The sequence below is a fragment of the Typha angustifolia genome, chromosome 12, assembly GCF_048772165.1.
Source record: "Typha angustifolia cultivar Huaian chromosome 12, ASM4877216v1, whole genome shotgun sequence".
Taxonomy (NCBI): Eukaryota; Viridiplantae; Streptophyta; class Magnoliopsida; order Poales; family Typhaceae; genus Typha; species Typha angustifolia.
Genome location: NC_133250.1, coordinates 7,346,513 through 7,418,601, shown reverse-complemented (window position 1 = coordinate 7,418,601; position 72,089 = coordinate 7,346,513). Strand labels below are relative to the sequence as shown.

The 72,089-nt window shown below is 35.6% G+C and overlaps 5 protein-coding genes across 7 annotated transcripts in view; 2 read left to right on the top strand and 3 right to left on the bottom strand.

The window, feature by feature from the left end:
* The window catches only part of LOC140772247 (putative receptor protein kinase ZmPK1), a 3,162-nt gene extending 1,239 nt beyond the window's left edge, over positions 1-1,923 (bottom strand). The window contains exon 1 of the mRNA XM_073114224.1: positions 1-1,923. This exon is cut by the window's left edge and continues 1,239 nt beyond it. Coding sequence (XP_072970325.1) covers positions 1-1,319 — 1,319 coding nt within the window. The 5' untranslated portion in view covers positions 1,320-1,923.
* A 15,158-nt stretch (positions 1,924-17,081) lies between these two features.
* LOC140771797 (uncharacterized) lies at positions 17,082-24,544 on the top strand. Its single transcript, XM_073113497.1, has 8 exons — positions 17,082-17,453; positions 18,821-19,032; positions 19,777-20,058; positions 20,403-20,525; positions 22,866-23,016; positions 23,094-23,323; positions 23,823-23,859; positions 24,087-24,544. The coding sequence occupies exons 1-8, from the start codon at positions 17,123-17,125 to the stop codon at positions 24,215-24,217; spliced, it is 1,497 nt and encodes a 498-aa protein (XP_072969598.1). The 5' UTR covers positions 17,082-17,122; the 3' UTR covers positions 24,218-24,544.
* A 7,863-nt stretch (positions 24,545-32,407) lies between these two features.
* LOC140772008 (phospholipase A(1) LCAT3) lies at positions 32,408-51,826 on the top strand. 2 transcript variants are annotated; one of them, XM_073113886.1, is made up of 11 exons: positions 32,408-32,841; positions 32,982-33,073; positions 33,396-33,523; positions 33,674-33,809; positions 33,927-33,978; positions 34,138-34,238; positions 35,953-36,129; positions 36,865-37,022; positions 37,854-37,943; positions 38,036-38,089; positions 51,453-51,649. In XM_073113886.1, the coding sequence occupies exons 1-11, from the start codon at positions 32,613-32,615 to the stop codon at positions 51,511-51,513; spliced, it is 1,278 nt and encodes a 425-aa protein (XP_072969987.1). In that variant the 5' UTR covers positions 32,408-32,612; the 3' UTR covers positions 51,514-51,649. The 2 variants fall into 2 exon arrangements, with proteins under 2 accessions (XP_072969987.1, XP_072969986.1); XM_073113885.1 differs by having other exon boundaries at positions 32,411-32,841; positions 37,889-37,943; positions 51,453-51,826.
* On the bottom strand, positions 43,617-46,302 carry LOC140772009 (uncharacterized). The gene has a single exon (XM_073113888.1). It carries the CDS (start codon positions 44,634-44,636, stop codon positions 43,617-43,619), a length of 1,020 nt encoding a protein of 339 aa, XP_072969989.1. The 5' UTR covers positions 44,637-46,302.
* A 9,627-nt stretch (positions 51,827-61,453) lies between the features above and the next one.
* On the bottom strand, positions 61,454-70,538 carry LOC140772634 (protein FLOWERING LOCUS T-like). 2 transcript variants are annotated; one of them, XM_073114796.1, is made up of 5 exons: positions 70,224-70,538; positions 68,706-68,767; positions 66,194-66,234; positions 62,709-62,922; positions 61,454-61,969 (listed from the first exon to the last, which is right to left on the bottom strand). In XM_073114796.1, exons 1-5 carry the CDS (start codon positions 70,419-70,421, stop codon positions 61,963-61,965), a joined length of 522 nt encoding a protein of 173 aa, XP_072970897.1. In that variant the 5' UTR covers positions 70,422-70,538; the 3' UTR covers positions 61,454-61,962. The 2 variants fall into 2 exon arrangements, 1 of the variants encoding a protein (XP_072970897.1); XR_012106320.1 differs by lacking the exons at positions 61,454-61,969; positions 68,706-68,767; positions 70,224-70,538 and adding an exon at positions 67,249-68,690 and having other exon boundaries at positions 62,780-64,794.
* Positions 70,539-72,089: the final 1,551 nt, after the last annotated feature.

Sequence of the window (72,089 nt, the reverse complement as noted above, 5' to 3'; positions counted from 1 at the left end):
TCCACTGATCCTACTACAATTTCAGTACTAACATGGCTGCAGGTGAGGCCAGATTGTGTGGAGACCAAGGAGGATGCTGAGACATTGACATGATTGGGTAGTCTAAGATAAGTGCTTCCTGGGAAATTTGGTGACTTGTAGCCATTGAATAGTGAGCCCTTTGGGAAGCAGACACCAGTTCCTGTCAACCGATACCCAAAACCCATGCACGAGCAGTTCTGTAAGCAAAGCTTTTTACATGATTCAAATGAAATAGGCGAGGCGAAAGCCAAATCAAACCCATAAAAATCTGTTTGAGGGAGCTCTATGAACTTTGATTGCTCTGGTGGTTGGTTGCAATTGGTGGTGAAGTTAGGCTTGCAACCTTTGCTCCAATCACCAGGATTGCTCATCTCATAGCCCGGAGGACAAAAACACCTGAGCTTTGGCGAGTACTCACAGATACCATTTTTACCGCAAATCCCATGCACGTTACACTGTTGTATTATAGCTTCCCAGGTAATGATCCAACTTCCATTTGACTCATTCAAGCTATACATTCTGAGGATGCCGTCATAATCCATGGTCAGCCTCCGTTTGATCCTGGAACCTGAATCAGAAGCTCGAACATCCAGCCCGTCACTCGAGAGAAACCGGCCAGTGTCATCGAGAACTGCGATCCTGGTGCTGTTGTAGTTGGTCCGACCATTCTGGTACACAGTGTAATCTGTGCTAGGCCAGTAGATGCTTGAGATCTCGGGACCATCATACATAAGTCGGAGGATATTATCATTGTCGAAGTAAAGGTTATAGTAGCCCGACCCAAGAGCACCCTTGGCGATCGGCGAGATCAGTCTCTTACCTTTGGTTAGTGGCTGGGAGGGGAGCAATGTGTCTGTCAGTGAGGCAAAACTCTCCCATACTATTTTACCACCTCTGTCCTTCAATACGAGGTTTCCGGTGTTGAGGAGCTCTGCCATAGAGACACCGGTATAGCTAGTGTTTGCATTCCAGACAGTCGATCCATCGACGTCAGTGAGGACCAAGTTGCCATCTTTGAGCAGTGAGATCTCTGAGGCACGGCCGTTCACCGGTGAGTCACGGTTTGCAGTCCAGACGACAGCTTTATCCGTGGCATTTGTGAACCAGATGGAGAAGCTGTAGGCGTTTGTGCCGACCTGGTAGAATCCACAAGAGAAGGCCTTGTCTGGTGAGATGAGGAAGTCCTGATCATGTTGTTCTACCCTCAGGGATGAGCCCCTTCTCAAAGTGGCTTGAGATGCTGCAGAGGAGCATAGGAAGAAGGAGATAAGGATTAAAGAGAGGATTGAGCTTCTCATCTCTAAATTAAGGCTACAAACAGAGAGATATCTTGGTGGGTCTATTGGTTTTCTGGACTTCTTCTCCAATACTTGTGATTTTATCCGTATTTCCGATGAGTAGGATCTCAATCATAGGACGCATCATCCCCATCCAAGATGAAAAGGAAACAAAACGGTGACCAGATCATCTGCAGCCGCAATTGCAGGAACTTGCTGCAGTCTTACCGCCAACGAATCTGGCAACTAAGCAAAGGCTGCCAAGTACCCAAATGCAGGAATTTCTCGCACTAGGTTCCTGCTTCAAGGGGCGAAGTTTAGATAAGATATACAATCCTATCTCTCTCTTGCTTCGTCAATGAGTCGATAAGGATGCCTTCGTCAAAAGATGGGTGGTTGTGCGTGCATCCTCTGACTTAGTTGCCATGCAATTGTGGGAACTGAACGACTACGAAGTAGGAGAAGAGAAAAAGGACAAGAAAAAGAAAGAAAAAGGTTTGAACGGTAGGTATTTGGGCAATTGATTGCAGGAATTGGAAGAACGCAATTGGCTTTCAATTGTGACGCCTTCTTTATGGATGTTTCGACTTGGATTACATAAATAATTTTTCTGACATAATTACACTTAAATCTTGTTATTTATTTTTCATGACATATTTAACTCTCTCTCTCTCTCTCTCTCTCTCTTAGTTATTTGTTATATTTTTTGATTAAAACTTAATACATTTTAGAGAAAAGAAAGCACAAAGTTGAGGGTAAAATGATTCGCTTGTGAGTTTTTTTTTATAATTTAAGAGTGGTCTGTAATTATTTATACTTTTAAAATTATTTATCTATCACAGTTGACTGTATGCTGATTCGGCGAACGGTTTTTGGCCCCAGATTTAGAATTCTTTGGTCAAGTCTGCCAGCAAATTCCCATTGTTATTTAACGTGGTGCGTACCAGCATGGCAAATTTTTTAATGCCTGTTTGGTGGGTTTTAAAATTAGAATTAGAATAAAACGAGGATTTATTGGAGTAAAAGAGTATTTTAAATCTAATTTTTGAGTTTCGATGTAAGAAATGGTAAGTGTTGAAGTAAATATATGGGGGGTGTAAGATGGTATTTGGTTGTGATAGTAAGAATAAGGAATTAAAGTGATCTAAGTTGACCTTATTATCTTTTTCCTAGTTGAATATAAATAGGCATTTGTTATTATTATTATTATTATTATTATTTCTTTTGAGGAAGATAGTGTAATTTTTATTTTACAACTTTTATACTATATTTTCATGATTTTTTAAACAATTCTTGGCAAAATATAATTTAACTTAATTTATCCTAATTTATAGAATATGGATACTATTAGAAGTAACACCACAAATGGACATCCCATGTTATAATATTTTCTCACTCTAAGAATATTAAAATATATTATTAAATATATTTACTCATACCATATTATTTAACATGAATCTAAATCACAATATATCACTATATTAGAATATATTACCAAGAGGGCGAATAAATTATTTGAGTTTTGGAATGAACGGATGAATTACTCTAAAAAAATTTTATTTCAATTATAAATTACATATAAATTATTATTTTATTTTACAATTATTATATTATCTTCTCATGATTATTTTTATAATTCTTGGCCAAAAAAATAATTTAACTTTCATAAATTAGCAAAATATAAAATCATAAAAAAGTGTATTTTTGAGAGTAGGTGAAGTTATTCAAAATTTTGTTAAATTGAAATGTTGGCAAATGCCCTATTTGAGAGTAGGTGAAGTTATTCCAAAATTTTAGAATAACTCTATTCCAACCAAAACAGTGAATAAGATTTTGGAATTGATGTGAATTGATGCATAACAAATGCCAAGGATCATCTCCAACTCACATCAAATCATCCTCATTATCTGTATACACAACAATATGCCATTTCTTTTCTGGGTCATTCAACAAGCCTTGCATATCAAACAAACATACCAGCTCACCAATAATTAGACCAGCATATTATCCATCAAACTTAGAAAGTCAAGGTTTTTTATTTTCTTATTTTATTGTTCATGTATATCCCTCTAATATTCTCTTATTTATATATCCCTCTAAAACACTTTGATTTTTTTGCATGGGTACCTTGAAACATTTGTTTTTACATAGATAACTAAGAAAATTAACCACTAATTAAATTTTGAACTCAAATTTAATGATAATCCTAATCTATGACATAACGACGGCCTAACGTGGAAATACAAATATATAAAAATAACTAGAAAAACAAAGAAATACAAACCCACAAGTAATAATCATATATCCTTTTTCTAGGATCAAATCAATTAGTAACAATGTTGCAAATATAAGAATCACTAATAGATCACCAACTAAATTCTATAGCTTTATCTGAAGTTTTCTATTATGCTAATACCAACGATTGATTGATTCAAGTAGTTGATCAACCGATCTCAATATTCCTTAATATAACATGTCCTATCTCAGTGATCCTCAAGACAAACACCCGCTCCAAGGAAGGACGCAATAGTAACAATCATAAATCTCCAATGAATCCCATCTCTCTAAAATCTCATGATTACCAAGAACATTTCAACAAAACTCTTTTGGTGCTCCAAATATCTTCAATCAGTGTTAACTCTCAACCTAGGGTTGTTTGATATAAAGTATAGAGAAAAAGATATTAAAAACTAATTTAAGTTGGACTAGAATTCAAACACCCTGAGTGTTTGTTCGCCTAACAGGTCATTGAAACAACCTTCCACTTATCTAGAAGGCATCTTTAACTCATTTCAAATGTTATAAAATATGTGTTACATAAAAATTCAAACCTCTTCTATAGTCATGTTCTTACATAGTATCATAAATACATCCAAATAAGTTTTTTTTTAACGCAAATTACCGGTTCAAAAAACCTAACATAAACTATTTAGGGGTTTTTACATGTATACCCCTCGAAAGCGTCTTATTTGCTTGTATACCTATCTAAATATTGTTTTTATGTGAGCCCTTCAAAACCTATTGTTTTTGTATGGATAAACTTTAAGGCAGCAATACATTCAAATCTGAAGAATTTAATAGATAAAATAACAATGATGCTCTTATTTGAGAGCAATATATCCAAATATATCAAGATTTAATTGTCGATTAATTTTCATAAGTATCTATACAAAATTTCAAGGAAAGTATACATATAAATAACAACTTTAGAAGGATATATGCATAAATAAGGGATTCTAGAGAGGTATACATGTAATTTTCTTTTATAAAATACAACTCTTTGTTTCTCTTTCCCCCTTTTCGGTGATTCTCAGTAGGTATATTTTTGTATATATATGCTAGAGATAATTACACTGAGATCCTCCCGAACAATCACTATTTTTTACATACCTCATTTGAATATTTTTTGTGACGCATAGACTCGGCCTCTGAACTATTGAAAATATCTCCTCTTCTCTTGATGTCGTAGATGGAAAAGTTAAAAAGACCAAAGTATTCACATAAGAATGTAAGAATAAATATAAGAATAAATATGTCATATGATAACTTTATGGATAGAGAACATAAAGGAAACTTAATGTAAGGGGTATTTTGGAGATTTTCAATAGAGAAAGTCTGTCATAAAAAAGTTAAGATGAGGCATATAAAAAATGGTGATAATTTAGGGGGCTTAAGTGTTATTAATCCTATACTCAACTTACTAGCAAAACCTCCCTAGTTCGTTATTTTGTGGCCGTTAGCATCTTTAACATATATACTTCTTACTAGGTAAATTAAACCTAGCGTAATCGAATGGTTGTTATTATAACTTTATCAAACCCTAAAACAAAATGTCTAGGCAGCACTCATCACTACGTCAACCCATGCAATGGACATCTCCCATACATGCCAATGATAAATATTCCTATATAGTATGCTTCTCTGAGACCGGTAGAATGTAGTTCTCATGGTTTAAGAATCTTTCTTTGCTAAAACGAGTTAATTTTGTCTTTCTTGTCTGCAAATTAATGGAGTCCATCAATTTTATAGCAAATATATACTCGTACTCCATCTGATCTGAATGAATATTTCTTGTTGGAATTTATAGGAATCATAGGCTATGAGAATTGTATCATTTGATCCATGCGTTCATGAGAGAGTAGTAGTGTTCAAAGAAAAAAAAAATTGATTCAAGAGTGTGGAACATATGAAGGTCAATGCAATGGTCTGCAATGATATATCATTGAGATGATTCATTACATGCGTATTTGTAATGCAATCTATATTAATTTGCACATTTTGTTCATCACACAATTTGCTTCAAAGAAAGGTAAAATTGAACTGCATGTCTGTAGTACCAACTAGACTTATTTTTAAACTATGGCCATCCTTACATATTTCTGAACTAATTATTCTTAACTATTATTGCAACATCGATTTCTCAAAACAAAGATTGTTCCAATATGATTATATAGATATATGTTTATATTTTGCACTCTAAATAGCTTAGTATATACTGCCATGCATAGGTAGCATTGTATGACAATTGATACAATACAAAACTAATCAATTTATCAGTAATGGTTGTAAACCAAGAATATTCTAATTACTCTTGTAGTACTTCCATATTTAAGAAGCACGCATTCGATCCTTGGACAAAGAAAGAGGAACAAGACATACAACAAAGTATCTGGACATGTACTCGACGAAATAAGGTGTTGTGTTACGTAAAGATATTAAAAAAGAATGTTGGAAATACTTATAGACATATATGTTCAGAGTAGATGAATATTCATGTATCTTATACCAGATACATGAATATATGTATAGGTATACACTAGGTTTATGCGTATTCATACATATATACAGTATGAGCTTTGTCTGTTATATATGATGACAAAAGAGAGTGTCTCTTTCCCAAAAAGAAATTAATTCAAATTCAAAATGATTACGAGCAAGACAAAACTTGAATTAATTTTTAAAAATTTGATTAGTGCGTGTATAATGTGACTGTAATAAATGAGTGGCTCAACATTTCATTGCACTACCAGCAACTCTATCTCGTCGTTACCATTGAACAGTTGCCAGGCATTGCACTTGGTCTGATGCCCACCTAGTGAGTGTCATGCTTTAATGCATTTCCTTGTATACACTTGTATGGTGTCCTCTTCTACTCTCTTGTGTTCCAAGAATAGCAAAGCAAGCTTCTCCTCCTTCCTTCCTGTACCCCTCTCCCCACAACCCTACCCTACTCATCCATGGACATCTCTACCCCTATCAACATTGTCCATTCATACCACGCTAAGGAGCGCCAGCTCTTTGCTCGCATGGTGTTTGCCCTCGGAATCGATCCATCTCGTTCCATGCTAATTATCGCCTTCTGGTTATGGCTTGAAGAGAACGGGCATGCTGACATCATCCGCCGCATAAGCTCCTTCGACGATGAGGTTGTTCTAGCCATCGCTACTGTTGGCCAGAACTTCATAGAGTCCCTTCATCTCAACCCCTTGCCAAGCCTCGATGATCAACCCTCTACTGAATCAAATTCCAACAATCACTTCCGTCAAGCAGCGATACACGGGATCAGTTACTACCTCAACAATGTCTGCCTCAAGGCCTTTGATGACATCCGAGCAAAGGCGGAGGCGGAGGCACAAAATCGTGAAGTGGAGACGCTTGTTCATCAGATGAGTCAAGCTTACCTAGACTACATGAATGTGAGTAGAGCTACTCTAAATAGTGTTAGATTGGGGCTACACCAAGCTGGTAATACATCAGTCAATTCTCATAGAGATAACATGCTTAACCTCCAAGAGATACCTTCAATTGGAGAGCATACCTCTCGCTTGACAAGAACTGCTTCTATTCAATCCTATGTACCCCATGGGGAGGGTACTAGTAGGAATACCAGCAGGAGGATTCCAAACATGATGGAAGTAGCGCATGCACTGGAATCTATCTATCCCCTGAGGGGTTTATTGAAAAATATGGGTATGCCACAACCTCTGTCTAGTGTTGATGTGCCAATGTTATATAGGGCTAGCATTGCTAATGTGGAGGAACGTCCTAATCAAAGGGCTATCCTAAATGATCATCTGACAGTAGGAGGCAACACTCTTTTACAAAATTATTTGCTGAGATCTGACATAAATTCTAGTCTTTGTCCGCGACCGCCACCGCTACCACAACTCCTCCCACGTGGCAACATTCCACGGGACGAAAGGACGTTATTCGTTACCTTCTCTAACGGCTACCCTTTAACTGAGGAAGAACTATATGAATTTTTCATGAGGTATGTTCTTTCTCTTTTCATAATTCAATATAAGTTGTTTATTGTAATGACTTGATTCACATTTGAAAGGGAGGATGTCTATTAACTTCGAAAAAGATGAGCAAGATTTGATATAAATAAAAGAAATTGTTTAACAACTGTAACTTTTATCCTAATAGCTTAATTAATATTTCAAATGGAAAAAGTTCATTAACTTGGAAGGCAGCATCTAAGATAAAACATACTTCAAGAGTATTTGACATGGTAAATATGTTCATAATAGACAAAGTTAATAGCATGTTTAGCATGATATATAACAATGCTCATCTCTAATTTGTCAATATATGTTGTATTTGATAAGTAACCAATCTTAGCTAAGTTGTCAAAATTATTAAGCATAGTTGTATTGAATCTGGGTAAACTATTAAATGGTTGAGTGAAGGAATAGGCGTATTTTAATTGATAGATGTTGCATTAAAGGATAGAATATCATCTTCATCCCTTCTTGAAATAGTAGAGTGAAGAATCTCCAGAAATTTTAAGATTAAATTTTGATATTGTTTTTCTCCTCTAGTACAAATCAATTAGGAAAGTCAAAATTTTATAGCTTGCCCTTAAATATCAAATATATAAAACTTGGGCCAAAAACATTATTATCGTCTAATGACTACTTTGAGTTATCATCTATACTAATTTTCAAGCACTATTTGCATAAATTGCTAAATTTATAGAAGTTTGAAAAATTAGTAGTTAATGAATAGATAGATTCACTTAGTACTAGAGGATAACTTTTTCTTATGAGAGATTTAGAGAAAGGTGTCAATGTGCAAGAGACTCTACCATGCCGATGGCAAGATGTAGAGAGTTAGCTTCTTCTTGCGCTAAAGCAGTTGGTTTTGTAATTCAAACCAAGATATATACTGGCATGGGTTGCAAATTATTTTGTGATTGCTAACTTATAGAGATTATAGTTGTCATGTAATGATTTAGAGTGCAAATGTTTGAAACTAGAATAGAATTCACTAGGTTATCTTTATTGTACTGTGGAAAAATGGGATAATTATATACATGTCTTTGATTATGTTTAGAAATAAAGGCAAATGTTACTTAATTATGTATCTATAGATTCAATTTTTTGTTCTTTTTGTTAGCAATTATATGACATTTAGAATTGTTCAAAAGATGCTAGGGTTTGATTATATGTACATGAAGAAAACAGTAAATGGGGTTCTATTTTTCTAAGAGAGCTTGTGTTTCAAAACTTGTTTGAAGAAATTGTACATATGTATCCCTTGAATAAGCAACCAACCAGTCTCACTAACAATTAATCATAGGATAGTGCATGTGTTTTATTTTTATATCATCATTCGAATTATTAAGTATAGTAACTATTGACTTCTAATGTGAGGGTGAGAATTATGATATAATACAATTATATAGATTATATCCTAATTTCTTTTAAGTACTTATTATAAAGTTGTAACGGGAGACGCCACTATATAATCCTTTAGCCTACATAGTGTTTTTCACATCATGAAGTGTAGCACTAAATATTTAGACATTTTGATAGTTCCTCTAGGTTACTAAGGACGTGAAATGATCGTAATTTTTTCCTTGGTTTTTGTATTATTGTTGCATTTTTGTCAAGTTAATATAATTAAATTATGAAAGTAACTGCTAGGATAGCATTATAGAATAAAAGGACTTGCTAAAAGAACTGATAAAAAAATATAGAAGGCAACAAGATAACGAAACAAAAATATCTTAATTAATTTGGAGTTTGCTTAATTCTGCTCTTTCCACTTCTTTTCCTTACTGATTATTAGTAAGAGAAAGGTAGTAGTTCTTTGTATTATTATTATTATCTTTTGCAAATTAAAGCATAAACATTGCTAATTTTCCCCTTCGGGACTTACTTACCTTATCCATCTCCGTTTTGTCCCAGCAATGGGACCTTGTGTCAACTAGATTGTGGAACTTTCATGTAAATTATGTATCAAATTTATCACTATTTGTTATATGGTAAATATCTTTATCTTCTTAAGGTGGAAAATATGGCAGACCTTCTTATATAAGTTATATCTAGAATATATATATATATATATATATATATATATATATATATATATATTGAACTATAAGCCGATGAGAAGACATTACATGATTTTAATTAGTTTAATGAAATAAAAACTGTCAATACCTATCAATTTGTGAATAACAAAGAAAAAAGATAAAAAGAAAATTCAGATCTTCTTTTTGTTCATCCTTTTGTCTAGGTATTAATATCTGCTATATGTTCTAGTACATAATTATATAATAGGAATATAGTAAAAAAGAAAAGAGTTTTTCATAGTTCATTTAACAATGCATACCACTAAGACTGACCATAAGTACTGTTGATTTCCTCTATTTGCAAAAGTTTCAATATTCACTGCAAATATAGATGTCAAGCATTTTTACATTTTATTATTCTATCCCATCCAAATGACAAGGTAGAAGAAAGTAGACAAACTTCCTGTGCCACCCCTAGGCAGTAATGCACTTCATAGTTTCGTTTATTACCTCCGTTTAGTGTTAAATAAATGAACAGACGAAACAGTAACGTATATTTAATCCTCATGTTTGAGATTGTTGATATAATTGACTTGAGATACTATAAAGAGCTGTGTAGCTCCATTTTCATGCGTATAGTTCTTAACAAGAATTCTTATGCGTTCGTGCTTCATGAAGGAAAGTTTGACCCGAGAAAGATGAGTAAAGCTTTTACTGTACCACTAACTCTTTCTATCATATGTCATAAGTAGTTACATTTACATTTATATCTACCATAAATAGGAAGACAATAACATACATATAGGAGTAAACATGAAAGTTGTGATTAAACACGAAAAACTAATCTATCTTTCATTCGTTCAATCACATAGAATTAGAGTTATAAGCATATTAAGAATATGTTTCAGGATAACTTTGTGTAGGTTTAATCTTTTAGAAGCAAAATTTCTTACATGCTTTTCGATCTAGTGGTGATTTATATCTCCCATGTTCTTATTTCCTTAGATCGTAATTAATCTAAGATACAAAATGAGTATCATTCTGATCATTGAGAATGGTAATCTCATTTAAAAATTTCGCTTGAAAATTCTTGATGCACAAGTTATGGAAGTATAGGAAGTCGACTATTGTGCCTTTTTCATTGCAGTTAAACTCTAGCCTATCAGATATTCTTAGGGTTTCGTCTTTCTTTTGCTTATCTTACTTCTTATGAAAAGCTAACCTCTTGGTTTAAGGTTAATAGTATCTATGCTTCTCAACCAGATAAGGCCACATCTAGGCATTGCAGAAATTAATGTGACAATATGCTTAGCTCCTTAATTAGTCAGATGTAGTTCCCAGTTTCTCCTGTAAAGATAGAATAACGATTCAACAAAAACTTTGTGTACTTCTGCAGTTTAGACACATCTAGTATTGTTATAATTATATCTTTTCTAATAGAATATACACACGAATGTTATGCAACCCCTCAATATAACAGGCATTACGGAGATGTGGAGCTCATAACTGTTGAGAAACCGGTGACAGAGAGGGCACCACTCTTTGCTCACGTCTCCTTCTACTCATTAGAGACAGTCCTTCAAGTCCTTGATGGGAATCGAAGAGTGAAATTCATGACCAAAGGCAGGCACTTATGGGCTCGACGCTTCATTCCAAAGAGGTTGCAGCGTCAAGTTTGATCACTAACCTAGTATAAGCCTTTCTGGCAGTAATGTTAATATACTGATTAATCGGTTTCTGCGACGAGTTTGTTCAACAACTTTCTTATGGACTTTGTTTAACACTTTCTTATCAATCGACTTTTCTCTGCATATATTTTCCTTTATTCTCCTCTTTCTAAAAGAATGCTCTTTGCACCTGCAGCTTTATATTTCTGAAATATAAATTTGGGTTTGGTGGCATGAGACACTACTGAATGTTTCTTTCAGAACTTCTGAGGATAGAATAAATAATAAATTGAGTTAAGGAGTTATATATAATTGATAATTAAGTGATTGTTATGGAATTAATATTTGTGAAGCTACATGTATAGGGTGGCTACAAATAATGTTACAAAAGATTGATAGCTAATCCACAATGTATGATTGTAAAATTTGCAAGGTTTTGCTCCAAAGAAATTACAAAATCTCGATTTCATCTATGAATATTAAGTATATAAAATGTAGTTGATAAATGACACATTTCTTGGTTATCCTTAAAATTGGCACTTATACAAAATGGTGTAAGTTTTAAATCAACCATTATTCTCGATCTACCACAATTTCTACTTCTTCTTCTTCTTCTTTTGTTTGAAAACAAAAACCAGTATTTAGTGGGCCTAAATTATGGAATACTCGACATGTTTTACACGAATGATGTAGAAATCAAAGTGCAAGTGAAGATAGAGAGGCTTCCTATTGTCTGTCTAGATTGCTAGCTACTTCCATATTTTTAACACAATTATTACAATATTAAGGAGTATATATTTTGTCAAATTCACACGTTCAATTACTGGAGAAAAGATGAGTCAAGACATCTCAATGCATTTATCGAATTTCTTTAGTATGCATTAAATGTCATGGACCAAAGAAACTCCATAGTTAATTATTGTCAACCTTTCTTTAACAGTTTTCTTCTAGAACTACAACACACTTCAATCTTTTCGAAAGCCCTAAGGGACTTCTGGAACTCGGTTTTTGGATTTGGAACATGAATTGCAAGGTTGCATGGATGAAAAAAAAATTACATCAAAAACATTACTTATGGTATCACATCTACAAGAAACTGGGTTTACTAAGATATTATTTAGTAAAAAAAAAAACTTCATTTTGTGCTTGACATTTTTGCAAACTTATGGTTTGCACCCTACATCTTTGAGCTCCATGTTTTATCTTTATTCTCATAAAACATCCCAAGGTAACTATGAGTAATTTGGAGGTTTTAAATTAATGGAAGAATATCCCATTACCCTCTTTTTTTTCTCTAAAAGAAACTCCATCTTAAAGTGGGAGAAGAATGAAGCTAGTCGATCACTAAACAACAATATATGCTTCCACGAAAGAAAAAGAATTAATAGGAAAAAAAATCAAGCACATTTTCTGTTGTGTTATAATTTGAAACAATCATTCATTGCATGTTTTGAATACATATTTTATAATACCTTCAAATATAGTTTTGAACGACCCGCAAATTTTTTTATATATAACATTTTCGTAATAGATCTATATATGATTTTACATAGTCCGTCGATAATTTTTCATAATCCAAAAAGAAATTTCTACGGATCCATATCTATTTTTAATTAATACACAAACACAGTGGAATTCGTAAGAAATACCATCCATTTGCAGAATGATATAAGAACAGTGAGAATCCATAGATACATACTATTTTAAGACTACTAATTATGGTCCAGATTCCCATTACTGGATAGCAAAATTAAGAACCATAATAAATGGGCTAACTAAAGGTTAAAAGTCCTCAAAGAAAGTTTAAATCGAAATAAGTTAAAAGGACTAAGAGATTGGGTAATGCTACATTGTCAAAATTAAGAACCAAGATAGATATGATTTAACGTGGTTGGCTATGCCTATATCCAACATCCAGGGGAATAGGAGAGAGTGTCTTCTCATTCATGCTTCTTGGCCATGAGAGCATAAATAAGTCTATTAGATACAGCAGATTGGAGAGCAAGCAATCTATGCAACCACAAGGACTCGAAATGAAATATTTTCCAACATGTCGAGGCCATAGTTCTATATTCATTTTCAGCACTTGAATGTGGCACTACATTTTACTTTTTTGGCTCTTCAACTGGTTAAGTTACCCCCAACAAATGTGTAATAACTTATGGTCAACCCTCTATCATGTAAACTTTTGGCTCTAATTTGCATCTGAAAAACCTTTGATTCTAGTGTGACCATTCTTTCTTATCCATAGACTATATCCTAAGAAGATTTTAAATATTATTGAAGAATTCTATTAACACCATTCGTATGTACAGTCTCAAGAGCATGCACAAATTAGCTAGCTAGACCAACTACATATATGATATAAGGTCTTGTAATAGTTAAACAAGTCTTTAGATATCAACTAAATAAGGCTCTCCTTCTTTGGTTGCTTTCCATAGGTCATATGTTGGAGTTCTAGTAGACTTCGCACGTACTTTTCTAGTTTCATTCAATAGATCAAGTGCATACTTTCTTTGGCTTATAAACAGGTTTTTTTTTTTTTTAATGAGCAGATTCTATCCCAAGGAAATATTTTAAAATTTCCAAATCTTTGATACCAAGCCTTTATATAGTCCTAAATTTACTGATTTCTCTACTATCATTTCCTTTAATAATATTGTCATTGACATAAATAAGAACAACAGTTAGAATTCATTGAACACGCCTATGATTAGTGTTGAGATAAGTTTTGCATATCAAGTTCAAAGAGATTGTTTAAGTCCATAGAAAGCCTTTTCTAATTTGCAAACTAAGCTCTTGGCAGATTCTTTAGGATATCCTAGTGGGTAGATCCATATATGCTTCCTCTTCTAATCCCTATGCAAGAGAGTATCTTTTAATATCCATTTGAAATAAAAGACATTTATAATTTACAACTATTGACAAAAGTACTTTAAATATGTTTATTTTTGCTATCACAGCAAAAGTTTTTTTTTTATAATCTATTCCATAAACCTAAGTAAATTTTTTTAAAAACAAGTCTAACTTTATATATTTTTGTTGTGCTATTAATGTGATGTTTGAATTTATAAATCCACTTGTATCTTGTAGTTCTTTTCCCTTTAGATAGCCTAACAATGTCTCAAGAGTAATTTTTTTTAAGAGAAAAAAGTTTCTCATTCATAACTTGTTTCCAGATAGGTACATAATTACTTCTTAAAATGTTTTAGGTTCTTTGACATTAGAGATAGAGCTAAAAAATAAGTCAAATGAGGTTTTGATATATTCTTATAGAACACATAGTTTTGGATGAGCTATATGGCTCTATGATAAGTGTAAAAGTCCTGAAATCTAGCTAGTGGTGGCGACTGATAAATAGATTGTCTAAGACTTGCTTTAGTAGGAGCCATAGAACTCTATGCTTATTGTGCCGACCCTAGCTCTACTAAGGCTTGGCGCAAGGGCTTTTCCCCTCTCTCCAAGAAGGATTTTCTTCCTCACGTTGCCGGCAAGATCTCCTCCTCCCTTTCCCTCTCTTTTTCCCTTCATCTCCCTTAAAATCTGCTATTTTTTATATCTCCATCGCTGCTCCCCACAGCCATCTCTTTGCCCCCCTCGTTGCCGTCGTGCATTGACCACACATCTGTCTCTCCACTCCCCTAGACTACTCCTAGCCACGGCCAAGCTAGCTTACTCCCTTGACCTAGCCGCCTTTAGTTTCAGCTTGCTCAATCGCTATTGCAGCCTCACCCCTTTGCGTCGCCATCCCTCTAACCATAATTGCCACTGCTCCTCACCTTACCCTCTCCCCCTGGCGTCGCTATTTATTGCCGCACACCCCCACTACGGATCCACTCCCAATCACACCCAGCCCTTGATCCGTACATTGCGCGCTTGACTACCACCAATTCGCACCGTTGCTACTCCCTCAGCCCCATCGACTTTGTCAGTGCAGAATTCCCTCTCCTTGCTAGGCCTACATTGAGGACACTAGTGACGACAGCTATTGTTGGTGCTGTCATGGTATTCTCTCTTTTTTGTCAAGATAGGCTCTGCTTGCATCCTTTTACATTTTCTACACGTTTATGTTTTAGCCATGCTTGTTGTAAGTTTTCTACACTTATGAGAGGCTGGATCTGTTGTGCAGTTGAGCTTCTCTTTAATTTTTAGGGTTTTAGTTTGTTATGCAGATTGCTCTTTTAGCTCTATTGTGGTACTAATTACGCCATATAATGCTGAATCACTTATGCATGTGCCTTCTCCTAAGCTTCTTGATGCTCCTTCTCATAGTGTTGCTTGAATTTGGCTAAGTGAGAGGCTTGTTTCTAGAACGAATGTCCTATGTTCTTTGATTTCCAGCAAAATTGTTTAGGTTATGTTCAAGGCTGATAATGTGCTTACTTGTTTGGTTAGTCTGCTTGTTAGCAAGTGTAGGGCTTATTAAAGAATTGATGTCCTATTTTCTTTCTTTATATTTTTGTATCAAGTTGTAATAATTTGCAAGATGATAATCTAAGGACTTTCTTTTTTTTTTTAAAAAAAGTAAGAGCCATAGGAATGCGGTACAAAGGGATGAACATTATCAATATTTTCTTGGACAAATAAATTTTGGTCGTGCTCAAGCAATGTTTCCTTAGCAATAACACTCCTCCTGAGGCATAGTAATGGAAGCTAGTATCATCAAGAGATTGAGTCAAATACAGTTAATGCTCAACAAAAGGCACATCACTAGATATGAATTGTTGGATAACCAAATAACCAATTTGATTGCACAAAACTCTCAAATGAGAGATGTCAATTTTTGGACTCTTAATATAAGGGCTTCAAGAGGTGACTTGTGATTAAAAGCTGACTAGGTAGTCTTATAATAAGATATGTGACAGAAAAATGCTACAGAATAAAAACTGTTTAGTGAAGTAAGAAAGTTAAATTCTAAATAATTAAGTGCATGCCCACCACCTAGGTAGATAAAACTAAATTCGAATGGCTCTTTCACTGGGCCAGTATAAATGATAGGGTTAGATTTTGTGGCCTGAGAGCCTAATGAAGCTCCTATATTTACAGAGTGCCAATATGTGAGACTACATTCAATTATTATGGATGCTATGACTATTAGAGAAGGGCTACTGACTTAGAAGAATTACTCAGTCCAAAAAGTTTGGATTGAAACAAACTCTTTATTATCAGCTAAATTCTTTAATAAAATTTACAAACCACCTTGAACAATTGAATATGTGACTGGTGACACTTTTTTTATCTCTTACACAAATTTCACAATTATAAAATCAACCAAGTATACTAAAAAGCCACCAAAACTATTAATTAACTTCTGAATATTAATTAGGTTTTGTGGCCCGACAGCCTGAGAGTCGTCCCTTTCTATCTTTTGCGTCTATTGTGTTTCGATGTTAGTGAGACTTTTTTTTTGCAACCGTGACAATTGACCAGTAAATATTTTCTTTTAAACAAAAGATTCTAAAAAAATTAAAAAGGGCCCTCTTATTTTTAATTTAAACTTGGTATGGATGTTAAAAGATAGAAATAAAAAACCAAATTGGTTTCTAAGGCAATCCATCTTTATTTCAAAAAAAGCTTTTAATCAACATTCACTGTATACTAAACTTGTCAATTGTTCTATATGTGTGTGACTGTGTGTGTGTGTGTGTGTGTGTTTGTTTATAACATTATATATGGTTTCGGATCCGGGCAGCTTGATTGCTCAAATTTCCAAAACCCAGCGCTGGTTCTCTAAACGGGTCTAATTGTAGATCCAAACCCGCATTCGTTTCTTTAAGGCCTTCAAGAAAATTTAATCCAAGCTCTTTTATATCTCCCTCACACTTCTATGAGGCAAAAAGTCGAACATAAAGCTGATGGGTTTCGCCATGCAACTCCACCCCCATAACAACGCCCTCCTCTCCCCCGCCCTCTCCTTCCCGATCTCAAAACACTCCTCCTCGCTTCTGAGATCCCAAACCCAACGCTTCGCCTTCCCCGCCACCGCTACGATCCCTAGACCCATCAAGATTAACTACCTGAAGAGCTACCCCGTTCATGGCGCTCGTGCTTCAGCCGGGGAGTCGCCGGCGAAGCAGCTCCGGAGGATTCTGGGGTCTCCTGGGATCCACCAGGGACCCGCCTGCTTTGACGCGCTGAGTGCTAGGCTGGTGGAGAGGGCCGGGTTCGAGTTCTGCTTCACGAGCGGTAGGTGTTTGTTCTCTGGTCTCAGCGAATAGTTTTGGATAACTGGAACGAGGAAAACGGATTGATAAGCAAGTAAATGATGATCTTTCTGTAGATTGGGTTTGTTTGGAACCAATTTCAGATGGATTTCAATTGATTTCATTTGGGAACGAATTAGGCTGTTTGGAATATAATGGAATTGAAATGAAATCCATCTAAACTTTTTTTGGAATGAGGTAGAATTCATTTTATTGTGTTTCATTTTCCTATTTTATCCTTGGGCATCGATAAGGATATAACAAAACAAGGTCAGTTTTGAAATTTGGATAACTTAACTTAAGTGGCAAATGAATTATGTCCAAATCCGACCTCAAATCATCGAATTCTGTTACACTTACTGAAGTCCATCCAAATCCACTAAAAGCAATTGAAATCTCATAATTTGATGGCTTGAAACAGTGGATTTGGAGAAAATAGAATTCCAAATCAATTGAATTCCATGGATTTGGAGTTTCTAAACAGGGTGTTAATGGTTCTGAACAACGGATTTGGAAAACTAGAATTCAAAATCAACTAAATTCCATGGATTTGGGTTTCCAAATAGGCTGTTAATGTGGGCCCTCTTTTCCTTTTGATTTCTTAGGTTACTTGTTCTTGCAGCCCTGTTATGGTAAATGCTCTTCTTTTACAAATACATGATCATTCAGCTGTTTCTAACTGCTAATTGTACTTCAGTTTATTTTGAGTAGAGAAGTGTATATAACTCCTTTTACTTGGCTCTTTTGAGACGTTGGTCTGTATCTCAATAACGTCTCCAACCATCAATAATCTGTTAATTCAAATAGAAAATGAAAGTATAACTTTGTACTTAGTCCGGTGGCTTGTGCATGACAAGGCCATGCCTGGGTGTAAGGAGAGGAAGCATTGTTGTATGCTCCCAATAGGATCTCCTTTCATGTCGGCGTGCCAGCATGTAACATATCGATAAAAGTGGGGTCAACATGGTTGACATGTGCTACATTGCCTAATGTCATGGTAATGGTTGAGTAAGAATTTTATTTTGGGTTTAGCTCATTTACTTGATATTTGTAATCTGTTTTTACTAAGTATTTTTGTTCCTCTTGTTCATCAAAGAAAGTTCCAGCAGTGACTCTTGTTTGGCATTTAAAACCAGAAAGTACTTCATTCTATAGAATGCACCATCATTTTGGTGTCAACTAAATATTTTTTACTCTCCAATCTTTTGATAAACGTAACATAGAAATAGATTTTAGAATATAACTTATCTCAGACCTCGGAAATGAGATTGATGCATGTGGGTGACTGCTATTCATTTTGCATCTGGAAAAAAAAAATGATGTATCTTATCGAATTTTGGTCATCTTCAGGGTTCTCTATTTCAGCTGCTCGCCTGGGGTTGCCAGATGTTGGTTTTATTTCATATGGAGAAATGGTAGATCAAGGTCAACAAATTACTCAAGCTGTATCCATTCCCGTGATTGGTGATGCAGACAATGGATATGGGAATCCCATGAATGTGAAGAGGACAGTAAAAGGTTTTATAAAAGCTGGTTTTGCAGGGATAATTCTTGAAGATCAGGTATGTCCATGAATCGCAGAGTTCATAGCAACAACTTCTATTAGGTAAACTTTGCATCATTGGGTGTTGAAATCACTAATCCAAACACTTCTTTTACTTGGATTTGGAACCTGTCTAGATAATGAAATTTATACTTTATATTTTGAAGTCCTAAGCTTTACGGTTCTTTCCCAGGAGGCTTATTATTACATTTAACAGTCTAAAACTGATGAGTACTTGAGAACCATAGCTTGCTTTGAGCAGTCTCTGCGGATCCAGACTGAGGTGACTTCAGAATAGGCATACACATTTATTGGGCAATGTTCAAATCGTATATCAGAATATCAGATTGAATTGCTCTGGTTGATTTGGCTGAGGTTAATGGTTTCTTGCTCAGGAAGCTTGTTATTAACATTTAACAGTCTAAAACTGATGAGTATTTGAGAACCATAGCTCGCTTTGAGCAGCCTCTCACTCTTTATCGATGTGACTTCAGAAATAGACATACTCAGTTGTTCGGCAAATTTCAACATCATATCTCAGATTGAATTGCTCAGGTTTATTTCGGTGTAATTTTTCTATCCATTGGTAGGTTTAACTTTCTATATTTATCAGTTTGCAAGTAGAAGATTTTCTGCACATTCTTCATGCACCTGTGACGCTGACATCAACAAGTTCATGAAAAAGAAACTGGTGTTTTATTAAAGTCAGATTCTTTATTTCTCCTTAGATTTCTTTTCATGGTTTTAGCATTTCTCCTTAAAGGTCTCACCAAAAGCCTGTGGCCATACTCGTGGGAGAAAAGTGGTCCCAAGAGAGGAGGCAGTCATGAGTATTAAAGCAGCTATAGATGCACGAATGGAGAGTGGTTCTGACATTGTGATCATAGCAAGAACTGATTCTCGTCAAGCTGTGTCCCTAGAGGAATCCCTAGGGAGATCACGAGCCTTTGCTGATGCTGGAGCTGATGTTCTATTTATTGATGCTCTTGCTTCTAGAGAAGAAATGAAGGCATTATGTAACATTTCTCCTTTGCTTCCAAAAATGGTAATGTTTTTCATTCTCCATTTTTCGGCTAATGGATGAAATTGGTAATTTCCTATCAATTTATATGATTCTCTTGCTCTTGTAGCAGCAGATTGTATAATAAGTAATGTGATTTATCTCTTTCTCCTTGTTTAGCACTGCCTCACAATCATATAGGAATTGATTCAAGTCTTTTGCAACTTACTCCTATATTTATATTCTGACTACACATCTGAAATAAATGTGGTTGCAATTTTCACAGATAATGTCCACTTGTTTTATGCAATGTCACTTGCCTATTTTACAATTTCAGTAATAATGCCCTCATTAAATCTCAGTGCACAGCTTTGTGATTGTTCTTGTAGGCCAACATGCTTGAAGGTGGGGGAAAGACGCCCATATTGAACCCTGTTGAGCTTGAGGAGATTGGATTTAAAATTGTGAGTTATCCTCTATCACTAATTGGGGTATCAATCCGAGCAATGGAGGTATGTCCTTTTAGCTTGTGATATTCTCTTCTTTTTATCTGAAATATATGGCTAGCCATAAGTTCCAGGTATATGATTTTGTGGAGTTTTGTAGCATGTTATTTCTACGATTTTGATTTTTAAAACTTGTGCTGCATTATTGCTACATTTTTGAATTTTATAATTAATTTTTCTTCTGATATATTTTATGGGTACATGCCATCTTTGTTGACTTGCTATTTTAGCCTTAAAATCCTTTATTTATACATTCCTACTCTCAATATGCCTTAGCCTAGATATAAATTTTGCTTTATCTTCAGTGAATGTTCTTGCTATAAAGCCCCTTTTGAAGTGAAATAAATTAATAAGTTTCTTTTAGCAATTCTTTTCAGGCTGTGGACAGCTATAAATTTTTACTTGTCTATTTTTGTGGAAACTTCCAGTTAAACTTAGCCTAGAAATAGAATTTTATTTCTTGTCAGATTTTGAACTCTCTTTGATGGGTAATTTTCATATAAATTTCCCTTTTATATATTAAGCAACCAAAAAGGCTAATAATTCCATTATTTTACATTCACTTTAACTATTTGAAATGAATTGGTTCTTAAGCTACTTGAATCAAGTTGTTTCGTCTGCTTAAATTGAGAAGTCCATTGGTTGTATTTGCCCATCCTTTTGTGAAATGTATACCATGCCATTGCAATTAATAAATTCTATTGGATGCCCTTATTCCATTTGGTTCTTGAAAAACCCAAGGATTTTGGTGTAGTATTAGCATAAACTTTTATAGGTCGGGGTGTGAAAAGATGGAGCTCGAAGAGATAGGCTTGGAGCATGTTTTGAAGTATTGATTAATATGAATCGATATTGACCATTGTCCATCCATAACAAGAGCCGAAACCACTCATTATTGGCCTTGTATTAGCCATATCAGCTGATATGGGATTCATTATGGTAAATAAAAATTTTGAATTTTCTTTTTATGCGGGTTAGATATGTGTTGGATCATTAGTTGGATCCGATCCAAATGCAACTTTGGACATTAATTATTAGCATATTAAGCATAGCGAAGCTCTGAGAGGTGCTCTTCAGTGAGGTAGGCTCCCTATCTTCTCTCTCGCCTTTCTCTCTTTCTCTCTGCTTGTTTGTTCTTTATTTTATCTTTCTTTTATCACCACTTACGCTCACTTTTGTCCTAGAGGTGCCTTTCCATCACCTCTCTAGCAAAGATTTTTGTTGTCTTGTTGACCTCCTCTAGTAAAGGGACCTCCCAACTGTTATGGAGTGGAGACCTAATTGGACTTGGACTTGCCAAAGCTAGTGCATTAATTCATAGAGGCCTTAGAAATATTTGGGAATGCTAATTTAATTAGGATTATTAATTGGAGGCTTTCCTATTGGTATTATTTTTCTTTGCAGATTATCCTTAGGAATGAAGTATCTATCTTATGTGGTTTGTTCTAATTCTATTGGGACTCCTACATCGCTTCTTGATGAGAGCCTATAAGTATATAAGAGGATGCTAGGGGGTTTAATATACAACTCACAACATGGCCTATTATTACAAGAGCTTGTGAGAGACCTTGTAGAGGGCTGAGGTGTAAATATAGAGAGGTATGAGTTTTGTAGAGAGAGAAGAGAGAGAATATTAGTTCTTGGGTTGGGTTGAGAGTTATTTCTCCCTTATATTTTCTCTTCTTATGATCTACATAATGAAACTGGCAAGATTTTTGTGAACATAGCCGACACTGAGTGAACCATGTAAAAATCATGTGCCTCTTATATGATTGCTTATGTGTTTTTCTCTATATTGCGCTCACCTAGACTCTTTGTGGTATTCTCAATACCACTCTCCATCATTGAGATGACGACAACAATTAGTAGGGTTATTTACTATATTTACTCGGCCTTTGATAATATTGAGTATTTTCACTCTTCATATTATGTTTCACATTCTTTGGGTAATTTAAATTTTTATAATTTTCTTCCATTGTTTTTAGCAATTAGGGTTTGTGTACTTTATATCATATTTTAGAGTTTAATTAATTAAAGATATTATGTTGAATATTTTTTTTCCAGAATTAAACATAATGCTTGTGTTCTAGCTATTTCTTTCCCTATATGCATACTATCAACATTCTTTGGTGGTTTACTCTATTTCTTATTTCATGTAAGTATACATGGGAGTGAGATCTGGCTTTAGCACATGGATAATACAGATAGCAATATGTCTCACTAATACTCGGAATTATATCTTCTGTGTTCTTCAGATATCTGAGAGATTGTACCAAATTGTTTTGATGGTTAAACAAGTAGTTTTTATCTTATGATGTTATCATGATAAGGAACTCATAACCACAGGATGCACTTAAAGCCATAAAAAGCGGTCGCGTACCTCCTCCCGGAAGTTTGCCATCTTTTGAGGAAATCAAGGATACACTGGGTTTTAATGACTATTATGAGGAAGAAAAACGGTATAGTGTGACTGCCACTCGACCGTCAAACCAAAGTGGTTAGCTCCGCAGTCTTCACCTCATGTCCTGATGCTGTTTAGAACTCTTCCTGACCTGTACCTTTAAATAAATGCAGGTTATTATGTTGGTAGCAACAGCAGTTATAATAGAAGGGTAACTCAAGAAGATTCCGGGCCACAAACATATCGGACTCAAGAGCCTGTTGTTGAAATCTTACCTCCATACACGTCTGGTAACTACAGCTCAAGTGATTCAAGAGGTCCAATGTCTGGAATGTGGTCTCGCAAGTTGAGATTAAAGATAACTGGAAGGGATGGGATCGAGAAACTTGATGTCAGAATACCAGTAAGTTTTTCTCTTTGCTGTAGATGAGCGACTCTCAGTGAGTGTGAACTGCATTGCAAATCTTTCCTGCACCCTGAACTTCGTTTTCTAAATGATCCTAATCCATTTTGAGTTTTCTGTTTCTACATAATCTCTGATGAGATTAATAAAAGGTCAGAGCAGATCTTAGACCTGCAATCTCTGAGCTTGAAAGCGTTGCTTTGTGTTGCTTCTTTTGTAAATCTTGTATCCCTATATGGCTGATCTTGTTGTCCTGAGTGCATGTCGGGTTCTGGACCATCCTTCTCGTGTTGAATGAACTTTAATATATGCAAAGATGACACAGAAGGATGCTTCTCTATGCATTCATGCAACATTCAGTTTACATCTTTTAGGCATTGAGAGACTTGGAGTTTATCGTAAAAGAGAATGCATCTATACTGTAATAGTTGTCCTCAATGCAGGCACACACATATTTACTGTTATTAGAATGATTTACTTTTCTTGCCTCTCTTAACAGGCTGGTTTCTTGGAAGGGCTCTCAAGAATGATTCCAGGTAATGGTTCTCAATTACAACTTAGTTATAGAGAAAATTATGTGGAACAACTTAATAAAAGTGTATTCTAGTACACAAGACATTCCACTGGTACAAGGTCTGGAGATTACTCTTATGAGTGAAGAAGCTCTTTTCATGATTCAGGCCTGTTCTTCTAGGATGCATGGAACAATAACACTTGTAACAAGTGACAGATTGGAAGATCTGACAGTACTTCTGCTCTGCAGGTTTGGCCGGTGTCGATGTCATGGAGATTTTAAATGATGCTGAGGATGTTTCCAGTGGCCCTGAAAGAGGGAAGGTACTTCTTGATTTCAATGATGCAATGGGAGACAGGATTCAGGTGTTTGTTGAGTAATTGTGCTCCAACTTCCCAAATCAGAGCTCAAGTTATCAGCGCACTGCAGAATGCATACTCCATGGTTACTGCACTGTTTTAAGGAAGAGCATTGGTCTAATGCTGCATATTCTACTTACATTCAACTATTGTCTATTGATGACAATCTATTGAAACTCATCCTGAAATAGATTTATCTATTATATTTGACGAAAGCATGTAATGGAGACCAACATATGGATGAAGATTTCACTTGTGGGATCTACATGAAAACAATTCAATCTCATTGGTCTTGACAATCCTTGAAGAGGTTCTTGTATTGCCACATCAAATAAGCTCTTTCCTACCTGGCTTCTGTGTGACAACTCTTTCCATTGTACTAGCTGCTTAGTGGTTAGTGGGAGTCCTCGACAACACACCGTGCGAAGGTTGAGTACATTTTAACCTCTTTGTCAATAGTGGAGGTTAATGTTGCAGGGGCACATTGAGACACTCCGACTTATAAAATGGAGTGAATTTTAAGGTCCAGGTATATTGCAATTTGTAGGCTACCTTGTCCATTTTCTTGACCATTAAAATGGGGGCCTTCATAGCTGTGAACGGCTCCCTTTATGGACATTGCAGTGCCTCGAACTAGTGGGACTGAAGTTTGACAAGAACTTTAGCTCCTGCTTTGAACTCTAGAGGTCTCAATATCAGTCCACTTTTTCATTATCTTACATGGCTTTCTCTAAGACTGCCATCGCAAGGTCATTCTTTTATTTGAGATCAGAAATAAATTGAGTGGCATTTGGCTACGAAAGATCTCTCAAGCAATAGTTTGTGGCGTAAGCGGTTGTCTTTCTGTTGCTAGCTCGAATGCACTCTGGTGCAATGATTTGATTGATGCATTCATCTGCTCCTTGAGTAAAGCATTGATTTGCTCGATTTTCATCTTTTTGTAGATGAAGATTGAGAACCATAAGTCAGCTCCAAGGATTTTGAAGACTTTGATCTAGAATTTGCTGGTAAGGTCCCTATCACTTTTGATAGTTTCACAAATGCCGCAAAGCTTCATGATATTGGTGATAAAGAGTCATTGCCTTCTTAGTAGTGCAATCCTTAGGGATAGCTATAAATGTTATATATTTGCAGAATCGATCAATCACTATTATAATTGACCTATCGTCTCCAACTCTACGTAGAGCTGAGATGAAATCCATGGAGACACTCTCTTATAGATGGTTAGGCATAGGTAGAGGCTCCAAAACATTATTGATTGTTAGTGCTACATCTTATCTTATTGGCAAATAAGATACGCTCGTACATAGCCTTTGATGTTATAAATTCGATGGTAGAATTAGGCATCTTCTAGCAGTTCCAATGTCTGTCTTTGTCCTAGATGTCTAGCCTATTTCGTGTTATGGTATTCTCTCATGAGATCCATTTGCAAGTTTTCCTACTTAAGAATGAATACCCATTATCCTTTTGTGTAGATCAACCCCTTGTTGATCTAGAATTACCGAGTTTTGCCCTCTACAACAAATCTGACTAACTTTGGTCATGAGATCTTCGTCCATGCCGATGTGAATACGATCGAGGAGGCTTCCTTAGAGTTGGCACACTATTGCGAACTCTGTTTTTCGATTTAAGACATCCACAACTTTGTTTTTCTTCCTTCGTTTGCACTCTAGGCTCATATCAAATTTAACAAGAAAGTCTTGTCATCACACTTGCTTCAAGATTAGCTTTTTTTTTGGTCTAAAAGTAGCTCATTATGTCATTTTCCATTTGAACCACAACCTTTGATCCTAGTAGGTAACGATGCCAAGTGCATCAGTAATGCACTAGGACTATCATATCTTTCACTTGAATAGTGTAACTGCACTCCACATCATTCGGTTTTCAAATTCCGTAGACGATGGGGTGACCTTTGGCACTAGCACACCATCAATAGCAAATCAAATGTATTAGTATGTTCTTCAAAGGATTTGGATGTGTCTGAGTAGCCGCAATACCAGCTCCTTCGATGTAATATTTTTCAGCTAAGTGAATGCCTCTTACGCACCCTCCAATCTGGCACTAAGTTTTGTTCTTTAGCAAGTTTGTCAATGGTGTTGCATAGGTAGAGTATCATTCGATTAACCAATGATAATAATTCACAAGTCTAAGGAGATATCATAAATCTATCATTGCTTTTGATGTCTCCTACTCTAGGATGGTTTGGACTTTTATTTGTCCATCCTAGAAATAATATCGCTAATATTTTGACCTAAGAAGTTGACTTTTTATTGTGTAAAGAACAATTCTTTAGCTTTACGTATAGTTAGTTCTCCTTCAAGACGTGGGATATAGTTCATAGGTCCTCAACATGCTCTTCGAGGGTTCGATTATAAATGACGATGTTATTGATGTAGATGATGACAAAGAGGTGGACATAGAGGTGGAAAATCTTGTTCGTCAAAGTATAAAAAGTGGTTAATATATTTATTAGTTCAAATGTATAACAAAAAATTTATAAGCACTGTATTGAGTTATTGTTTTGGTCTCATCACCTTTCATAATTTGTTCTTAGTAGTAGCCCTACCGCAAATCTAGTTTGGTAAAAAATTTCACCATACCAAGTTGGTTGAATAAATTAAAAATCAATAATATTAGATATTTGTTTTCGATGATGACCTCGTTAAGAGCTCAGTATTCGATGTATAGACACAAACTTCATCGCTCTTTTTTTGAAACAGCATTAGCAACGTGACACCTTTGATGGTTGGATGAAGCTCACATCTAGTAGGCCCCTCAATTATCTTTCTAACTCCTCAAGCTCTAGAGGTATGGCAAGGTGTCACTACCTCTAGGGTGCTCACTGCCCTAAGGTGTGGCAATTAGCAAGGTGTAACCTTGGCATGGAAGAGAAATTTTATACCAACCAACCTGGACTTTGATTCTTTCTTAGCGCGTCTCTTATGTTTTTCAGCAAGCTTTTAGTTGAACACTTTCCGGCCAAGTCCCATTAATTGAAAGACACATAAAAAAAAGGAATTTCTTATCTCTCTTCTCCGGGGCTTGGAAGCAAAAGCAGTTGAAGTGATATCCCTTTATCATTTGAAGCTCATTAAGACTCGTAACCATGATATTGGTTCGGCCCCTTCAAGTCCCAATGCTAATCTTGATGCCTTTGGCCACACCTAGGACTAATTGAGTATTGGAGTTGATAGCCTTCATGTGGCTACTATCTTTTTCCAATCTTGAGGCCAAGTTGTTTAACCTTAGTGTCACACACGTTATATTAATGCGATCATGGAACGAGTGGCAACCCCATTTACCATTACGTCAATGTACATTAGGTTATTCTTCAAGAATTTGCCACTTAGTTTGCCCTTTCATAACATTAATAAGTTGAAATGCTTTGACTTTTGGTTCACTTTTTATCTTCTTCCCTTATAACTTAGACAATATTCTTTCGCTTTGGATAGTTGTGTGCCTAGTGATTAATTTAGGACTAAGATGATGACACTTTGTCATGTATTTTTTATGATTCCTTAGCGCCAATCTCCAACAATTTCAATTTGATAAATTGGTTGTTATTCTTATCTTACTCAAGGAGTTTCTCAATAGTGGCAATAGCAATATTAGGTTCATTAACATATTGGGCCACTAGTTCTTTGTGCACCTATTGCGGCAACCCATCGAGGAAGTAGAATAGATAATCTTCTTCCGTTATGTTTGAGATGGACAATGTCGAATATGTAAACTCTTTGACACAATTTTTAAGAGTACTACTATGTCTATTGCAAGTATTTTTGGGCTAAGAACTCAACTTTTCAGTTCTTACTCTTCAAGTTCTCCAAAAGATAATTTGGAAAAACCCTTCTTGATCTTTGTAACTCGTTGATTCACCACAACATAGCATCATTAATAAAGTACATGGCCATGTTTGTACCTTTTTGGCTTCATCCTCAAATTATATATATTTAAAGTAGCACTCTATGTTCCATAGAAAATTTTCAACTTTTTTGCCATCACGCACACCTATGAAATAACAATGTTCAGGGAGGTGCAACCTAGGTATACCCCTTATGGTCGTACCTCTCCGTGCAACATTCCTCTCGAGGATAACAACCTTGGTCTCGAGATCATTGATCTCTTCGACTATAGTTTATAGCCCCTCGAAGTTTGTTTCAATAACTCTTTTATTAATTCATCGAGCAAGCTTCTCTTTAATCTCATAGAATTAATGTTTGAAAGAGGCTATGCTAGGGTAGACACTTTCCTTCACATTATCATTATCTCTTTGAAGCCGGTGTGAAGGATATCTAATAGCATCATGCAGTATCTAGGCGCCTATAGCAGCTTCTATTATGGACAAGTGATCGTCCAAAGATATAAATTTATTGTAGGCTCTTTGCTATTGTCGCACTTGTAGTGCTTTTTTTTAGGTGCAATATCTATAGCAACTTTGGAGAATAATTTCCCACTAAATTATAGCTAAATACTAATACTACTAAATCATAGTAAACCTTTGCTAGGCTCATGAATTTGATAGCCATTGTACATTCTTCTCAAGATAGAGCTAATTTTTTAATTGAAGTATGACGGTTAGAATAGAGAAAATGAGTATTACAGAAATCTATAAAGGCTGTAGGAATTATAAAAGTTTTCTCTTTATTATAATAACTTTGTTATACTAAAATTGGATATTATTATATGTTGAGAGTTTAGACCTTTATATATAGGCAAATGATACACAAGTACAAGCGAAGAAATGAGTGGTTGAGAGCTTGAGACAAAGTTGTCCATCTTGTTAATTTGCTGCCCATTAGCTCCTTAAGTAGTAAAAACACTCTATATAATCAGAGAATGCTATAAGGGGTTAATAGGCTTTCGCAAAGGCTGTTGCAAATAAGTCTGTCCAATAATAATTTAATAATAAATTAGCAACCATAAACTTGAGTATCCCTTCAAATAATTTTAGGCCTCATTTACTTGCAGAACAAGTCAAATTCTAAAAAAAAAAAATTCTAACTTTAATACTAGAAGAAAATAGCTAATAGTAGGTATAAGTTTTTTATTATTTAGTTGAACATTAGTACTATGAGCAGTAATTACAATTGATGTGATATAAATATAATGTGAATTTGTATTAAGAATTGATGACATTTTAAACCAAATGATAGAAGTACTTTTAATTTGATGTAAAATTGTAGTAGTAGTAATTAAGCATCGTCTAATCTAATGCCAAAATAGTAATTTTATATTGTTATTAATTTAAAATTTATAAATTGGATCGAATAAGAGGAAAGAGAATGATAAGTTCATATACTAAAAGAAACTAAGTTGTTATTTAGCTACTACACTAGAATAAGAATGCTTATCAGAGAAAAAGACTATTTATATTTCTCAAAAGAATAAAGCTATCTATATTTCACAAGTGAACGGAGCTTTAATGTCTCTTAAGGCAAACTTAGCCATTCCAGTGGGCTACGATAACTCTCTCTTTTACCTCCCAGCATGAATGCAATAGATAATGGGATTCTTCAACGATGGGTCCACTCGTTATTATTAAAACTTAATTCCATATCAAGTAGGGTTTGCTATTATTATAATCTAACTTACTTAAAATATACTATACCAAAATAATACCTAATATAAAACTATCCAAATAGAAAAAAATATACATATATTTAAAATAGAAGATAATTAAATAAAGAAGAGAAGTTCTCTAATAATAAATAATACAAAGATGGCATGAACATACTAAATCCGATTCTCCTTCCCATTTTGAGTTGAAGCTAAAGCTTTGATAAATTTATTAAATCTTGACCTAACGTTCAAAGCATCTCCTCGCAAGTAATTATTATAATATTTCTATGCACATCAAATCTTGTTCTTAGAAAACTTTCTACTAAGTCAATTAATCAGTTAGTTAAATTTAACAAAATCTTTAAGTTAAGTTTACTATATTAAAAATATTATAAAAATACCCTCAATTTAATGAAATATTCTCACGGTGTTAGTTCAAGTCTAATCTAGAGTGTTTTCTGTACATATTCGTAATTATATTCTAAACTGGGTGTTATATACAAATTTTTTTATAATAAAATATGTAACGAGTATATAAAAAATATATTGACTCATTATTATATGCTAAATTAAAAAAAACTAAATAATTGTAACTGATCCGGTCTTTTCCTTCAGTTGAAAATTGAAATCACGAGACAAGTATGCCACTAGGCATTTATTGTGCTCCATTTCTCCCACGCAATTTACTAGGCAAAGTCCTAATTAATATAATAATCTAACGACATTTAAAACGTGTGCAATGATGCTTTAAATGGACTTTAAGAGCTGCCTCAATACTCTCACCCTCCTCTCATTTTATGAACTTAAAATATAATTTTTTATTTTAAAATAATAATTAAATATCATAATAACTTAATTTTAGAATATAAATACTATTTATCAGAGTCACATCTTATACCGCGTACTAAACTAATTATCCTGTCAAGTTACTTTATATCAAAGAGTATTTATGGTAATTTTATAAAAAAAATAAAATATATATTTTTATTTTATATTATATTAAAAATAATTATTATATTCTTATTTTAGAATACAAATGAATATAAGAATAATTATTCTCGAAAGATATCTCAATTGGAAAATAACAAAGAGAGGAATACATCTTGCTCACATTCACACAGGAAAATTACAAAAGAAGTTGTTGAATTATAGCTAGCATAATAAATGAGTGCAATTGATACAATTAATACAAGTGGATTGTTTAGTTTACTTTGGGTGCATTTGGTTGTTTGAAAGTAGAGAAAAAGAGAGTGACAATTTTCTAGAGTAGTAAGTGTTGGCACATTTCACTCTCTTCTAGAGAAGAATAAAGGTTTCTAACTTTTCCATGTACTTCATGTCATCATTAATTATTATAATTCTCTAATTTTATCATAATTATTTATTAAAGGTGATTTGAAAACTTTAATAACTTTCTCTCATCCACTTTTTATAAACAAAATGCACCAAATACATCCTAAAGAGGAAAACATTATTTCATAAAGTATAATATTATTTAAGTTGTTCTTCAAATTATTAGACCTTTTTGTCAACTCAATGCCTTTGAGAAAGATTTTCATGCTTGAGACAATGATTCCAAGGTGATTAATTAAAGTTATTCTTTTCAAAAAATATATTCTTCTATATAAAACTCACATAAAGCAATTAATGAATCACATATATAAATCACTTTTTAGAAGACACTTTATTAGTCAATATAATAACAATGTGTTGCAAAGCTCTTGTTTTTATATAAAATGCTTAGTAAGGTGATTTAGAAATTTCTATATAAAAGATTTGAAGTTAAACTTTACAGGAGTTATCATTCTTTTTTTTCCGGTGATTTTGAGCCTCATCTTTGTGGTCAAGAATGGCTACGCACTTTCAATCTATCGATCCTTATCACATCTTCATCAAAATGACTTATTTTGTAATTATAATGAATAGCTCGATGCCAAATTATGATATTCTTAAACTTTGACTTTTTATTTTTCACTATATCTTTCTCATCTAAGCTTAAATTAAACTCCGATCAAAATTATTACATCCGTTTCTTTTTCATCTTTGCGTGATATATAATGCATACAAAATTCTGTCGTTCCAACGTATAATTTTCTAATATATTAATATTTTAATAAGTAAACCGTCTTAAAAAAAAGCCATTTATATTTAAATTTAATGGTTTGATAAATTCTATAAAAATTAGAGATAATTTCACTTTAATTTTTTAAACTATCATCATTTTTTATGTACAATTTTTTTTTTAGTTTAGAGGTCTGTATAATATTTTTTTAATTCAAAAAATTATATATAAATATTTTTATTTATAATAATTTAGGAGTGTAAGTGAGTATAAGATTACTTGCATAAAAAAATAAAGTTATATTAGAGTCGCTATCTCGCCTTAAAAGACGTGATAGAATAGCTTGCGTTACTTAGATTAAGATAAAAAGTCATATTAGGGTCGCTATCTCGCCTTAAACCCTGATAAGGAAGGGGTCGGATATGTACTTTATCCTTACCAGAAGGAAGAGTCATCTCTACCTACACGTTTCCGCGCATATCCTTAGTATCTATATTATACTATCCTCGCCATCATAATGACACGTGCCGGTCGTTATTGGACACCTAATCTATTTCCATTAAACGGATATTCCCCAGACTTATTCGGCAATCCGACGGTCTCCTATTCCTATTCCTACTCCTGCACTTATCTGCGTTATGCCCCCTAGCTTATCCGTACTCTCCTCTTGACTGCGAGGTAAGGAGCCAGTTTAAGGACCGACAGGTGAGGAGAAGCTTCTTCTCTCTCCTCCTTGTTTAAAGCTCCCATGTCCCCCTCCTCTCCCGCCTTTGCTGTCGTGTCCTCTTGTCGGCCATGTTCGGCGACTGCGGGCTTCGGCTCCCCTGGCTCCGCCGCGTCGCTGGCGCCGGAGATGGAGGAGGCTCCGACCTCGACCCGGTTCTTCTCGTTTCCGGAATGGGGGGGTCGATCCTGAACGCGAGGAGAAAGAAGAGCAAGCTTTCGGTCCGCGTTTGGGTCCGGATCCTCCTCGCCAATCTCGAGTTCAGGAAGTACCTCTGGTCCATGTACAACTCTAACACTGGTGAGTCGTTCAGAATCGGTCGGCAAAGGTGGTTCCTTTTTGTGTTTGAGTCTGAATTGGTAGGCATTGGGGTTTTGGGTTGATTAGTTTGGATTGGAGGATTATTTGATTTTGACTGGTGGATTGGATTGGTTTGGAAGGGTATGCGGAGGCGTTGGACCCGGATGTGGAGATCGAAGTGCCGGAGGATGACTATGGCTTGCAGGCGATTGACATTTTGGATCCTTCGTGGGTAAGGTTCATTGGTCATGGTGATTGTTGCAATCTCAATTGCTATCTTGTTATGCAACTGATATAAAGCAGTGTTGGCAGAGGGGAGGATCGCAAGAAAGCATAATAAATAGGAATTAAAGTTTTACTTGAACTTTCTCATTTTTCTTGGCACCTGATATTTCGTTGACTTGATTTATGATTAATGTTATTGCATAAACTTCATTTGCATTGCAACAGAGATCATGCTCTATTTTGTCCTTTTCTTAATATTGTATTGCAGCATATATTCTAATGAAGATATCAGTTCTAATTTGTCTTCTCTTGTGCTTTTGGTCTTCCAGTGGGTGAAATGTTTGCATCTCACCGAAGTTTACCATTTCCATGATATGATTGATATGCTAATTGAATGCGGTTATCAGAAAGGAACCACACTCTTTGGGTACGGTTATGACTTCCGCCAAAGCAATAGGTAAGGTGATTTAAGATAAAAGTTTGCAATATTAAAGACTGTAAACTAATCTCTGCGTGAAAGATCCTAGCCTTGCTGGTTCCTGTAATATTTTGTGCTCAGTACAGAAAATACTGCTGATATTACCTCTGGATTTTATGTTATTGGCAGAATAAGTAAGATAATGGTTGGCTTAAAAGTGAAACTTGAAACTGCTTATAAGGCCTCTGGAGGGAGAAAGGTTAATATAATTTCACATTCTATGGGTGGATTACTTGTCCGGTGCTTCATATCTCTGTACAATGATGTGCGTACTTTGCCTCTTTATGAGGATAAATATTTTTGATGTTAAGTAATTTTAGTTACAATGAGAGAAGCTTTGAAGTAGTATGCAAAATAATTGATATCATTGATCATTTATCAGGTATTTGCAAAATATGTCAACAAGTGGATTTGTATAGCATGCCCCTTTCAAGGTAATCAACGGTAGAACAGGTTATTTGCCTGTTTATTTTGTTCCACAGAGTTTTATTTTCTCCTTAAATATTTGCTGGGTTTCCTAAACTTCAATTTAAAGTTGCATATCTGCTGCCTATGTATTCTAGCTCTTATTCCTGAGATGGGTTTATTGACAGGTGCACCAGGATGCATCAATGATTCTCTTTTAACAGGATTGCAGTTTGTTTATGGTTTTGAAAGCTTCTTCTTTGTTTCTAGATGGACGATGCACCAACTGGTAATGCTTTGACATCTTGTTGTACATCCCAGCCAATGGAATCACCTTGTTTGTCATGTTATTGCATTGCTTTGTGATAAATAAGTTAAATAAGTTACATAATGTAGTTAATTATCTATTTGGGATATGAAGATAATTGGATCAAATAATGTCATCCTATTTCCTGCTTCACACTATCTAAGGTACTTTACTTAGCCTTTAAATAAAGAATCATGTGATTTTGCTGCTGAATTGATTATGTATAATTGCGAGGTCACCTTTCGATGTTTTTCTGATTTAGCTGCTAATTGATTATGTATAATTGTGAGGTCACCTTGAGGTGTTTTTCTATGTTCTAATGAGCAACAAGGGGACACTTTCTAATTAGTTAACCAATTATACTGTCAATTTTTAAAGATGTACAAAATTTAGTGAAGAATGAATATATGGTAATTTATGTGGAAAAATTATGATCTTGATGTGTTGAAGTTGATTTTTAGGAAAATAACAAGGATAATATCCCTTTTGTGCGAGAAGAAATTATTGTATTCCCAATTGTTGTCCAAGGTCCTTCCAAATACCCTATATGCTAGGTGGTTCCCAAAGGTCAAGGCAAGCTAAAAGAAAAATGGAAAAGCAGATATTTAACAGTTTAAATAAAAACTTAAATGCTTTTAGTAACAGCAAGAATAATGTCTCATATGAGTTTAGAATCTAGTCATTCAATAAAAAACTATCAAGTTGGTAAATCTGTGAATAGCTGGATAATCCTTTTGTCTATACTCAACCATGACAGAAACATTTCTGGATGTGATGTGATGGTTGGTCCTATGGCTCTGATTTCCCATATGCGTAGGATAGTTTGATTGGTATTTTCTAATTTTTGTCTCTGATTACATTGCACCAAAGAAAACCAATAAGACAGTATGCTCTTACCGCTTGTGTGTTCCAGTACAAACTGCTGGGGCACAACATCCTATGAAGCAGAAATGCAAGAATTTTTGGGTCAATAATCTACATCTGTAGAATTTGTAAAGTTAAAGGTTTTGAAAGAAAAATGCCAAATTAATTTCAAACTGAAGAAATCGTTCAAAACAAATGGAGAAGGTTTAGGACATCTTTGAGAAAAGAATTTAAGCCCAAGTTTTTTGAAAGCCATACATCTAGGAGTTTTTTTTTTCCTATCTCTCGGAGATGTATCTAGCACATCATATTTGGAACTCTCAAGAGCATTTAATATGAGGAACAAATGCTACGTCTTTTTTTTTTTGATAATAAAAGGAACAAGATGTTACTTGTCAGCTAGGTCTTATTTTAATTCTTGCAGCTGTAGAAACATTTTGTTCTTTTGGAATGTTTTGTACTGCAGAAAATTAGAGAATGATTTTCTACACTTTTATATGAGACTACTTAAAAATTTTTAGATCCTGAAGGCATAGAGAACTATATCTTTGTTCAAGAGTTCCTTCTGTCTCTTCACTGTTCGTAGTCATTAATTAGTAATCTCAATAGCCTTATAGATATGTTATTGCATTTGTAATTTTACATTTTTGCATTGGTTTAGTCCACATCCTCTTTGAGCAGCAGATTTCCGTATCTGCACTAATTTTATATGCATTTATCTAAAGTAACTGTTGTTTTGTCTCATATTATGAAGCTGCAAGTTCAAATTTTCATTGTTATGTGTTTCTTCCACTTAAGAAGGATAATTTTGGTAATTTTCTCTGATATGCAGTTGGTCGAGTGCCCATCTATCTACGAAATGTTGCCAAACCCTAATTTCAAATGGAAACAACAACCACTGGTTAAGGTTTGGCGAAAGCAATCTGGAGAGAAGGAAGTGGTCAAATTGGATCAATACAATGGAACTATGTGTGCTTCTCTTTTTGAAGAAGCTTTGAGAAATAATGAGGTTTTCACTTACATGATTACAATCTTTCTTTTAAGTGCTTTCAGTTAGGGCATTGATCAAGATGCTGCTTTAATAACATGTGCTCTGCTTGTATCTCTTGCCAATAATGGAACTGTTTGCAAGTTGAAGACCAATTTTAAGTTTTATTCATTCAGATTGCAAAGGACTTATTAAGACAAGTTACATGTTTCATCATCTAATTGAGTAGGGACACCTCTCTCATGGTAAGAGAATATTTTCATGAGATATTGCCCAACTGTGTACACCTTTGCTTGTTTTAGTCTCCAGAGTATAGAATTTTCATGAGATTCCCATTGTTGAGGAATTTGAAAATGTAGGAGATTTGCAACCTAAAGCATTTGGTTCACTGGCAATGTCCTGCTGGTTTCTCTGCATCTATCTACCACCTGGGTATTGTAATATTTATTTTGCAATAGGGATCCAATGCCATAGATTTTGTTCCCTACTTTTCTTGACCTTAAATTTAGTTGCCTATTCAATGATTGGATTATTCTTCGTTTTTACTTGGTATTACTATCATGCTTGTTGGATAGCCACTCTGTTTCATGAGCTACACAAGAACTCTAGTGATTGCATATGTTGCTTTCTGACAGATGCAACTAGTAATAATAAGCTATTTGAATATATGATAATGGTATATTTAGCTAACTCAGATTAGACATAAAGCAATCCCGTGTGAAACATCTGACTGCACTGTTCTTTACTTGTATATAGCTGAAGTTCAATGGGAAGACAATTCCTGTACCATTTAATTTAGATATCCTCCAATGGGCGGCTGATACTCGCCAAATTCTCGACAATGCTCAATTGCCAAATACCGTCAGCTTCTATAACATATTTGGGATATCATTGGACAGTCCATATGATGTTTGGTATGTTTATTTAAACCATTTATTTATAGTTCTATCAAACTCTTTATGAACTACCTGACACTTTCCCTTCTTTGCTGTGCATTTTCTACAAGTATCTGTACTTTTCAGTTGAACTATGCATAACGGCTGCTTATTTTTGTGTTCTATTGGTTGTAGAAATTGTCCTTGCTGCTGTTTCTAGGAAATTCCAGTTTTGATTTTTTTACTTAGATTTTGAATGAGAAGTCCAGACCTAGGGTTACATGCACATTCCACATGCTATTCAAATATGCCCATTGTCAGCACTCCGCAACATGCAATTGTACATTGACTCATCGTCGCTGCACAGCCATGGTTGAGGTTCGAGAGGGAGGACCAGGTGGTTCAGATTGCCATTGCGGCAGCCATAATATTATTTTAGAACAATGTTCGTCATTGTTATCATGTTTCTTTATACTCTTATTCTGCTCTTAGATTCTTGATTTCTTGTAATTTTTGTAATTTGACCTTTCTTCATACCTTCTAGTTACCACACTATGATTTCTTCAAAAGGGAACCACATTACATTTGGTAAATTTCGAGTGAAGTGAAGCTTGAACAGAGAACTTGTCCATTTTTTTTTTCTCCTTAAATCTATCAATCACTGATCAATTTCTCAAGCTTGTATACATGAACATATGATTAAACTTTTGTTCCAAAGGAACTTCTTGTTTTCTTTTTTCTTACTTACAAGCATACTAGCTTTCTCTATCCTTTTAGATTGTAGTGCTGACGACATAAATGGCACTCTTATGTATGCATTCCAAACAATTCCTATTTTACTTTCGGATATTATTTACAATATTCATGCAGGTACTTTAAGATGTGGCTCTTTTTGTCTATTGCAGCTATGGCTCTGAAGACTCTCCTATTGGTAACTTGTCAGAAATATGCCATAGTATGGTATGTAGATAATCTCTCTTTTGTGGATGTGTACGACATTTTGCAACTGGTTAATGTGGAAGCATCTGACATCTATATGGTCTTATTTTCAGCCTCAGTATACTTATGTGGATGGAGATGGTACTGTTCCTGCTGAGTCAGCTAAGGTAGGATTTCCTTTTTTTTTTCCAGCATTCCTGTGGGGTAAGGGGGAAAAGAAGTAATTCTGTGAAGGTTCAGATATAACAGATCATCCTCTAAGAAAAATCTTATGAATCACTTTAGATACTAGCATAAATGGATACTGTTTTAACATTAGCAATTTGGTGTGATACAAATTAACAGGCATGAGCAATATCTTGCTACTTAATGTTAACTGATCAAAAACCTTGTAGGGATCTATCTATATGAATAGTGCATATTATAGGACAGATGTTGCTAGTATGCCAACCTACATGTAAATTGAGATTGATCTTTAGATGTCAGCTTTTTCTTGCTGAGGATCAATCCTAAAGAACATTTTGGGAAGTTGGTACCTCCATAGATAGCAATTTACTTGAGCTAAAATTATGTAATTTTCTTTTTCTATCATGGATCACATTCCTAGTCAGATCATAATTCCTAATATCACCCTCCTTTCTTCTTTTGAGATTTGTACATTGTCATGGAGAGAGAGTCAATGCCACCCAATGGAGAGTGGTGGTGTTACACCATTTGAGTGGTTGTTATGTATGGTTAGCTTAGGATTAGTGTCTATGCCACTTTGGGGATCGCGAGTACAATAGAAGGTTATGTGTTGTCTTATCCAGTTTATGGATGGTGGAGTAAAATACTGCAACTAGAATGGAAGAGAAATTAGAACAAAAGTTGCAGCAACTTTCTCATGGTCGAATCTAGGAGTCAAAAAGCTACAAGAGTTGGCATGCTTAACCACATTAGCTGAACAAGTGGAAATACAAGTCTGGCTGGTAATTTTGAACATGATAGGTCTGTATAGCATGGTCTAGTGATTAGTGGTAAAGTTATCCTTTGGCTTACAAGATGGTAGACTTATCAATTTTGTAGAGTTTCTTTAGTGGTGGACTTGTAAGATAGATCCCCATAGGCTTTGGCAAGCTGAAGGCAGAGCATGCTACGCTACATTTCACATTTATTTTACTCCAAGTACTAAGATGGCATTCCAATGACAGTCAAAAGATCGAACTATATCTTTTGCAGAATACAATAGCCACTTGAAATGAATGAGGTGATAAGAATCTGGAATCTGGTGCATGAACGTGGTCTCCAGTATCCAGTTCATAGGTGTGCATCTTAAAAAATGTACTTGACATAACCTTATCTATTTATCTCACGACATGTAAGCTCGGGGTATATACAAAAGGTTTGAGTAATATATCAAAGTATAAAACACTTGGCTAACTTTGGACAAAATTTTTAGGGGTAAGACTTGCAAAATTCTTAAGCTGTCGCAACATAGATTATGACATGCATGTTGACATTGATGCTTCCAGATGGAGAAGATGGAGATTGATATGGCTTCTGCCCTTTTGTGCGTCCTTGAAAGAAATATCCAAGTCTCTGGATGTGAACATGTGATGGCAAACATATTATATCAAACAATGGCTAGGATGCAACTATTTTGTTTGTGTTGATCAATTCAATCCTTTTTGGATCTGGATTTAATATCTGATTGCATCAATTGGGGCCTTGAATAATGTATTAGGTTTAATTTCATTGTTGGGCCAAGTTGATTTGCTTTTAGATTTCATTTGGGTTTAGTTTGAGTCTATTAGAGTCATATTAGGTTTAATTTAGGTTTTTTTGTAATAAGACGTATAAGTCAATGGTAAACTAGTCATAACAGGAACTACAAATCCTATTTAAGAAAATCGAACCCTACTTGTATGAGGATTTTTTATTTTTATCTTGATCTTGAAAGAAGAGAGTTGCAGTAGGTTTTCTCCAATTTCTTTACGTAAAGCATTTAATCTCGGGGTGTGACACACTCTGGAGTGAATTCTGGTTCTCTCTTTTCCCCATTCTTCTTACTCTTCGTTATTCTTTGAGTTTCGGGTACTGTTGGACCGTAGCGACATGTGTAAATCTCAAGATACTGATAACCTACTATTGTTTAATATTTAGATTTGAAACAATAGTTGGATTACCCTAGATTGGGTTGAAGGAGAAGAGAGAGGAGAAGAGAAGAGAGGAGAGAAGAGAGTGGTGAGAAATATTTTGTATTCCACGTTTTATCAAAGAGGGGTTGACCCCTATTTATACAAAGTCAGCATGAAATAAGATAATTAGATAATTTAAATCTAATAATTCTAATACCCCCTCTCAAACTCAAGGTGGATCATAAACCGAGAGTTTGCCAACTAAATGCGCAAAGCGCGGAAGGGGAAGGGACTTCGTGAAAAAGTCGGCAATCTGCTCCTCAGTGCTGAGGTGATGGAGCGAAATGATGCCAGCTCGATATTGCTGTCGAGTGTAGTGCATATCAACTTCAATGTGCTTCGTCCTCTCATGAAAAACAGGATTTTCAGCGAGCTTTTTAGCACTATCATTGTCGACATGAAGATGAGTTGGAATGGGTAAGGAAACACCCATATCACTAAGGGGACGACGGAGCCATACAATCTCCTTAGTTGCAGCACACATAGCACGATATTCTGACTCAGTACTGGAGAGAGACACCACATTCTGTTTCTTACTACGCCAAGAAATTAGAGAATCTCCTAGAAAAATGCAGAAGCCAGTAGTAGACTTCCGATCAGACTTGTCATCAGCATAATCTGCATCGCAATAAGCTCGTAGAACCAAAATGGAAGTCGATGGCATGAAAAGAGAGCGAGTGATGGTGCCACGAAGGTATCGAAGAATACGTATAAGAGCAGCATAATGAGTAGATCGAGGAGCCTGCATGAACTGAGTGACAAGACCAACTACATAAGAGATATCAGGCCGAGTAATGGTCAGGTAGACAAGTGCCCCAACCAGTTGACGATATCTAGTCGGATCTGGAAGAAGCTGACCGTCATCGGGCTGAAGCTTCACATGGAGCTCAACTGGGGTAGCAGCGGGACGAGTGTCAGTGATAGTAGCACAACTAAGAATGTCTGTAATATACTTCTGCTGGGACAGCAAAAGACCATGGGATGACTGAGCAATTTCGATACCCAGAAAGTACCGAAGAGGACCGAGGTCCTTCATCTCAAACTGACTCTGAAGATGCTGCTGAAGGGAGCGGATCCCGGTTGAGTCATCTCCGGTGATAATCATATCATCGACATACAGAAGGAGGATGACCCGACCCTGCGCAGAAGATCATAGAAACATAGATGGCTCAGAGGAGCTCTCCTGAAATCCGTAGGCTGTGAGAACACTACGAAAACGATCAAACCAAGCACGAGGGGCCTGCTTGAGCCCATAGATAGCTCGTCGCAATCGACAGATGTGACCTGGAGGAAGAGGGAAGCCGGGTGGAGGGTCCATGTATACCTCCTCGTCAAGAAGGCCATGAAGAAACGCATTCTTCACATCCATCTGATGTAAAGGCCACTGGCGACTGGAAGCAACAGCTAGAAGAGTGCGGACAGAAGTCATCCGGGCAACTGGAGCAAAAGTCTCCTCATAATCTATCCCATATTCTTGAGTAAAACCCCGAGCAACCAGACGAGCTTTGTACCTGGCAATGGATCCATCAGGTCGATATTTGACCTTGAAGATCCATTTGCAGCTGACAGGCACAATGTCTGGTGGGCAAGGAACAACATCCCAAGTATGCATCTGCTGAAGGGCCTGAAGCTCATCTGCCATGGCCTGCTGCCACTCTGGAACCTGGACTGCCTCACGATAGGACCCAGGCTGAGGGGTGGAGTGAATGGCTGCAAGAAATGTGTGAAACTGGGGGGAGTATGTAGCGGAAGACATCAGAAAGCCATACCAGTCGGGAGGGCGATGCTCACGCTCTGGATAACGACGAGCGGGCGTAGGAGCCGTCACAGTAGAGGATGGGACGATCGGAGAGATACTGCCATGAGTGGGGGGCTCATTTGTGGGAGGAGGACAGGACCTGCGAGTATAGAAGTAGGGCAAAGTCGTCATGGGAGGGGGGTACTCCTCTAGGGGGGTTGGGAACTCAGCGAGAGAGCGGTCTGGTGGAGCAGAAGGAACTGGTAGTAAAGGCGTGTTGATGGGTAGAGAAATTTGAGGCATGTGGGATATTGATGGTGGGGCTGAACCAGGCACCTCGAAGGGGATGGAGGATAGGCTAGGAGTAGGGAGATCTAAAAAAGATAAATCCGATGGAGCTAAGGTATTAGTGCTAAAGAAAGGTATCTCTTCCAGAAAAGTGACATGGCGCGATATCCTAAGACGATGAGCAGAAGTGTCATAACAACGATAACCTTTATGCTCAGGACTATATCCTAGAAAGACACACTTAGCTGCTCTAGGGGATAACTTGTTACGATCACCTGGAGGAAGAAGAACAAAACAGGTGCACCCAAAAACACGAAGATGACCATACAAGGGGGAAGTACCATAGAGACGATCGTATGGAGTCAAACCATCAAGGACAGATGATGGAGTTCGATTGATGAGATAGAGAGCAGTAAGAAGAGCCTCAGCCCAATAAGAACGAGGAACAAAAGCCTCAAAGAGAAGAGCTCGAGTGGTCTCAAGAAGATGACGATGTTTTCGTTCGACAACTCCATTCTGAGCAGGGGTATAGGGACACGACTGCTGAGGTAGAGTACCGGCAGAAGCATGAATGGAACGAAACTCAGAGGAAAGATACTCACGAGCACCATCAGATCGGAAGATCTTAATAGACCGACCAAACTGAGTACGAACCATAGAAGAAAAATCACGATAAATTTGACACACTTCAGAGCGCTGACGCATAAGGTAAACCCAAGTGAAACGAGAAAAATCATCAATGAAACACACATAGTAGATAAAACCAAGACCCGAAGGGAGTGGAGCAGGTCCCCAAATATCAGAGTGCACAAGGTGAAAAAGGGAATCAGAGATATTTGTACTAAGAGGAAACGGAAGGGCCCGGTGTTTTGCCAACCTGCAGCCAGTACAAGGGGACAAACAAGAAAAATGACCACTGCCTAAACATCCAGACCGGGACAAGGTCTTGAGACGCTGACTCGATACATGACCTAGACGCCGATGCCACAAGTCTGAAGGAGAGAGAGGAGTGACTGGACAAGCACTGGGACGAGGTGATGGAAGGTGAAGCTGATCCAGGTAATAAAGCCCATGTATCCGACTACCGATCCCAATCCTCTGGCCTATAGACGGGTCCTGCACAACACAAGAAGTAGAAGAGAAGGATACAGTGTAACCAGAGTCAGAGAGCTGAGTAATAGAAATAAGACTCATGGTTAGGCCGGGGACAAGCCAAACATCAGATAAAGTAAGACGACTCGTGGGATCCGTGGTAGGAGTAATGTAACCAATATGAGAGATAGGGTAATGGGTCCCATCAGCTGTATGAACATGAGGAAGAGTGATAGGGGCAGAGGTGAGGCTAGTAAAGATGGAAGGGTCACCAGTCATATGATGTGAGGCGCCAGAATCAAAAATCCAGGGCTTAGTCATACCAGAGACAGCAGATGCAGAAGTAGAGGCACTAGTGAAGCTGAGAGCTCCATGAATGAGCTGCTGAATCTGCTGGAGCTACGCACTGCTGAAGGTGAGATTGCTGGAGTGATCAGATGGACTAATATTTGATGCAGCGGTAGAGGAAGCTAAGTGACGACTCCTATCCTTGCTTGATCCCCCTTTGCTAGAACGGGGAACAAGCTCAGGATGAAGTCGATAGCAACGAGCGGCAAGATGACCAGGACGACCACAATGAGTGCACATAGGACGCGATGAGTGGTGATCTCGTCCAGGCACATGAGTGACGCGAGCAGCAGTCGAAATATCAGGCGTGACTAATATAGGAGCAGGAGCAACACCAAGCACACTCTCTATGGCTATAGAAGGTGGTGTAAGACGCTGCCTAAGCTCCTCAGCCTGTAACTCAGCTATAGCACTGTCTAGGCTTGGCAAAGTGGAACGATGCAATAAATGACGAGTCAAATCCCCAAATTCCGGACAAAGAGCATTTAGAAAATCCATTAGATGATCCTCATCACGGTGGCGCTGAGCGGACATCGAGTCAGAAGGGTGGCTGAAAGTGGGCTCCATAGACGTAAGCTCACGCCATATGTCAGTCATGCGGGCGTAAAAGTCCTGGATAGAGAGCTGACCCTGTCTGACCTCCTGAGCATCGCGACGAAGCTGAAAGCGACGCATCAAACTCGACTGAACAAATCGACGACTAAGATGAGCCCAAATGGCCTGAGCAGAAGACAAGGTCTGAAGCTGAGGTCGAAACGATCGATCAACCTGCAAGATGAGGTAGGTGCAAACCTCCATGTCGCGTAGCTCCCACTCACCATACTCCGAAGACGGAACCTCCGACTGAACAGCCTTGGGTGTGTCAGACTCAGTAGAGGTCACAATGGTAGTCTGAATGATAGTGCGAGGGGGAGCACATCCCGTAGAGATGCCGTCAATGTGTCCGAGAAGACATCGCCCGCGGAGGACTGTCTCAATAGAAGATGCCCATGTGATCCAATCCTGCTCGGTGACAAGTAGAAAACTGACTAATGATACACTCTCACGACCGACCGGAACATAAGATGCCATTGGAAGGAACGACAATTGATCAGCCACCTTGAGAGTGATGTAAGATTTTCCACTTAGCCCACTCAAATCTTTCGTCGAACACCTGGTGAGCGGAAAGTTTTGAATAGAACAGCAGAAAGAGAGCTGAGAATACAGTGAATTTTCGTCGAATACTTGGTGGGCAGTAGGTGAAAATATAATCCTGCAAGTGCAGAATCAAAGAACTGCAGAAAAAAAGAGTGCTGTGGAGGCAGGGAACTTTCGTCGAACACTTGGTGGGCGCTAGCCAAAACAGTGGTGTCGAGCTGTCAGATTAAAGGAGATGAAAGGCAGCTCGATCAAGAACAACAGCTTAAAGGGTGGTTGCTGCACTGTTGCTTCTGAACTAAGAAGAGGAAGGAAATTGATGCCTGTGCTGCTGCTGCTGCTGAAAACAGAGGCAGCTGCGACTACCGTTGTTGCTGCTGCTGCTGCTGCGGTGGTTGTGGCTGCTGTAGTTGCTGCTGTAGTTGCAGGAACTCGCGAGGAAGAATAGATGTGCTGCTGCTGCTGAAAACAGGGGCAGCTGCAAGCTGTCGTTGTTGCTGCTGCTGCGGTGGCTGCGGCTACTGCTGCGGTGGCTACGGCTGCTGCTGTGGGGGCTGCGGCTGCTGCTGTGGGGGCTGCGGCTGCTGCTGCAGTGGCTGTGGTGATGGAGGCTGCGGCAGTGGCTGCTGTAGCATCAGCGAGCTCGAGGAGTGAGGCGGCAGCTCCCAAGCTCAACGATGGTGAAAAAAAAACGATCCAAGGGGGAGATGACTATTAGAGAGTGAGAGCTAGAGATCGGAACGCTCTGATACCATGAAACAATAGTTGGATTACCTTAGATTGGGTTGAAGGAGAAGAGAGAGGAGAAGAGAAGAGAGGAGAGAAGAGAGTGGTGAGAAATATTTTGTATTCCACGTTTTATCAAAGAGGGGTTGACCCCTATTTATACAAAGTCAGCATGAAATAAGATAATTAGATAATTTAAATCTAATAATTCTAATAAGATTTGAAATGGATCTTAAGGAATTAATTAGAAAAGGATAGCAACTACACTGTGGTAACTACTCTGACTTTGGAATATTATCAGTTACTTTTTTGCTATCTTATTTCTTTTATTACTGAATTTTATTTTCCTTCTACCTCTACATCATATAATTCGCATCTCACATAGTTCAGGACCTTTGAGTTCTTCCCTCTGCATATCACAATTTCATTGTATATTTAATTGTGTCCATTTGATTGACACATGTTAGGTCCAACTCTTAGGTTGTCCTACATTATCTTTTGTATTAGAGCTTAGGTTGGGTTTGCATGACCGCCCGTTCTGGACGACCTTACAGCTGTGATATGGTCAATAATTCAGGAGATAATTTGTTTTACGATTTAATTCAATGGGTTATTGAGTTAGAGCATAAGGTTAAAGAACTTAAAAGAAATATTTTTAGGGTAGACCAAAAACATCATGATGCTCCTCAGCCTAAGGATGATCCTACTATCCAAGTTTATCAACCACATTATGATGAGCATGACACCAATGAGGTTCCAGATCTCATGGCACATGTTTGCTAAGGGTATAGAGCCATAACAATTTTTGGTCAAATTGAAGAACAATCTTGTTATAGATTGTACATGAATTAGTGATAGAGAACTTTAACAACTAGATCTAGATCTCTTTGAGTTTTGCTATAGCCATCATTCGCCGGAATCTAGTTCTTCCTAGCTGGGTAGAATTGATGGAGATCACGATGGCTTTTTATATGCATCGTTGAAAGAAATATCTAAATCTTTGGATGTGCAATGCTTAACATATTATATCAAACAACGGCTAAGGTGCAACTATTTCATTAATGTTGATCAATTCAATCCTTTTTGGATCATAATTTGATCTTTGGGTGAATCAATTGGGTCTAGAATGATGTATTATTAGGTTTCATTTCATTGTTGGGTCAAGTTGATTTGCTTTTAGACTTCACTTGAGTTCAGTTTGAGTTTATTAGAGTCATGAGGTTTAATACATGTTAATTTGTAATAAGACGTGTAAGTCAAGAGTATGTTACAGACTGAATAGAGTCGGTTCGTAACAAGGGTTTGCTTTTATACCAAATTGTTATAGACCGATTATGATCAATCCACAACAAAGGGTCTAGGTGTCGATTAGATGTGGCTGATGGTGATGATGAAGGTGGAAGGTAGTGGAGCACAATGGAGAGAGAGAAGGTGAATTGTGATGATGTTAACTAAATTTGTTCAAAATAATACAATAAAAGTGATTTATGATTTTGGAAGGTTTGAGATATGAAATAGGGAGATACCCTAGACATCCAAATCTTAAAAGTGACATCCGATACAAAAGTTAACTTTTTAAAAATGGTGTAGAATACATTACTGAAGTGAATACTCGATGCTAGTGACGAAGAGAAATTAATTTACTTGTACTCCTATGTTATTCTTATGACTACTCTTATGCTACTCTCACTCTTACTTCTAAGATAGTCTAATGCTAAAATATAATTATCAATAGTGGATGCTTAAGCAAAGAAAACTAACCCCTCCTATATATAGAGGTTGGCTTGAAGGTTTACAAAACTTAATTAGGATTTGTCTTACTCTTAAAGGCATACATAACTTAATTGGACTTGTTTTATTTTATAAATGTCAACTAAGTATCATAAGTAAATTGATCTCGGTTGTTCAATCATTTGATAACCTGAGTCATTCTTTGATAAATGATCACTATGAGTTAGGCTCAATAGAATTTGATCAATCATTTTTTCTATCGTTAAGGTGTAACTTAATTAAATTTACCTTAAAGACTTATATAACTTAATTAGACTTGTTTTAAAAGTTTAGATAATTTAATTGGACTTGTCGTAAAAGTTTAGATGACTTAACTATATTTGTCTTAAGAGCTTATATAAAAAATAGATACGAATTAATTAAAAGATAAATAGACTCGATCTATCAAGTTAAATGTCCTCGCGAGATGATTTGATCAGATCTAAATTACATCACTTCACCACGCTTCCGACTACTTTGTCCTCAAAGCATCCATTGTGGTTTTCAAACTTTTCGTTGCTCTCAAACCGTGTGTTCTCAATCTCCGTGTGGCTCTTATATGCCACGTGGAGGGTGGCCCACAGTGGCTCGGGCCAAATCTTAGCTATGGGTGGTTTGAGCTAGGGTCTTAATGCAAACGGTTTAGGCTCAGGTCCAGCTTGCTCTAGTTTGAGCCAAACCCTAGCTATAGGTGGCTTTATCCAAGCCTTAGGTGCTGTCAGATCAGACCAATCCCTAATTATTGAATTCAGTGAGGTTTTAGCTAGTGTTGTATCATCTTGTGGTTGGCTAAGACCTTGGGCACCCAAGGGGTGGGTCTGCCCCAAACCTAGGGTGTTTCCAACTGTAATTGGTTCGGTGCACATCGGTTTGATTGCCATGGTGTGCATGGACGGCCACGGTTCAGCTATGCATTGATACAGTTGATTTTCACGCATTTGCACTCTGTTGATCTCATGGAGGTTCGTCATCATCTCCTAGTTATGGTTGTTTGAATTGCCAACAAAACTTGTAGCACCTCTGGCCGAGAAGTTCGCAGAGGTGGGGTCAGCAGTCTCGGTAGTAAGTGCTGATCTCGGGTATTGCCTCGGTTGCCGTCGATGTATCCTTAGCTGTGGAAGTTTCCCTTGCCAATCGTGTCGCCATCCCTCGAGTGGTTATTTGGCCCAATGATATGATGGCTCTGATACCAATTTATTATGGATCGACTAAAGTTAGTCTGCAACAAGGGTTTGCTTTGATACCATATTATCACAAATCGATTATGGTCGATCCGCAGCAAGGGGGTCTAGATGTTGATTAGATGTTGTTGATGGTAGTGATGAAAGTGGAAGGTGGAAGGTGGTGGAGCATGGTGGAGAGAGTGAAGGTGGGCGGCAATGGTGGTGATGAAGAGAGATTAGTTTACTTGTACTCCTATATTATTTCTTATGACTACTACGTTACTCTTACTTTTCCTTCTAAGATAGTCTAAGGCTAAAATATAATTTTCAATGTTTAGATTCAATCAATTGATGCTTAAACAAAGGAGACCGACCTTCCTATATTTAATAGTCAATTACAATGAGCCCTTCTAGATTAGTTCTAAAAGCTTACATGACTCAAACTATGATTAGCTTTGAAAGCTTACATGACTTAATTAGGACTTGCTTTAAAAACTTATATGATTTAACTGGACTTGCTTTAAAGCTTACATGACTTGACTGAACTTATTTTAAAAGCTTAGGTGACCTAAGTAGACTTGCCTAAGGGTTTATATGACTTAACTAGACTTACCGTAAAAGCTTACATATCTTAATTAGATTTGCTTTAAGAGTTTATATAAGAGATAAACATGAATAAATTAAAGGATAATTAAACTCAATCCATTGAGTCTAATATTTTCGTGAGGAGGTGATCCGATAAGACATGGATCACATCAGAGTAAACCAGTCATAATGAGAATTACAAATCTTACTTAAGAAAATCAAACCCCACTCGTACGGAGATTTTCTTTTGATCTTGAGATAAGATCATTCTTTAATAAGTTCTTTGTGTAAAACGTGGAACCACAGGCTGTGAAATTCTCTAGAGCAAATTTAGGTTCTCTTTATCCTGTTCTTCTTATTCCTAATTGATTTTTGAGTTTTAAGTATTGTAACACCATACTGTTGGGTGTAAATATCAAGATACTGAGAACCTACCAAATGTTCAATATATAGAGTTTGAAACAAATCTTAAGGAATTAATCAGGAAAAGGATAGTGATTACACCATTGATCCCAAAATCAACCGATTCGGATTGAGATCAGCCATAATTGATCTTGATCTAGATCTGAGATCGACCAGCAATATTGGCTGAAACTAACTTTTTTGAAGATTCAAGTCGAATCTAAAATGTATCTAATTTAGAAAACATACTTGATATAATTAATTGCTTGTTTTTTAAATTTTAAAAAATGCCCTATATTTCTCACACTTTAATTTTAGAATTTATATATTGAGTAATTTATATTTTTCTAAATGTTTTAATTTTTAAGATAGTTCTGTATTTTAGAATAATATTTATAGTAATTATGTAATTAATCATAGTTTGATTAAGAGAAAACATACAACAGACTAAAACAACTAATACATATCGTTTTTCCATGTGGCTGATCTCAATCAATATTTGGACTGTGTTTTGGAATATCAGTTATTTTACTGTTTATCTTTTTTTCTCTACTGTTATCTTTTTTTTTTATTGGTCTACTATTTATCTTTTCTTATTGCTGACTTTTATTTTTATTCTATCTCTACATTATATAATTTGCATCTCATGTAGTTTAGGACTTTTAAGTTCTTCCCTCTGCATATCATAGTTTTATTGCATATTTAAGGGATAATTCCTTTTTCACCTTCTAACCTATTATCTTTTTTTTATAATAACTTTCTGAATTATTTTTTGGTACACAATGACCTCCTGGACTATTAAAAATACATCATCTCACCCATTCTGTTAGGTTTCTGTTAACTATTTTCACCCATAAGTTATCATCTGATTGTCACATGATAAAAATATGGCATATTTATCAAAATGGAGGGGCAATTTGGTTATTTCTTTGATTTCATCTATGGTGTTAAATGAGTGAGGTATTTTTAATAGTTAAGGGAGTCATATGTATCAAAAAAATAATTCAGGGAGTCATTGTAGAAAATAATAATAGTTCATGGGGTGAAAAGGAAATTATCTTCATATTTAATTGTGTGCATTTGATTCACTTCCTATGGTAATTAAACTTAATGACAACATGATTTATATGGAGCCCAGACCTCAACTCAGTTCCTCGATACGCCTTACATGCTAATCTCAGCTAATCCAAACAGTTGGGATTTTAAGGGTTGGTTTCTCATTATTTTATTGTCTTGTTGGTGGTGGTGATTGTTTTCCATGACCAAGTGATGCTTTCCCTTCATTTCATAGGGAAAAGTTGATTAATTATTATGTTGGAAACCTTTTGCCAAGTCATATTTCTCTTCATGCAACTTAGAAAGCAAAAAATTCCATTGGACATGGGAAACACCCCAAGAAGAGACCTGTGCAAAGAAATCAAGCCAATTGATATTTGGTATATATTGGTTTTTAAGATGTATAAATCACGGTTAATGGTTTGTTTTTCACCTTTACTCTTTTTTTTAACATTATTATCATGCTGGTACTTTGCCTTTCATTTTAACTTTATTTGGTGCATAACTGACCTATAATACACATAATATGTCATTTGGTGGTATTCCATATTTTGTTCTTATACGTGGAGAGGAGTCTCTCTATAAGTCATGGTGGAACACTATCAAGATGTCCGCGGATTAGATCAACTTGAGCAGAGGCAAATTGGTAAATATATTTGTGGGCTTGGTTGATCCAGGGTTGAGACTAAAGCATGTCGACTGACTGACCGTGCGATAGTTTCTGACTCTCTGGAAAAATGGGAAGGCTCGATTTAGAAACAATGGAAATGTGCTTGAACTGGGGTCTTCCCCGCTATTCTCAAAAACCAAAAGAAAAAGAAAGGAAATCCTTACTCTGTCTGTGTGGTGAAATATTCTCTCTATAGTGTGGGATGTTAAAATGCAAAATAAATTTTGCATTATTTCTTTATTGTTATCACTGACAGATCTAATTAACTAGTTATTTACTTCTGATGTTAAACTTATTGTTCTTCAGTCTAGTTAACTTGCTTTTTGGAAGAGTTTTATTTACCCTGATCATTTTTTTGTTCTTCCCTACTTTGAATAGGCTGATGGATTTGCAGCAGCAGCAAGGGTTGGTATTAAGGCTAGTCATCGAGGGCTTTTAAAAGATAAGCAAGTGTTTCAGCTTTTGAAGCAATGGCTTGGTGTGAGCCAGAAATCGCAACATTCATCGTCAAGTTCAAAAGTGATGGATATGTTTTCAGACCAATTTTCACCTCCAATGCCTTCAGAGCATATGTTTTGATATCCAGGATGTTTACTTAAGTGGAGAAGAGGAAGGGTGTTGGGGAATTAATGTACTACTGTAACTCATTCTGACCCAGCATAGTTTACTTACTGGCCATATATTTATATATATGATGGAATAGAAAAGATAGGTAAATTATTCACATTGTTTTTATGCATCTGTTTGTTAAATTTGGTCTTGTTCTCAACTTTAATTATCAGTGAAATGAGCAAGAACTGGACAGTTAAAAGAGGGAAAAAAGTAATTTGTTAAGGCTGCAATTCAAAATCATATTCTAACTAAATTCGATGCTGATACAGTCCTTTATTAATATTGGTTTTGGGCCTTGGTCCAGCCCGATTATTAAAAATATGTAGCCAGCCTCAGCTCAGCTCAACCCTTTGGGCTTAGATTAGTCTATTTTAGTCATTTAGTTAGTTTCGAATTTAGAAATCATAATATTGGTTAAATTAAAATATATTATCTATTTATTGTTAAAGGTGGTGATTTTTAGCATGTGGATTAGTATTTCATTCAGACTTAGGCGAGTGGGTTTACTTGTATGTTTATTTGTCTTGTACTTTGTTTTTTTAATTAGATCACGTATTTCTCTGTATGTAAATTAGTATTATATTTCTAAGTGTAATTTAATTATTATATATCTATGTGCAATATATGTGATTCAGGGCTTGCTATATTTTGTGCAAAATAGCAATTTTTATTACTAAGAATATTAGTAAAAAACATGATTGATGTTTTGTATGACTTATAGAACGGTCTTGATATAGATCGATTATTACTTTCCGTGGTAACTTAAGTTTACTTGGAAGTCTAGGGGAGTATCCTAATTTAGATTATCGCGGTTATTTTTTTAGCTGACTCTGGTGGGGTTAGAAAATAGTTTTATATTAGATCGAAAGACTTCCTAAGATGATTTTAATATCTCTCAATAGTTTGTGGAAGAGATATGATATGTTTATCAGATAGTGGCACCTCCTAGTGACCTTTGGGGAAAGAAACAAAGTGCGTTTATTATATAGTGACACATTTTAGTTATTCTAGGAGGAGAGGTCGTAGTGAGAAAGGGGGTTGCAGTGGTAAAGGGTGGCAGTGAGAGAAGGGTAGAGGAGGATGATTGGCGTGGTAGCCTAGTAGGAAGGGGTGACCTAGGAGGAGAGGTCACTGGTGAGGAGAGTGTTGCCTTGTTGGAGAGGCCATCGGTGGAGAAGGAGAGAGTCGGAGATCACTAGTGAAGAGGTTCCATTTCTTGCCTTCTTAGTGGCCGACCGTTGGATGAATGGATGATGGCTAGGTTAAGGTTATGACTATTGGATGAAGAAATATTTATATATAAACGAGTAAACATATATCAAATACCTAGGTCCATATTTGACTAAGTTATATCAAACATATCCGAATACGAATGTAGAGTTTTTTTAAACATCTATTTGTATATGTATCTAGATACGGGACGAATAACAAATTTACACTCATATTAGAACCGATTCATGTACAGCATCGAGTCAAGTTGAATTTATTTTGACTCATTTTCACCCCTAATTTTCCCTCTCTTCTACCCTCCTTTGTTCACTCCTGTTGGCCTTTATTCTTCTCTCTGCTCCTCTATCAAATCGTTCTAATCTAAGCTCTCCAGAATTGCCATTTTTCTAGCAGACAATTTGTTATTACGTTCCGTATTGATCACTAAAAAATATCTGTTAAGTACAATGGTCAATTATAGTTTATTTTTAAGATAGTCAAATTTATAGGAAAATGGTGGCGAAGGATACACTACACAAGATATATCTTGTAAGTCACTATTTGTGTAAAAAGTTTAAATAAAATAGTACAAAATGTAAGATAATTTAGAAAGATAGATTGAGAGATTGTGCATCAAGGTTCTCTCCAACTACTTAGATTTTATCCACTTTAATTTTAATTTTTATAACTCAATTTGTTTATATAATTTTAAAGATTAACTTATTTTATCGTATGAGCCCTATGCCTTGATAAATGTGTACTTGATATGTTTCATAGATTCAGCCTTACTTTTTCTATCAATAGGTTGATTTACATTATTATATCTAGATTATTTTGCATCTATTTAGTAGTTTCCTCCTCAATGTAGTCTTCAAGTACATTGATGTTGGAGTAAACTAACTAGGGCTAGCTACATGCTCAGTAAAATGATACAAAAATGGTTAAAATTACTTTAGAAATTTCTTTTCATATTATAATAGTAAATCATTCATTTTGAGGATTTGGAATGTAAAACTCCTAAATTGAGTTATAAAGATTGAAATTAAAGTTAATAAAATCCAAATAGTTCGAGATAGCCCTAAAACCTAGTTTTTCTCTCTTCCTAAATTATCTTACATTTTTGTATTCGTTTATTATAAACATTTCATACAACAATGATCTATGCGATATTTTCAGTGTAAAGTATGTTTGTAATAATCTATTATGAACCGGCTTGATTCGATCCATAATGGTTCTGGACAGGTTTGAGGACATGACTTTCGAAGGAAATTTCAAAGAATCTAGCCGTTGGATCTTACTAAATTTTGGATATGTTGTTATCTTTGAAGAGAGTTTTCAACAAATTCAAGATCTCAGGGTTTTGATGGCTAGATCTTGAGATATCAATCGGACAGTAGCTGAAGTTCGGATGAACCTTAGCTTGTTAGCCCTTCAATAGCTAGATAAGTGTTAGGAGAACTCTTTTGCAGTGAAAGGGGAAAAGTTACTATAAAAGAACTCATTTCGCCTTTCAATTATTACCAATACGGGGTTTGGTAAACTTTAGAAGAATTCTTTTGGAATGAAAGGGGAAATGAGAACTCTTTTGGAGAACTCTTTTGGAGTGAAGGGGGAAAAGTTACTATAAAAGAAGTCATTTCGCCTTTCAATTATTACCAATACGGGGTTTGGTAAACTTTTCCCTCCATTCAAGAAGATTAGATTGATAGGGACAAGTTAGGATGTTGGCCTACCTTGCTAACTTCCTCATTTGTTACTCAACCACCTTAGTTCACTGACTATGGACATACTTCCTTTTCTATCCTTTTGATTTCTATACTTGCCTTGTATTTCCCTTCTCCCTTTCTTTGACTCGTGTTGTAGGTGGGTCCTTGCTTGAATTAGGCCCCTTAAGTCCACCAACACTTCATACACAATTTTGTTGGCCCTGAAGCCGACAACACACCTTGCTCTAACCCAGGTAGACTTGGGGCGCTACATGGGAACCAGGCCCACCAGAATGGACGTTAACCCAGAACTCTCACCCCTTATGATTTCTCTTCCTCTGCTTAGGGACTATGCTTTTACTAAAGTTAACTCTCCTAATATCTCCTCTCTCTTTCTCAGCTTATAAAGGGAGTTGGTATGATTATCTTATCTGCCAATGAACTCCAACCAACAGTAGATGATCTCAAGCTTATGAATCCCCACTCATGAAAACATTGACTGCCCCTAGTTTTTGTCATTTTGGGTTTTGTAATACTTTTATGTTAATTACATCCAAGGATGTTAGAGGACTTAGATCCTCCTTCAAGAAGTGCCATCTGTGAAACTTAGTTGTTAATTCTTTGAAATTAACTTCTAGGGGTAGGGAAATTCTACTCCAACTAAGTCCAAATAGATATGGAAAGTAAGAAAAAAAATAGAACCAAAACCCAATATGGAAACCAACGCAAAAACTAATACATGATTCTTTTAACATTAAAAAAAAAATTTCCCTTACAAAAGAGAAAAAAATCATAGATCCGTCCAAACTTGATCGATCTATTTCACTAAGATATAAATACAAATTACTTATAACACCTCTGAATAGTCCAATGTCTAAGTATTTAAATCTCCAATCTCCTTGCGCTACTCTTGTGACAATAGGAAGCCTTCACATCTGGTTTACACTCAAGCTATAGACCGCTAATAAGTTCTGGTGACATTGTTGTTGTAGATGTTCAGCTCCTCTGATGTGAAGACGTATTTGGTGTTCAACAAGCGCTAAAACTACATAATATTTCCTCACACTTTGATGGAAAAATAAAATATTTTGGATGGATACTTTTGGTTTGTCTTTAGATCATCTTTATATAGTGTGGAGAACCTTTATAATTTGTACTATGTGAATCCCCAAAATGAAACTCATGTTTGACTCTAAAATTGAATTTCTTTGCTCAATTTGTGCATGTTGTTCAAGCACCACTTAATCCGTTTGGAATGCATCTTTAGTTTTCTTTTGCACTCTTTGCCTTTCTTGTGCCAACATTCAAATGCTCTATAGCATATTCGAATGGACTCTAAAGTTACATACTAAATTTGCTTTCTTTCACTTTGAACTTTAATCCTTTTGCTCAATCTTATTTTCCCTAAGTAGAATTCTTAGCCATATACATGAATTTAGTTTGTACAACTCTATTACATGTAATTCTATCCATGAATTTTTCATTATAATATAATTGTATTAATACTCTCGCTATAATACGTTGTGTATTCAGGAGTCTAAACTCTCTAAACTGCATCAAGCTTATTTCTTCTCCTTCCTTGGGCCTTGCCCTATCAATTTTTGGGTTCAGTTGGACACGGATGATTCCAAGGTATGCCATATGTTGGTAGTTAAGCTACAAGCGATAGCTGACTCAAACAAAACAACAAATTAAAAAATGAATTTCTTGTTGATCGAGCAAAGCCTTATATGGCTAAAATTCCTAGATGATCTTAGTGGCTAATTAAGTCCCATAACCTATGGAGCTTATAGAAGAGGATTTTGAAATATTTGAAAATGAAGTAGAGGCTGAGCTTAGTATGGCTAAGAGAGTTGCCTTGAAAGAGAAGCTCACCAAAGATGCAAAGGCACTCAGTTTTATCCAGAATGTTGTTTCAAATGATATTTTTCTAAGAATTGCAAATGAAGAATCAGCTAAGGCAATATGGGATGTCTTATAGAAGGAGTTCATAGGAGATGAGTAGGTAAGAGTTATAAAACTTCAAGCTCTTAGACATGATTTTGAATACATTAGAATGAAAGAAAATGATTTGCTTAAGGATTATTTTACTAGACTGAGGAGTTTTGGTAAATAAATACCTGATAAAAGGATTGTGTAGAAGATTTTATTTAGCTTAACTAGGTCATATGAATCTATTGTTTTTATTATTGAATAGACAAAAGGACCTAGATAAGCTAAGTGTATAAACGATTATGAACTCCATAAATGTTTTTGATCAAAGACTTGAGATGCACTTTGTTTCAACTACAGAGAATGCATTTTAAGGTCTGAGTATCAGCCTTAGAGAAGAGTAATCAATCTAGTGGAGGTTCTAGCAACAAAGGTAAGAAGCCTCAAAACAGAAAAATAAGAAATGGGAAGGAAAATGTGGTATTGCATTAAAACAATCCACTAATGCACCTAAAGCAACTTACAAATTTTGTGACAAAATGTATTTTAGAGTTTGCTGGTTCAAGGCTAAACCAAAATGTAGAAGGTGTAATAGATTTGGGCATATGCAAAAGGAGTACACTGCAAATGGAAATCAGCAAGCTAACTATGCACATCAGACAAATAAAGAAGAAGGTAGTGTGTTCTTTACTTGTCAATGTACAATTGTAATAAATGATGATAGTGTGTGGTACTTGGACAGTAGTTGTAGTAACCATATGATAGGGAATGAGACATTGCTAATCAATGTAGATACTAATATCACATCAAAGGTGAAAATGGGTAACGATGTGTTGGTGAATGCAATTGGGAAATGAACTCTTGTAGTCTAGACTAAGAAAGGTAAGAGGCACGTCAAAGAAGTGGTGTTAGTGCCTGGTCTAGATGAAAATCTACTAAGTGTAGGGCAAATGATGGAACATTGTTACTTCATTATGTTCGAAGGTTATGCGGCAGCAATTTATGAAGACAAAAAATTAATAATCTGATTGCTAAGGTGAGAATGAAAGATAATAGAAGTTTTCCTCTCTCTTTGAAGTATTTGAATCCAATAGCTATGAGAGCATATGTTATGGATACTACTTGGCTCTAGCATAAAAGAATGAGGCGTTTGAACTTGCAGAGTTTAAGAAGTTTATAGAAAAATGAGATGGTGTATGGTCAGCTAGAGATTCATGAAGCAAATGAAATTTGTGAAAGTTGTGCACTTGGGAAGCAGCATAGGGAATTATATTCTGAAGATCAAATCTAGAGAGCTTTAAACCCTTGGAACTCATCCAGTCTGATGCTTGTGGACCTATACAAACTGCAACTCTAGTTGGAAATAGATATTTTCTCACTTTCATAGATGAGTCCGTGTTGGATGTATCTGTTGAGATAAATCAGAAGTTTTTGTTGTGTTCAGAAGTTTAAGCTCATGGTTGAGAAGCAAAGTGGTTACCAAATTAAAAGATTAAGAAGTTACAAGAGAGGTGAATTCAACTCAAATGAGTTTAATAATATGTAAAGAGATGGGGTTAGAGAAGCAATTGCTTACTACCTACACTCCTTAGCAAAATGGAGTTGATGAGAGAAAAAAATAAAACAATAGTTAAGATGGCAAAGTCAATGCTGCATGAGAAGCAAATGCATTATCATTTCTAGGGAGAAGCTATTAATACTGTTGTATATTTGTTGAATAGGTGTCCAACCAAAGTATTGAAGCAGAAAACTCCATTTGAAGCTTTCAGTGGAAGAAAATCATCAGTCAAGCATCTAAGATTATTTGGTTCTATTTGCTACGCTCATGTGCCTACACAATTAAGGCATAAACTAGATAAATCAGCAACAAAATGTTTGTTTGTTGGTTATGGCAGCAGTGAAAAGGGTTATAGGTTGTTTAATCTGAAAACCAGCAAAGTTATCTTGTCAAGAGATGTAATTTTCAATGAGAAATCACATTGGAATTGGAAAACAAATTCTGAGCAATTTATTAGTGTTCCAATCAATGACAGTGAAGTTAAAAATTCTAGAAATGAACCAGAATTTGATGAGACTATAACTCAAGTTCTATCCCCAATTCAACCCTCTCAAGCTGTAAATGAAAATTCATGAAGCATTTGGATCACAAGATTCAACTCCCGGCTCAACACCAATGAGGCTTAGAAGTTTAAATGAAATATATGCATCCTAAATATTTTGTATTGTAAAACCAAAAAACTTTGAAGAGGTAGAGAAGGATGTTGCTCGGCAAAAAGAAATGGAGTATGAAGTGTCAATGATTGAGAAAAATCAAACCTAGGAATTGGTTGATAGACCAAGTGACAAACCAATCATTAGTGTCAAATGGATCTACAAGACAAAGCTTAATTTGGATGGTTTAGTGCGAAAAAATAAAGCAAGATTAGCAGCAAAAGGATATACTCAACAACCTAGTGTAGATTTCAATGAAACCTTTGCACCAGTTGCAATATTAGACACCATCAGAGTACTGATTGCATTATCAGCTAAGAAGGATTGGAAGTTATACCAACTTGATGTCAAATCTGCATTTTTAAATGGTGTGTTGGAAGAAGAGGTCTATTTAAATCAACGGGAGGGTTTTGTGGTCAAGGATGCAGAAGAGAAAGTTATAAATTATAAAAGGCTTTATATGGCTTGAAGCAAGCTCCTAGAGCTTGGTATGAAAAAATAGATTCCTATTTTATTGAAAATGGTTTTCAGAGGAGCCCAAGTGAAACTATATTGTACACCAAGATAGTGAACAATGTAAACACACTCATAGTGTCAATATATGTGAATGATGTTGTGTTTACTGATAGCAATAAAGAAATGATGTTAGAGTCCAAGAAGGACATGATGAAGAAGTATAAGATGACTAATTTAAGATTGCTGCATTATTTTTTGGGAATTGGAGTAGTTCAAAGTTCTAACAATATCTTCATTCACCAAAAGAAATATGCTCAAACATTTCTTAAGAAATTTGGGCTAAAAGGTTGCAAATCAATGACCACACGACTAATAGTTAATGAGAAGTTAAAAGAAAGATGATGGAAGTGAAGCAGCATATCCTAATTTATACAAAAACATGGTGAGAATTTATTATATCTCATTGCAACTAGACCAGATATCATGCTTGTATCTAGTCTACTCTCAAGATTCATGCATTGTTTAAGCAAAATTCACATGAGAACCGCTAAGAGGGTCCTTATATACATACAAGAAATTTTGGACTATGACATTAAATATGAAAGAGGAAAATTAGCAATGATTGATTATTGTGACAATGATTAGAGTGGATGTGAGGATGACATGAAGAGCACTTTAAGGTATGCTTTTACATTTGGCTCAAGAGTATTTTTTGGGCATCTATAAAGCAACAAAATGTTGCTCTATCAATTATAGAAGCAGAATATGTTAGTGCAGCAGAAGCTACTTCTCAACCTATTTGGTTGAGGTTTGTCCTAAATAATCTTGGTGAGGTTCAGTCGAATGCAACCCCTCTAATGTGTGACAATACTTCTGCCATTACAATGACAAGAAATCCAGTCTTTCATCACAAGACTAGACACATTAAGAGGAAGTATTACTTCGTAAGGGATGCATTGTAGAACAATATTATTGAGATATTATACTGTAAATCAGAGGAGCAAATTGCTCACATTTTTATCAAGGCTTTCCCTAAAGAAAGGTTCTTTTACCTAAGGGATCTTCTAAGTTACAAGCTGTAGCTAACTCAAACAAAATAATAAATTAAAAAAATGACTTTCTTGCTGACTAAGCAAAGCCTCATATGGCTAAAATTCCTAGATGATCTTAACGGCCAAAGAGCAGTACAAGTATATAATCAGATGTTAGACAACTGGAATATAGTATAAGAGTTGGTAGAATTGTACAAGTGTGTGAAAATCTTTAATTTTACTCCTTGTATAAATACCAGACTCATCTGAGTGTGAAAAAAAATTCAGAAGATAGAACATTCTTCATTCCTTTGCTCTCCTTTTTTTCTAATCTATAATGCACTGCACATTAACTGCAAGCACATATTACAAATCTGTATTCTAACACTTAGTTGGTTGGTCCTCCCTCTTAGTCATTGATCGAGATTAATTATTGTGAAAGGTATTACTCCTTTTCCATACTCTTTCACGACAAAATATCCAAGTTTACATATATTACCAATGTTTATGATCCCAATGATCACTTCGGATGAAACTTAGCTCCTCAGCCCTGGAGGACGACACCCTTTCCTTGAACCACCATGAGACTAGCTCCACAAGATCTCTCATTTAGTGCAATAGTGCCACCTTTGTGAGCATGACTGACCATTTCAAATCTTTCCTATGATCAAATAGTATGCTCGATGTCCCTCTCAAAGGCAAGCACTTGATTTTATTTAACTATTATCCAGCCCCACCCTCTCCAAATTGGATCCTAATGAACACAAACTAAGACATTTCCTTCCCTAGTCAAACGATGGAGATCATCTGTGTTCCTCACCTTTGACCACTCCAATCAAACTTGATACAACCACCCTCACCAAGTTGTTGTCAAACGCCTTGCTCTTATTCTTTAGGTTTGGATATTCTTTTACAAAGTGTTCATAACCAAGACTTGGAGCATTTCACTCATTTACTTCAATTCTTTTATTTTTCCTATTTTGCAAGTAGAAGTTAGAGTACAAGTTGTTTCATTTGAAGTCTTTCCTTTTTTTTGAGAGTTCCTTCCTTTGGAGTTCTCTGTCATCTATTAGTGTTCTTGAAGAACTTCTTAAACTTTTCGGCAAATAAGATAACAATTGCAGGATTAAGATAGCGTAGTCATGACTAACTCTTCATTTTTTAATTGATGAAAAAGCAATACATTTTATCTTTTATTAGTGATTCAACTTTGCTCTTGATGTTGCAAATGATGATGGAGTATTTTATTTACTGCATGTGCCATCCTCTACAATATGAGAGTTATGAATTGGAGCAACAGCTACCTTCCTAAATAACTACTGAGACAGACAATAAGGAAATTAATCTTACAGAGAAAGAGAGAGAGAGAGAGAGAGAAGAAGAAGAAGAAGAAGAAGAAGAAGAAGAAGAAGAAGAAGAAGAAGAAGAAGAAGAAGAAGAAGAAGAAGAAGAAGAAGAAGAAGAAGAAGAAGAAGAAGAAGAAGAAGAAGAAGAAGAAGAAGAAGAAGAAGAAGAAGAAGAAGAAGAAGAAGAAGAAGAAGAAGAAAGATAACAATTAATGATAATGAAAAGTAGAAGCACATCATATCCCCACCAAATGGATTAGTAGATGCTTTCCTCCGTCACATGAAGTCTCACTGAATTCAACTCCTTGATAGCTTGTATTTCCATTATCATGAATATGAATAGCCACCGGTAAAACTCCCGATCGATAAGTTCGTCAGTTCTTCGTTAAAACCTTTGATTCAACAAGAAGATTTTACTCTATAATCCAGAAATCATTTTCTTGGAAACTATAAATCTAAGTTCTACCAATTCAAGCAAGAAGTACATACTTTTGGTTGGTATTCTCCTGGACCATAAGTTCTATAAAAGCAAAAGGATCATTCATTCAGGAGCTAAGATATAAATGATGATGAAGATGCCGTGTCAATATTATTTTTTTCTCAATTACTAGTATTATCATTAGATTTAATTATCTGTCTTAAATGTTACTCATACAATGCTTGGGTCATACAATAAGGATGAATATAAAACAAGTCCAAAACTTCGTTAAAAAATTTGAGCTAGTTCTAAGTTCTATTCGATCCGAAAAATAATAATAATCATAATACAAGACTTCAACTAAATTGTATCATTGTAGCTAGAAGGAAATATCGAAATTGAAAATGAGAAAGGATCTATGTCCATCAACCTTGAAATCTACCTACTATGGTGTTTTATTCAGATGAGTAGGAAGTAAAGAAAATGGAACTGAAAAATTAATGCAAACATATTCTGGGGATTGTTCTATTGAACTCAAATAGATATCAAACAAATTAAAAGTTGTAATTCTGCATAGATATATCTTTTGTGTTCTCTTAGTTTTTACTACCAAGCAACTGTTTTAAAACTTTTTTATATATATTTTGGATCTTCTGCTTTCTATTATTTATGTATTTATGCAGAAAAAATATTAATTCTAAGATATTATCTACCTTCTACCTCCAACACCAGTCTCTCTTTGGCAATTGAAGTATAAGGCGGCTACTGGAGCAATATTATAAAAGGCAGAAAAATCCCTAGTATTGAAATTTTGGCGCCATCCAGGTGCATAAACAGTTTGCTGAACTTCCTGTCGAAATAGCACAAAAATGATACGATGAATTCCTGCCGACGGTCGCGGACCTTCATAGGGGACTATCTCATTTCCTGAAACATTGTGTTCATTAATTTAGGTTTTGCAAAAATATAATTTTCTTACAAAGGATCAGGGAAGAAGTGGCAATAGCGGGGGCGGGCGGCACTTTTCTTAGAGAAATTAAATTCTCTTTAAATTACTTCTTTCGAATGTCATACTCTTAGTAATAATAGTGAATGTCTTCTAAAGCAATACAAAATTCAATTCCCTAAATGCTTATAATTTTGTTTTCCTTACCTCTTATTTGGATGAATGTGCAAAAGTATTAGGAGGCAGACAAGTATAGATTCTATGTTATATTTTCAGAGTTCTTTTTCTTTACCTCTTCTTTGAATGAATGTGCAAAAATATCAGGAGGCAGACAAGTATAGAATTTTTTTCTCTATAGTTTCATATTCTATACCAAAAGTAACATGCTAATTTACTCAAAAGCTAGTGAAAACCTAGTAACAGAAAGTAGTTTAAATTATGAAAGCCTCGGTCTACGCATTTTCCAGCTTAAATTTAGTATTGCTTTTAAGTTTGTGTTATAAGCAACATGTAATTCCATGATTTAAAGATACAATTTAATATTAGTTAAACTGACCAAAATAAAGTTCTCATTTAACATATGAAAAGCATTTCAGTATTTTAATGTGGTTGTAAAATGTTTTAAAGCTTCTAATAATAAAAAAAAAAAGGATTTTTCAAAACTCAAGAATGTTATAATTAGACACAGTGAACTATTCATTACCTGGTGACACTTTTCTTGAGAAATAAAGTTATTACTTGATGTCATCTAGAGAATAATACTTCTTATTTAGAAAGAACTGTTCATTTTTCTTTAAAATAAGTGCATAAGACTTGAAAGTTCATCAACATTCATTCAGAAGTTAGTCAATTAACTACTCTCTATTTTTTTCCTGACATTTAATTAAGACTAATACTTCTAACATAACTCTTCTTTCATTTACAGTTCCTAACACATTATACATTTTCGAAAAGAAAGCAAACAGATATATATATATAGAGAGAGAGAGAGAGAGAGAGTTCCTTATCATCTTCCATTAGGTGTAACATATCATCAATGGTTGTATATGGTTTTTTTTTTTTCTGTCTTAATTTGCATCTTTTTAACATATATATGAATACAAACACACAACAAATATGCTGAAAAATAAACAGACAAGCACACACATATAGCATTATAACTATGAAGGCAAAATGGGTATAAATCAATGCAATTTAAAAAAAAAAAAAACTTGCACATGCATGGATGCATGGTAATATGCTAATGTAGAACTTGCAAAAACAACTATCTAAGATGAATCTATAGATCCAGTTATCATTAACTAATGATATTATTCCCAATGTTATGTATGAAAGCTGATAAAAGGGAAAAAGTATGCACTAGCAAGCTAGGTCAAAATGATTCAGGTAGTGCAGTGTAATTGTATGCTTTTGTTCTTCTGAGACAGTGAGTCATAGTTCAAAGGGTGAGAATATATAATTAACACTTAATGCATGCATATGTATGTATGATGGATGTTTTGCCAAAGGTTAGGTTAGGTTTGGTTTAAAAGGTTAGCATGTAGGGTTTAAGTAGTAGATAATATTCTCACTCAAGAGTTTGCATGTAGAGGGAGACATCAGAGAACCGTACGTCCACCATCGAATAATCCGTAGAAAATTAGATATTTTGTTTTTCTCTTTCTTGTGGGCCCACACACAGCATCGCGTAGATCACTGCGAGGAGGAGGAGTTTAACAACAGCCGGTTGAAGCCCTGCCACGCTGGCTACTAGATCAAGTGGGGCCCACAGAGAATAAAATCACGCATCTCGAGGCACCGTTGGGCGAGAAGATAACAACAACCGTCCAACTGCTCCTCCCTCTCTCACCCACCTGCATCAAAAATAATAGGTGCGGTCATATACCGGGAGCGGGGCCCATCCCCCCCTCTCTCTCTCTCTCTTTTTCTCTTTCTCTTTCTTTGCCTTGATCCTTCTTGGAGTTCTCTTTCTTCTTTCTTATCATACTTACCTAGTTGTCATTAATTTTGTGTTTTTTTCTTAAAAAATATTATAATTACACACCGAAATTGTTGAGCTATTTCCAAAATATTGTTCCTTCAATTAATAAATCTAACGAATTACAATTAAAACTCGACTTAAATTACAAAAAGACTATCTTGTCCTTATTTAAAAGTTCGAATTATTTGTTTGTGTAAGACAATTTTTTACATTATAAAATCTCTTCTTTTTTTTATCAATCCTTATCTACCTCTAGGGTTAGTGGGATAGTGATATGAATAGAGCAACCATGACGGTGGCGAGGTTAAGGAAATGACAATAATATCCTTATAAGGATGAATAATCGTAATAATAAAGAGGGATAAAATAAGGATATATTTGTCATTCCCTGCTCCGTCGTCATTTTTAATTTGCTTGGCTAATATCACTATTCTTACAATTATAGAGTGCATTGTCCTTCCAAAGAAGCATTTACTTCAAAACATTGAAGTAAAACTGCAAATGGACCCAACCATAATAGGCCCATTTTCTCTATTGCTTCTCTAAATTGATGTTAAAATAGTCCAAGATTTCATTTGCCATAACAAAGAATGATATTTGATGCATTAACTGAAAGAAAACTCAATGTATGCCTATTTGCATCAAATTTCATGAATTATGGCAAGCACAATAGTTATTCTTTCATTAGAAAACAGTAATGCTTTTTTTTTTTTTGTCTTAAGAGAGAATAAAAACCTTTAATTCTACAAAGTTGATATGAGTAAATCATGAGTGAACTTTTGTTTCATTCAAGTTTTGATGAACAACAATACATAATTTAAAACCAAAGTTGAACCTTTTTTATTCCATGTTGTTTTACAAATTTTATGTGCCATGTATATTAGCAATGCCATTAGCCTACATTACAATTATTAAGTGTAATCCATTTGCCAATCCTTATGTTCCTGGCTCTAATTTGTGTTGATCGATTCAAGGATCCAAGAAAATTAAGACCAGAAAATTTGTGTGGTTGACAGATTTAAGAAATTAAATCGATCATGCTACCAAATCAAAATCTGGATAAGTATTTCGAAAAATAAAATTATTAAGTTTGGAACTCGGACTAGTCTGCCCCCACATAAATTTTCACTCACCAACTGCTGTGTGTGAGAAGAAAAACAAACAAGAAATAATGCAATAATGTAAAGAAAAAACTAGCAGCAAATTTAATATATATTATGCATAAATAAAAGTAAAAAGAGGATGAGAATAGTAGTAGAAATGTCACCCACCAAAACTTGCATCAGTTGTTTCCGGAATATCTGTCACCAACCTATAAGATCATCAAAGGGCCAATTAGTTCCTTCTCATACGTTTCTAATGAAAATCTACAAAAGTATAAGTTTGATTCATTACTTCATTAGTACTTGGTGCACCTTATTCTAAATATTTAGATGTGTGAAAAATACTAGGCGAACTAAAGAGTTATTATGTATTTCTTCTATAAAAACTTAGATTATATATATCTTTTTCTCAAAATAATATTACCAAGATTTTATATTCCTTCATTAAAAGTTTGTTGGGATAGGTGAAATATACGCTAGCTCTGTTTGCTTGCAGACCCAACACCTAGTAGAGATGCCAGAGCTAAATCATCTTGCTTACAAGTTATAAGTTTGATCTATGGACATTTATTACAATGGCATAATCTACAATCAAGCCCAAAAGCAGTTAAAATCGACCTGAAATTCAGCATCTTCATGACCTAAAAATAGGGATTCACAATTTTAATTTTTTTTTATGTGCCACAAAGAAAAAACAACAAAGAAGGCATGCCAATATGTATCCTTAAGATTACTCGACTATATATATATATATATATATATCAATTTTATAATATTTGGCATGTATTTAAATGTGTATTCACATGCTAAATCGTGTATGCACACGTGCATGGACAAAAGAAATATATATTTAGTGCACTTTTTCTTGTTTGCATAGTCAAATAACAGCTTCATATTCATTTCTCCAAAAAATAAAATAATAAAGATACTTGCAACTCATGATTCCACAACATGATATATCTGAGATGCAGTAGCAAAGTTAACTTTTCTAACAGCTGAGTTTGTCCTATTAAACATATCTCGTAAGCCTCTTTGGTGTATACACAAAATGTAAGTCATAATCATTAAGTCCTTCTACTAAATCTTAATGAAGTTAGAAGATATTCCTTCACCTGCACTGTGATGATTTTCTTGCAGATAGTCAAGAAGCAGAACAAATTTATGAACTGTATCTTCTACGAACTTGAAAGATTGTTAGGAGTATGAAAATTCTTGGTTCTTACCTAAATAATACTGACTGACATAGCCCTGAGCTGGCTGGTTCAGAGGAAGAAACAATCCCCTCCTTTTTGGAGAAAGCTAGATTCAATTCCTGCAGGTTGTGTGGATAGGTTGTGTTTGAACTCTAATAGTGTCCCATACAACCAATTTTATGAAAATGGTAATAATTTTAGAAGTCGTCTAACTTTTATTATTACTTCAGCAGATCTACATCTTGATAAACGTCAAAGTAACTCATGCTGGAGTACGACCACTATTGTTGATTTGAACAAGAAAAAAAAGTAAATATGATAAGGAAATAGGAAATAAGAGAAGAACTCTACCAGGTGTACTATATAGTAGTTTCATGCAAAAGTCAATCAAGAATCATCTGATTCTAATGGACACCTCACTGATACGCAATTAACTACAATTCCAATGAAATGGGAAACCATGGCGCACGTAAAGATAAGTTGGTTATCCAAAGTTAGAATCACTCACATAAATAGAGAAAAAAAAATGGGAGCTTCAAGTTCAATTATTCTGATAGATTTCTGATCAAATTTAACTTATCACGAGATGGTTATACTGTTAACGTATTTTATTCCAATTGACATGTTATATAAGAACTTTGTAGCCTCATAGATCATCTTATCAAATGAAAAGGCAACATTATGTAACGGAACATGTTCATTTTTAGGAAAGAGTCAATTAGTTAAAGACAAGTACTGAATAACCATAACATTTGCAATTATTTATATGTGTGACAAATTAGAGTAACAAATAACATTAGTTGTCTTTCACAATAACCCACTAGTACTTGATAAAAACAAATGATAATCTTAAGTTGCAAAGAACTACATCATTCTTTTCATTATAGAACAACCCTTCTCTTTTTTGTAAAATTGTAAGTACTCTTTTGAGATAAGTAGTCCCTAAGTTTAAGTTTTCCTTGGTAAAGCTTGTGGTCCTATGTACAAATATACTGATGAAAAGCTGAAATGACTGGAGTTCTTTCATAGGAAAAAAATTAAATAATTAGTCCCATCCAATCATCTGTAAATCCTTTCCTTTTTTTGTTCTGTGGTTGCATGTATTTACTCAAGAAATTAAAGAACTTATAGTCATAGGTTGGATTTATATTTCCACTTATTGTCAAATATATCATATATGGGGACAGATGCTGCTATAGTCTTGATAAACAGTTTTGAAGGTTATATCATCCAAATTTCTCTTCTTTTTCGAGAAGAAATTTCTCATGCTTATTTTTTATATGCACAACAATTTAGTACCTAAATTTCGAAATTAGATTTTATTATGCTACTGCTTCTACTTAAGCTAAAGATGTTGACAGAAGAGTGTGGATTATTAATTTTAGAGGTATCTAAACTAATTTCAGTAGTTCTTTTATCCTACAAACATAGTTTAGAGAACCCATCTATCAATAAACATGTAAAAGAGTAAAGAGTTCTAAGCTCACCAGTGCAAATATTCTCTGTGGCTTGGATTGCTTGGGCTTGGCGCATCGGGGTCCACCATCACCTTGTAAAATGATAATTAGACAACTCAGTATTAATTATTCAAAGACTTATAAAATTAACCATGATCTACATTTTCGGCATAATATAAGATGATATTGCAAGGTAACAAATAATATTCAGGATGGTACATGAACTTTAATAATCAGACACTTTAAAAATTATATTCAAAACTAAAATTAATAATTTAAAGAAGTAAAAAAGACAATTGTCAGAAGTAATACACTTTGAAGCGTTTCTCGCTTTTAATTTCCTCTATCAAGTAGTACTCTCGATTTCTTTCCTAATATTAAATTAATTAATGGTCTTTCAAATTATGAGGTAATCCAAGGTCAACAGTTTTCATCAGTTAATTTTGCTTATTTTGGTGCTCTGTGCTATGTTTGTTTTAGCATGCAATGATATCTGAATGTATGAGATTCTGAAGCATATTTCACTGTTGAGAATAATATCTTATATTCTCAGGGATCAGAGTCAAAAAGGCAAAGTCAACGGAGGGGGTATGGGTTGGATTCGTATTCAAAATCATAGTATGTATCAAACTAGTGTTTCATAAATATATATATATATATACATATACATAAGATGTAGCCAGTAACTGCGATGTAACTTGTCTGAGGAAAGCGAAACCGGCATGTCTCACCCTTGGTCGTGGATACTAGATAAGCCACCAAACCATGTAAATGTTATGTATATTAAATACATGATATGTATTATTAGTTTGTTAGCTAACAGTTAGTTTAATATTTTAAATCAACTAGTTATCTAAATACAGATTAAAATTAATAATCGAATAAGCCATTATACAACAGTAAAAGAATATGCGTGGACCAAATATATGTTGACTTTGAGAACATTCCATGAATAAGAGAATCGCTACTCACTAGTCATGTTACTAGTGGAGTGAGGTTATAACATATCTTTTTTTCTATATATCTCATGATAAGAGAATGTGACTTGCGGAATGGATGCCTAGCTGACTTTATTTCTTTGTCGTTTATTTTCTTCTGAGAGAGGCATTGCCTAAAATTGACTAATTAGTCTCTCCACTAGCTCTGTCTCTCTCTCTCTATCTATCTATCTATCTATTTACATGTACATAATTATATTTTTCACCATTTCTATAACTCTAACATTTGCAATAATAGGTATTTGACATGATGAAGGTTGAAGTGTTAGAAAGTAAAATATACGTGATGTTCCTTTTGCAACAGCTAGCTATAACTCAAAAATGATAATGGTAATAGTAAAGGTTGAGAAACTCAAAAGTTGACCAACTTAGCTTCTTGTTGGCATAGCAATTTCTCACCTGAGCTCTGTCTTCTTGTTCTATAGCCAATTAAGGTTCAAGTCAATGCGTGGATCAAACAAGGGTCAGGTGGGATATACACCACACCGTCCAACCAAGTTGTACCCTAATCACATCTTGACCCTACAAGTTAATTATTAGGGTGACTTACAAGTGTATATAGCTTCCTTTGATCGTGCCCTTCGATCTCGACGTGAGGCTTAGTGGCCACCGCCGATGCCCTTAGCCCGGTCCCATTTGTGATCTCCTTACTGCTGTACATTATTCTCATAGTAGCCGACTTGACGAAAGGATCCAAGACATCACCAATGACTTGCCCTAAGACCAAAGGATCCCTTCCTCTTGACATAGCAAACCCGGCCACCTGCCTAATGTAACTTAATATAACAAAGAGGAAGAGGAGGAGGTGGAGGAGGAGGAGGTGGAGGAGGAGGAGCAGGAAAGATGATGATGGTTAGACAAGTGACTTGGTTGGTGGGTAGTACAGAGAGAAGGTAGGAGTGTATCTATATAGTGATATAGGAATCCACTTTTTATTCACGACATGGTAACGGCCATGGGGACACACTAGCTCTGTGGCCTCAGAATCTAACTTTATTATTATTTTTTTCTGTCATCTCTTTTTCTTCTTTGCTCAACCAAGTGGGGGTTGAAATCTAGTGAGCGATATGAATAATATCTACGTGCCAAGGCCTCCTAACATAATAAATATGGTCCTCCACTCCTCCTAATGTGACCAAGGTTGAGGCTTTGGAAGGATATGTATCAATCAAAAGGTCGGTAGCTTTTGGCCTCCCCCGAATGGCGCCGCGCCCGGTCGCAGCCCGGAATGAAGGGCAGAATCTGTTGATACGAGAGGCTTGTCGTGGTCGGCGGTCCGGCTGTGGAGCACTTAGATGAACAAAAGAATCTTGCCCTACGCATGAGATCAGGAGGCAGAGGCAGGTCACTACCATTCTTCCTTTTATCTCTCTTACCAGGAGAGTATCAGGTACCTTCTTCACCTTTGGATCTGCTGCCATTTTTGCAAAGGTCTTCTGCATCCACGAATGCAGGAATTCCTACAGTGCGGGTACTTGGCAGCCCATGGGTTCCCTTGCTGAGTTAATTCAATAATTAAAAGTGAAAGATGCTGCCATGGGGTCCTAATCTGAACAGGCTAATAGAGGAAAGTTTTGGAATCTGGCAGCTGGATGCATGCATGTTGTCGTACTGTTGCTCTTGCTATGCTATGCTATGCTATGCTTGCATGTTATTCTATGTGTATCTAGACATATCCTCACGTTGCATGGTTGCTAAGCTATAGCTTGCATCTAGACTACAAGTTGGATAGTTGGATACGTGGCAGATTTTGGTTAAGGTTGTGCATGGTTGAATGTTCATTTAAATATTATGTGGTTATTAATTGGTCAATTCTACAAAAGAGACGTATCAGAATCATATCATGCACTCTCTCATGCATGGCATGGGCACAAAAGGCAGGCCATTCAAGAGAGTACACATTGTAGACATGACACAATTAATATGACCATCTTGCTGTAATCGGGACCATGCATGCCTAGATAGAGAAGAGAGTATCAAGTTGTTCGACATTTAGTCTATCACAAAATATTAAGCCAATTAAAGAGCAGCTAAGTGGAACTCCTCAGAGAGTATTATGGCTCCACCACCTGACTGTAAACTAGGACAATATGATATAGCATGCTGACACTGTAGTGTAGTTTGGCTAGCTAGCTAGCTCGGATATATAGATCTTTTACTATCAACATCGATACATCACGACATGACATATATGCCAATCAAGCATCTACCATCATTATGTACTTTGAGGCCAAGCAAGCAAGATGCATTCCTACAATGGAAATTAGGGGTGAACTATGAGGTGCAAGCTATCTTCTCGCAATCCAATGCAATGCAACATTATCTAGAAGCTAGTTGTTCCTATGATTTTGTTTCTTCTTAATTAACTAATTTGGGGTTAGAGTTTAAAGCAGTATACATATAATTAATATATTTA

What these genes read in the sequence shown, in the direction of transcription:
- LOC140771797 (XM_073113497.1), top strand. Translation starts at nt 17,123, where the DNA reads ATGGGTTTCGCCATGCAACTCCACCCCCATAACAACGCCCTCCTCTCC. An exon ending in CTCCTTTGCTTCCAAAAATG is followed by an intron (nt 20,059 to 20,402) that starts GTAATGTTTTTC and finishes TTGTTCTTGTAG; the next exon opens with GCCAACATGCTTGAAGGTGG. An exon ending in GCTCTCAAGAATGATTCCAG is followed by an intron (nt 23,860 to 24,086) that starts GTAATGGTTCTC and finishes TCTGCTCTGCAG; the next exon opens with GTTTGGCCGGTGTCGATGTC.
- LOC140772008 (XM_073113885.1), top strand. Translation starts at nt 32,613, where the DNA reads ATGTTCGGCGACTGCGGGCTTCGGCTCCCCTGGCTCCGCCGCGTCGCT. An exon ending in AAGCTTTGAGAAATAATGAG is followed by an intron (nt 36,130 to 36,864) that starts GTTTTCACTTAC and finishes ACTTGTATATAG; the next exon opens with CTGAAGTTCAATGGGAAGAC. An exon ending in TTCCTGCTGAGTCAGCTAAG is followed by an intron (nt 38,090 to 51,452) that starts GTAGGATTTCCT and finishes TACTTTGAATAG; the next exon opens with GCTGATGGATTTGCAGCAGC.
- LOC140772009 (XM_073113888.1), bottom strand. Translation starts at nt 44,636, where the DNA reads ATGGCATCTTATGTTCCGGTCGGTCGTGAGAGTGTATCATTAGTCAGT.
- LOC140772634 (XM_073114796.1), bottom strand. Translation starts at nt 70,421, where the DNA reads ATGTCAAGAGGAAGGGATCCTTTGGTCTTAGGGCAAGTCATTGGTGAT. An exon ending in AAAGGAAGCTATATACACTT is followed by an intron (nt 68,768 to 70,223) that starts GTAAGTCACCCT and finishes TCATTTTACAAG; the next exon opens with GTGATGGTGGACCCCGATGC. An exon ending in AACAACTGATGCAAGTTTTG is followed by an intron (nt 62,923 to 66,193) that starts GTGGGTGACATT and finishes ACAATGTTTCAG; the next exon opens with GAAATGAGATAGTCCCCTAT.